The 68,060-nt window shown below is 32.4% G+C and overlaps 6 protein-coding genes, 1 long non-coding RNA gene and 1 pseudogene across 31 annotated transcripts; 1 reads left to right on the plus strand and 7 right to left on the minus strand.

The window, feature by feature from the left end:
• Nucleotides 1–1,554: 1,554 nt before the first annotated feature.
• LOC146951974 (protein OSB1, mitochondrial-like) lies at nucleotides 1,555–8,768 on the minus strand. The gene is made up of 4 exons (XM_085757146.1): nucleotides 8,251–8,768; nucleotides 8,048–8,171; nucleotides 7,384–7,459; nucleotides 1,555–2,154 (listed from the first exon to the last, which is right to left on the minus strand). The coding sequence occupies exons 1-4, from the start codon at nucleotides 8,592–8,594 to the stop codon at nucleotides 1,883–1,885; spliced, it is 816 nt and encodes a 271-aa protein (XP_085613272.1). The 5' UTR covers nucleotides 8,595–8,768; the 3' UTR covers nucleotides 1,555–1,882.
• A 2,187-nt stretch (nucleotides 8,769–10,955) lies between these two features.
• Nucleotides 10,956–12,526, minus strand: LOC146951975 (uncharacterized). The gene has a single exon (XM_085757158.1). It carries the CDS (start codon nucleotides 12,109–12,111, stop codon nucleotides 11,197–11,199), a length of 915 nt encoding a protein of 304 aa, XP_085613284.1. The 5' UTR covers nucleotides 12,112–12,526; the 3' UTR covers nucleotides 10,956–11,196.
• A 7,375-nt stretch (nucleotides 12,527–19,901) lies between these two features.
• Nucleotides 19,902–23,106, minus strand: LOC146951976 (uncharacterized). 5 transcript variants are annotated; one of them, XR_015032929.1, is made up of 6 exons: nucleotides 22,663–23,106; nucleotides 22,082–22,121; nucleotides 21,874–21,989; nucleotides 20,768–20,858; nucleotides 20,539–20,671; nucleotides 19,902–20,420 (listed from the first exon to the last, which is right to left on the minus strand). It is a non-coding gene; the product is annotated as an uncharacterized LOC146951976 (long non-coding RNA). The 5 variants fall into 5 exon arrangements; XR_015032927.1 differs by having other exon boundaries at nucleotides 20,764–20,858; nucleotides 22,663–22,794; XR_015032928.1 differs by having other exon boundaries at nucleotides 20,764–20,858; nucleotides 22,676–22,690.
• Nucleotides 23,107–26,010: 2,904 nt separating this feature from the next.
• Nucleotides 26,011–26,723, plus strand: LOC146951977 (uncharacterized). Its single transcript, XM_085757168.1, has 2 exons — nucleotides 26,011–26,345; nucleotides 26,452–26,723. The coding sequence occupies exons 1-2, from the start codon at nucleotides 26,196–26,198 to the stop codon at nucleotides 26,614–26,616; spliced, it is 315 nt and encodes a 104-aa protein (XP_085613294.1). The 5' UTR covers nucleotides 26,011–26,195; the 3' UTR covers nucleotides 26,617–26,723.
• A 7,823-nt stretch (nucleotides 26,724–34,546) lies between these two features.
• On the minus strand, nucleotides 34,547–36,406 carry LOC146951978 (uncharacterized; annotated as a pseudogene).
• A 4,719-nt stretch (nucleotides 36,407–41,125) lies between these two features.
• On the minus strand, nucleotides 41,126–44,127 carry LOC146951979 (uncharacterized). Its single transcript, XM_085757179.1, has 10 exons — nucleotides 43,884–44,127; nucleotides 43,683–43,799; nucleotides 43,268–43,541; nucleotides 42,913–43,064; nucleotides 42,462–42,823; nucleotides 42,272–42,371; nucleotides 42,025–42,084; nucleotides 41,853–41,936; nucleotides 41,662–41,778; nucleotides 41,126–41,537 (listed from the first exon to the last, which is right to left on the minus strand). The coding sequence occupies exons 1-10, from the start codon at nucleotides 43,959–43,961 to the stop codon at nucleotides 41,238–41,240; spliced, it is 1,644 nt and encodes a 547-aa protein (XP_085613305.1). The 5' UTR covers nucleotides 43,962–44,127; the 3' UTR covers nucleotides 41,126–41,237.
• A 13,263-nt stretch (nucleotides 44,128–57,390) lies between these two features.
• Nucleotides 57,391–62,080, minus strand: LOC146951980 (boron transporter 4-like). 2 transcript variants are annotated; one of them, XM_085757295.1, is made up of 12 exons: nucleotides 61,940–62,080; nucleotides 61,358–61,437; nucleotides 61,207–61,266; nucleotides 60,937–61,047; nucleotides 60,735–60,844; nucleotides 60,541–60,619; nucleotides 60,182–60,315; nucleotides 59,737–59,794; nucleotides 59,332–59,548; nucleotides 59,129–59,224; nucleotides 58,646–58,762; nucleotides 57,391–58,004 (listed from the first exon to the last, which is right to left on the minus strand). In XM_085757295.1, exons 9-12 carry the CDS (start codon nucleotides 59,332–59,334, stop codon nucleotides 57,855–57,857), a joined length of 366 nt encoding a protein of 121 aa, XP_085613421.1. In that variant the 5' UTR covers nucleotides 59,335–59,548; nucleotides 59,737–59,794; nucleotides 60,182–60,315; nucleotides 60,541–60,619; nucleotides 60,735–60,844; nucleotides 60,937–61,047; nucleotides 61,207–61,266; nucleotides 61,358–61,437; nucleotides 61,940–62,080; the 3' UTR covers nucleotides 57,391–57,854. The 2 variants fall into 2 exon arrangements, with proteins under 2 accessions (XP_085613421.1, XP_085613415.1); XM_085757289.1 differs by lacking the exon at nucleotides 60,541–60,619.
• LOC146951981 (transcriptional activator TAF-1-like) lies at nucleotides 62,024–66,909 on the minus strand. 20 transcript variants are annotated; one of them, XR_015032973.1, is made up of 14 exons: nucleotides 66,683–66,909; nucleotides 66,034–66,095; nucleotides 65,682–65,761; nucleotides 65,505–65,566; nucleotides 65,330–65,407; nucleotides 65,138–65,212; nucleotides 64,901–65,045; nucleotides 64,325–64,563; nucleotides 64,008–64,100; nucleotides 63,624–63,707; nucleotides 63,139–63,200; nucleotides 62,968–63,045; nucleotides 62,703–62,796; nucleotides 62,024–62,184 (listed from the first exon to the last, which is right to left on the minus strand). XR_015032973.1 is itself a non-coding variant. In XM_085757230.1 (13 exons), exons 5-12 carry the CDS (start codon nucleotides 65,381–65,383, stop codon nucleotides 62,743–62,745), a joined length of 777 nt encoding a protein of 258 aa, XP_085613356.1. In that variant the 5' UTR covers nucleotides 65,384–65,407; nucleotides 65,505–65,566; nucleotides 65,682–65,761; nucleotides 66,034–66,095; nucleotides 66,683–66,909; the 3' UTR covers nucleotides 62,024–62,135; nucleotides 62,736–62,742. The 20 variants fall into 20 exon arrangements, 7 of the variants coding, with proteins under 7 accessions (XP_085613356.1, XP_085613340.1, XP_085613349.1 ...); XR_015032970.1 differs by lacking the exon at nucleotides 63,624–63,707 and having other exon boundaries at nucleotides 64,325–64,560; XR_015032957.1 differs by lacking the exon at nucleotides 63,624–63,707 and having other exon boundaries at nucleotides 62,024–62,135; nucleotides 62,684–62,796; nucleotides 63,162–63,200.
• Between the last annotated feature and the right edge of the window lie 1,151 nt (nucleotides 66,910–68,060).

Raw genomic sequence — 68,060 nt, forward strand, 5'->3', positions numbered from 1 at the left:
TATTATATTGTTGGTCTTTAAAGAAAATTATCTGGAAAGTTATATTAGATGGCATTTTATTCGTCACATTAATTTCTCATTATCATTCATCAGTTAAACTAATCATTCTCATTATCATTCATCAGTTAAATTGATCATAAAATTGGTTTTTGATGCAATAATCAAAATATGTGACATAGTTTTATTTTAAAATGTGAATTTTTGATGCAATAATCATAAAAATTAATCATAAATGTGTATTATAATTTATACCTATCTGATTCCCTAGTTTTTATTTTATCACGTTTGCAATAATCATAAATTAATCATAAAATTGGTTTTTGATGCAATATTCATCAGTTAGCTATAATACACATTTAGAATATTCCAAACGCACAAAACAAACAAAATGAATATTCCAAACGCACTTAATTGCGGTTATTCATAGTATGACTAACTTTTACATTCTTTGCTACCTATGATAAAAAGGTTTGTGTGATGTCTCTAAGGCAAAATTAATCTTAAATTCACTAGAAGATAATTAAATAAAAATAAATGTGAAGTTAAATAGATGTTGAATACTATATCCAACAAAACTCAAAGTAGGAGAATATTTAGATTTCTAAAAGGAACCGATGAATCTATGAACCCAATCGTCATTTTGCATTGTTGGTGTTAGTCTCCTTAGGACCACAACAACATCAACAATGTTTCTTATTGGGGTATATAACAACATTTTCTTTGTTTCATATATTGGGGTTTCTACAAAGAACATAAATCAATGAACACTTTGCATTTCTGGCTTTAGTCTCCATAGGACCACAACAGCATCAACCATCAATGTTTCATATGGGGTATTGAAATTGAACAATAGTCTTGATTTCATATTTTGAGGTTTCTAGAAGGAAAGGATGAACCAATGAACCAAATCCTCATTTTGCATTCGTGACATTAGTCTCCATAGGACCACAACAGCATAAACGATCAATGTTTCCTACAACGGGTGAGGGGAAATATAACAAAATTCTTTTGGTTTCGTATTTTGTCCCACAGAAGGACCATCTACCATGATGTTCCCAAGATCAAGTCCAACAATTTACAACGTGAAAAATGGTTATACTTTCAACATCTATTAAAAATTTCCAACCATAACTAAAGCAACAACGACTTGGACACTGATTTTGACATCATTATGACATTTACATTTCACATGGAGAAAACATTAGCCATCAATCCAATTTCTAGAGGATGACCACCACGACACCACTACCACTTCATCGGCATAAATTGACAAATCTATAAAGAATATATACTGAACAAAAAGTGAGATAAAAACTTTTACTTGGTAGTAGATGTGTGGTCCCAGCTTCCCAAGGCACTTGACAATGGCAAGTGAATGTGTAAATTGGCTATCAAAATTATAATTTATAAACATCAGTCTATGTGGTTCTTCATTTTAAAGACCATTTTAATTGAACCTTCACAATTTCATGGATATGTTTTGACTATTCGCAAAAATAAGATACTATTTTGACCAAAATTTCAGTGTAAGTTTGATATCTTGCATGCTAAATGTTGGATGAAAGGATGCCATATCCATAATCAGTCCAATACTATTCTACATAATGTTCCTTTACTAACATGCAAATCCATATGAATATAATACAGGGGGTTACGACTCTTCCAAAAAAAAAAAATACAGGGAGTTGCAGTAAAAATAGCTATATATTCTAACTATCACAAGGTTTTCTTTCTTTCATTTTGGATATAAATAAACTAATTGTGAAGTAAGAAGAATCATAGTGATTTCCATCTCACTGTTTTGAATTTCATTCCAAATGGTAGTTACAAACAAAGTTATTAAGGGTGAATTACCGCAGTCGTCGTCTTTAATTAATTTCAGCTATTCATCGTAAACCCAGGAGGTGACACGAGATCGACGACCTGCAAATCCACCTTCTGCAAATTTTGAGTCAAGTAGTTTGAGTTGTTTTGTAACCCATGGTGGATTATCTTTTCTCAGCCAGAGTGCTTCCCCTGTATCCTTGTGTTTAAAATCAGGCTGCTTTGGATTTAACTTGCTCTTTCTTTGATCCCACCATTCATTTGGATTGGCAAAAAACACTTGCCAAAGGTGAAGCGGATTCCCATAATTTTGGTTACCAGCTTTGGCACCTGAATTAAGACGAGAGCAGTAAAGAACATACACAGGATGAAAGCATGAAAAAAATTCAAAATAAGTTAAAGATCAAATTTTAGTGTTTATTTTTTTATCAAAATGACAAATTTTAGTTGTGTTATAGGGACAGTTGAATACATGATTTCCTTATCTCTCCAACCCCTCTGTTCCTTGATCAAGGGTTTATTCATAAGATATTATACGATTTCAGTACAATAAGTTGAAAGCAACTACTTCATATATCAAAAGTTGTTTCTTACAAGTGTGACTAAACTTTGTATATATTTATGCCATTAGATAAACATAAGTAAGCTTTAAATTTAAGTAAGCACTTTCAAATTCAAATGCTCCCTAAATTTATGTTGTCAATTACTCTGAATTAACGGGCCATCGGAAAATAGCGGAACAACATCATCCAAATTTATGTTGTCAATTACTCTGAATTAACGGGCCATCGGAAAACAGTGGAACAACAGCATCCAAAGCAAAGAACTAAACAAAGGTCACCTCAAAAAAAAAAAAAAAAACCATCATCAACTAAAACACCAACCTCCAAGAGTAAACCTTCCTAAACTGGTTCAGTAGCTTTGGTATACTGGTGACAACCTATTCTTTGAAGGATGATGTATGTAATAAGAAATCTGTTGTGATTTTTGTGGCAGGACTTCAACAGGAGGAATAATAAGAGCAAAGAGAAATAAGTTGGGATAAAAGGAGACATAAGTGATTGGGAAAAAACAGCTGAAATAAAGCTCAAAATCAAGGATTATGATAAAGATAAAGTTGCTAATGATTCCATTATGAGGAGGAGAATGGTACTGTGCAAGAAATATCCAAATATTCGGGAAGTTAAAAAACCTGCAACTGTTGCTGTCAAGAGTAATGTTTAAGGCCCACTGAATGTGTTGATATTTAAAAATGTAGAAGTATCTATAAGACAAAACTAACAATGGCTTGACAACAAAAATCTATAAAGATTCTTGTGTTAAAGATGCAAGGGATTTAACTAATCCTGTTTCTTTTCTTCTATATAGGAATGGCATTCTTTTTAATGTTTTGAAGTCTAAAAGCTTGGGGATCAATTTCTACCCACCTGTCCACCAAGTAAAGTCAAGTCTAGTGAAGTTAGCATCTTCAAAAAAGATCAGACAAGATCGAGAAGATTGCAAAATGAAATTTCCACCTGAAAGAAGAGATACTATTGGATACTTTTAGGTGGACGACAACATCATAATTGGTATTGATGAAGAGCATATTGATGACAAACAGAAATTTTTATCCAGCAGCACCAAGCGATGTAAATGTTGCTTGGTAACTAAATGGTTGAAGGAGAAATTGAGTGGAAAAAATATTGTTCATGAAGATACTTATGGAATTCAAAAAGTAGACGGTGAAAAACTAGCCATCAAGGATCAATCACGAAGTATGCGAATCTTCTACATGTTTCTTCATAGGAATCCAACGGTTGTTTAGTCGAAGAAGTTCACAGTTTGGATGATAATATTTGTGTTACATCAGAAGCTGCTACAATGTGTCTTGATACATAAGTAGGTGCCAAAATACTAATGAGAAGACCAATGTGATTGTTGAAAATATTGTAGATGAGGTTCATTCATCTAGTTTTGAAGATTCACATGGAGCACTAGTTCAGTTTATGCAACCTGATTCATTAGGTGATGTGAAGACTGATACTAAAAATGAAGATACACCAACATTTTTTTTTTTGAATGGCAAATTATATATATATATATATATATATATATATATATATATATATAAACAAAAGAAAGGTAACAATAGAACAAATACACCGGAAGGCCACCAAAAGGCCCCACAAACAAAACCCCTGGGAGATAATCCAAACCTCACAACCGAGGTAAGAAAAACACCCCCGAGGAACCCCCAAACAAAAACCACCAAAAGAAAGAGGACCACCCTAACAAACCCCACAAACAGGCAAGCAAGCCACACCCCATAGGAACACTTGCAAAGAAAGGAAAAACCCGAAGAAACCAACAAGAGGGAAGAGGCAGGACACCCCCACCCCACCCCCCAGGAACCCCAGGAAAAACCACCACCAAGAACCCTACCGCTGCCAACACGGGATGGGCTGCACCTCCCACTCATGATAAGTGCAGGAACTAGCAGGACACTTAGCCAGGAATCACTTCCAAGCTAAGAGTTTCGCTCTATCCACCAAAGGCTCCTCTCGAAGGGCGCCACCAGAAAAAATAAGGTCATTCCTGGATGTCCAGATGGTCCAAATAATAGCATGCCAAACAAGAAGTAAACCTAGCCTAACTCTCTTCCCCCCACCTAATCCCGTAAAGGACAGGAAATGCTGGGCAAGACCTAGGGGAGACACAAACTCCCAGCCCAACCACCTAGACACCTGATACCAAACCGGAAGAATGGCAGAATACAAAAGGAAAAGGTGCACAGAAGACTCGGACGGGGCCTCACAAAAGACACTCCCCAAGCCACCTTTAGGGAGGGTGACACCACGACCAACAAGATTGAGCCTGGTAGGGATCCTAAGATACACCAACATATGATGATATTGGACTGTTACTATGACCATAAATGATTATCTTTATTGCCACAACATCATTAAGTCTATAATCATTTGTTGGTGTATCTTCATTTTTGGTAGCAGTTCTTATGAAAAAATTATTCTGTGAACTTCAAGATCACTAGTCTTACATCACTTAATGGCAGAGTTGGCAGAAACTGAACTGGTATCCCACCTGAATTTCAAAACTAGATGAATGAATGTCACCTACAGTATCTTCAACAATTACATTGGTCTTCTCCTTAGTAAATTCGACACCTACAGATGTATCAGGGCACATTATAGCAGCTTCTGATGTAACACAAATAATGTAATCCAATTTGTGAAATTCTTCAACTAAACAACCATTGGAGAAACATGTACAACTTCATGATTGACCCTTGATGGCTATTTATCTTATCTAGTTTTTCAGCTTCCTCTTCTACTTTTTTAATTCCACAAATATATTCGTGAGCAACATTTTTTTCACTCAATATCTCAACTTCTCCCTCAACCATAGTTGCCAAATTCGTACGAAGCAACATTAACATCATTACTTGGTGCAATTCCCGATTGTCATCAACATGTACTTTATCGACACCAATTTGCATTTTTTTTTGCGAAGATGCTAACTTCACTTCATAGGCATTTCAAACATAATCAGTCATGTGATGATTATTAACATCTCTATACTTGACTTCACGATTCTAGATTTGCTCCATTTATCTACCCTCCATTTATTGTCCATTTATGAGAGATAAAGACACAAGTGATAGATTAGTGGAACCATGTTAATAAGTTCCCACTAATGGGCCCTACTAATCTTAAACCACTTGTGTCTATCTCTCATAAATGGACATAAAATGGAGAGTAGATAAAGGGAGCAAATCTAGGTTTTGACTTCACTTGGAGGACAAGTGGGTAGAAATTGATCTGATTCTCCAATTGAATATTTTAAACCAGATGAATGTACCTATTCAGCAGTCACATTGTCTTCAGTCTTCACAGTAGTATCCTTCCAATCAACAGTGTTTGAACATTCCATTTGAACATAAATACCACAATTGGACCCCAGTTCTATAATTTTGACATTTAATTTGTCTTCTACAACTGGCATGACACAGGGATTTCCTTTTCGATCTCCTTAAAAATGAAAGAGAGTTGTGTTTCCATTTCTTGGTTTTTTCAATTTTTGATTGTGGTATTTATGTTCAAAAGGAAGATTTATTTGTGTTGTTGGGAAGGATACTAACGGGAAGACCAGTGTGATTGTTGAACATGTGCATCCATCTTGTTTAAAATATTCAGTTGGTGTACCAAATAAATTTCGAGTCCATGAAGTGAAGTCAAATCTAGTGATGTTAATATTCATCACATGGTTGATTCAGACACTGCTGCTAGAAATGCATACGCTTGTTTAATAATGTTAGAATCTTTGTAAAACATGCAAATTGATGGCAGTCAGGAATTGCATCCAACACCAAGTTATGATGTAAATTTTGATTCAAAAGAATTTGGTAACTATATCTACTATGGTGAAGGGAGAAGTTGAGAAATGGAGTGAAAAAACAGACTTTCATAAAGATACTTATGAAATTAAAGAAATTGAGCGCAGCGCTGAAAATGTAGATAACATTAATATTGTATCAAAGCCTATTTCTTTTTGCAGAAGTAGTATCAAAGCCTATTGATTCGGGCCATCCAACATTTATATCCACGCGCCAAGAGTGGCACATCTTTTGCATCTTTGACATAGGAATCTTTCATAGATTTTTATCGTCTAGCAATTGACAATGTAGTATTCTGAGATAGTTTTGGATTTTTAAACATAAGCACATCTAGTGGACTTATAACGTTACTCTTGGCAACAAGTTGAAGGTCTTTCTTCTACCCAGATATTAGATATTTCTTGCACATCATTCTCCACCTCCTCAATAATATCCATCTGACTCATAAAGGATCATTAGTAGCTGTTTATCAAAAGCCTCTCTGATTTTAAGCTTTATTTCAGCTGTTATTTTTCTACAAGCCTTTATGTCACCCTTTATCCCCAGAAAACCATAAGTGAAGCATGGATGAGCTTTTGCCTTGAGTTCATAGTAACATTGCCGAAGAAAGCTTTGGGGTTAACAAGCAGAAGGAAAGGAACCGAGTTTTTTGGGTTCGCAGAAGAAAGAGAGGAATAGAGATCAATGTTTTTGCAGAAAAATGAGGAAAACAGAACAAGAATGTGAGATTGGTTGCGCTCGAAGAAAAAGTAGGATCCCTTAAAATAAATTGAAATGACCAATATAAACAAAGAGGTAATTAAGGTATTTCATCTGTAAACCATAATTGCAATCGCAAACACGCAAATCGGGTGGACACGCAAATTGGGTATGATTTGCGGCCGCTACCACTACACCTGTTGAATGCACACCGTTGGCAGATCGTGTCGCAGTGGATGCCGCCACACCACTGTTTTGAGATTATCCCTTATAGCGGCATGATTGACCCATTTTTCTTATCTTAACTCTAATTTAAACTAGGTCAGAGAACAATTTGTCTCAATATTACCAAACAAATAATTAAAACTTTTGAGCCCTTTTAATTTAAAAAAGAAGGATCGATAACGAAAGAAAAACAATCAACCTCAGGTCTCAAATTTTCATTGAACATTAGCAACCAAACTAACCTTCAAATTTATGTTCTTTCTCGTCATCTTCATAGCCCAGACTTCGAGCAACAAAATTTAGCTCCTTCACAACAAGCTGTACACAAATTAAACATCCAATTTATACACACATTAACAAAACGTACAAAAGACAAAATAAAGAAGCCAAAGCCTTACACGCACATGATGTATTGTATACCAAAATTACTAAACTTGGAAGTTACACTAAGCAATGATCAACTAATAGTGTATACAAATTATATTCCATTTTGATAATGTAATTAGTTAGTGAATAAGAATTTCTGTCATGGAGATTGCAGACATCAAACAACTTACCTACTTTAAGAAATGACAAATTAATCATCAAATTGAAGACTATTAATCAATATAGTCCCTCAGTCAATCAACTCTACGAATATAGACCGCAAAATAGAGATCAAAGATTAACGAAAACCCTAAACAAAATTTTGCAAACATGCTTCAACCGATCATACATTGAACAACATAGTAACTCCACATTGAGAGATTAAAATCGATTAACAAACTTCGATTTTAACTATTAATTTGGTCTTGCATAAGAAAAAATTATCAAATTGTCACCACTACAATTTTAAAAATCAAAACAATAATGTTTTCAAATCCAAAAATATTCCAAAAGTTAAAAAGGAGAGAAAAAGTAATGGACCTTATAACCCAATTCACTGTTTCCATCGAAAGAATCCAAATAACCTGAAACACAAATCAAATCATTTGGTTTCAAGTGTTCATAAGCAATTTCAGCCACATTGTTCCACATCATAAGAAGCACCCTGTTAACAAAACGTTGTTCCCAATCAAAACAACAAAAATTTATTTAAAAAAAAAAAAGGAAAAAAGAAAAGAACGAACCAAAAAGGCGAGCTATCAGGTTTGTTAGATTTTCGAACGCGAAGCGTAGTGTAAACTCCAAAATTACCGAGTTTTGTGTTCACCCGTTTTACTTCACGCGCCACCGAACCGATGAAGCTCGCGGTGTTTTCAAGCAGTGGTTTCCAGCGAATCGTTGCGGGACGCTGGAATTTGAGGGCGTGGTTGTAAACGGCGCTGGTTCCGGGAACAACGTCGTCGAAGTAGTGCGATGATGATTTTGTCGGGTGATTTGTTGTGGAGAAGGTGAAGCATTTGAGCAATATCGATGGTGTTTTAATCGGTTTTGTGAAGAAGGAGCGAAGAATGAAGGAATTTAGTTTCATGGAAGATTCCGGTGATCGGCGTTCATCGCCGGTGATATAATGATTTTGGCGGCAAGTTTGTTTTGCTTTGATTCTGAAAGTTTATAGGGTTTCGTGGTTTATACATTCTGGTTAGGGTTTAATTAAAGAAAATTGTTGTTCTCCAAAAAAAAAAAAAAAAAACTCACTCTCATACCCTACAAGCATATCAAAATACCCCTTACGTGAGTTAAACGTCCGATAGGTTGAACTGTACTTCATCCGGTCACTATTATAAGCAAAAATCAACTTTTTAAGTTCATTTAATTAATGATGTATTTGGTCTATATTATTGATTAAATACATCATAAATGAACCATAAAAGTTGATTTATGCTTATAATAATGACCGGAGGGAGTAACTTACATGAGTTAACTCACGCTAGAGTTATAACCGGCATGAGTTAACTCACGTGGGATGTGCTAATGTAGCGAATGTGACTTAAGTCACGTTGAGTTTAACACATACGTGACTTAAGTTGAGATATTTTCGGAAGTTCGGTTGGAAGTGAGCAATTTCTGTTGTAAGAAGATCAATTTTCTTAAGAATTCTGCTCTTCTCCCAACACATTTTGCTCGCGCCCAACTGACCTTCCCAAAATACCCCTGCGTGAGTTAACTCACGCAAGTGTTAATTTCAGCGTGAGTTAACCCAGCCACGTGTTAATTCCAATGTGAGTTAAGTTGCGCGGCGCATGTTAAGACGCGCAGATTTTAACACTTGCACTACTTAACTAACACAGAGGTATTTTCGGTATTTTAGTTGGGCGCGAGCAAAATGTGTTGGGAGAAGAGTAGAATTCTTTTCTTGATTAAACCTTTTTGGGGTTTTGTGATTGGGCTAAAAGAGTTTAACTGTTCAAGCCCAATTAATATTTATTTCTAATCTCGCCCTTGAAAATACTATTACTACCCTTAATAAAATAAAATAGGAGAATGCAAACATGTGCCTTAAAATAGAAATAATTATCTTAAAAGTTGTGCATTCAACTTTTAAAAGTCAAAATTGTGGTGTTTTTTTATGAAAAGTTTCTAATTTTTAATTCTTTAACTTGTGCCTTTGGGATACAAGATAACAAGACCCAATAAAATACTATTTGTACTCTTTCACAAAAAAGAAAAATACTATTGCTAATTGGAGAGTAATGTACTACTTTTTAGCCAACTAGAGAGGAATGTTAGGTGCACCAACTAGCAATCATTCATCTATTATCGTTAGATTAGTCATGACTTTGCATGGGTTCTCGATTAAATCATGAGATTATGAATATATTTAAAAAAAAAATTCGGACTCTATTAAATTGGCTAGATAATATTTATATTTAATCACTTACTATTAATTAGATGTTTATATTTGTATTTATGAGCAATTGGTAGAGACAATGCATAATTAATATATGCAAGGTTCGGGGTTCGCAAAGTTCGGGGTTCAAATCTCGGCCACCACAAAAAAAAAACTAGATGTTTATATTTTAATAATGTGCTATCAATTTCGTCTTTAAATTTAATCATTTATGATCAATTTAACCCACAACATACTCTCAAAAGAATTAATATGAGTAATTTTTTTTTTTTGAAGGAATATGAGTAAAATTTAACAAGGTCATAAATCTTTTTAAAATACTCATAATTTTATGGACCTATATTTGAGAGTACTCTACAATTTAAGGATAAATTTGGTGGTTTACTATATTTAAAAAATATATATAATCGGTTGAAATTTTATGCATTTTCAAAGTTGAAACATCATTGTTTCTTGGATTAAGATTAAATGGTTCATATTTTAAGATCATTTTTTTAGGTGAAGAAAAAACAAAATATACATATTTTCTAGGCCATTAAATCTTGATCCAACGGCCATGATGTGAATACTATAGCGTCAATTTATGGCATTTCAATTACATGCAATCTAATTCCATAGCCAACAAATTAGGATACTGATCAGCTACATCCAAATTTTATCTACATCTTCTACCTCTCTATTATTATTCCTAACATAAAATTCATCCTCTCTCCTACATCCACACATTACACATCTTTATTACCACTCTTTTTTGGTGACAATCCTTCTTTTGATGGTTATACATATTTGGCGAAGAATAATCAACAATTATGAATTGTAAAACTCAAAAACATATTTGTCAATAGTTGGTTGGATCAAGGTACTACCAGATTGGTTCTCTTAATTAGCAATGAAGTCTCAATCTCCATTAAACATACATGGATATACCCAAAAAAAACTTGGAAGAAATGAAACAAAATTTGTGTATATGCTTCTATATTAGATATACATCAGAGAGCCTCAAAATATAGCACATAAACTAATTAGACTTGCTCTAAAGAATTTTGATAAGCACATATATAATGTGTGCTGGGACATGATCAATTACTCATAATCTCATATGTATAATTACAATATACATTATATTATATATGTATAATAGTAACATATTACAAATTCTGTTTACACAACTTGATTAAACCTTGTTGATAGGTTCATATTACAAAATTTAACAAATGAATACAACTTTTTAACAACAACAAAAATTGGAGAAAATTAAAGAACAACACTTGAGAAATTGCATCTAGAGTCCAAATCCAGACAACCTTCCCAAAATCCCTTGTCTATAAGGCAAGAAAGTTCTCTTCTTCATATCTTGTGACTCAGCTTTCTTCATAGCATAATGCATTTCATGAGCTGAAACTTGAGCCTTTTTTCTCGACCCATGATGTGAAAACGAATCAGAAGATCTAAAGCTGCTTGAACCTTTAACTTCTTCACTTGTATTCTTCTTATACCCAACAAAATATTTCTTCAATGGATCCTTGCTTGAACCTCTTCCTTCTGAAGCACTTCTAAACAACAATAGATCACTCAATTTCCATCTCCTCGAACCCTTCGAAATCGAACCAGGACCTGTACTACTGTTTGATATCTTTGATTCCTCTTTGTTGCTACTAGGTTGTTTCTGTTTTTGAGAGTTTTGTTCTTCTAATTCTGATATGTAGTTTGATTTTCTATAAGGAGAATGTGATCTTGAACTTCTTCTACCAGAATTATTTGATGATGATTCTATTCTCTCTCTGTCTCTTCCTCTTCTTTCATCTTGAACTTTTTGTTGCTTCTTAGGTACAACAACCTTAGCTTCTTCATTAGTAAATGGTTTGATTTTGCCACCATGAAAGAGTTCTTCAGCTGAACGTGTCGACGATTTATTTGATTCATGGTTAACAAAGAAAGCAAAACCACCTTGCTTATCATCATCATCATCATCTTCATGAACAACGTTGTTGTTTTTGGTTGATGATGTTTGATCAATTATGGACAAGTAATCCATTTCACTATATAATTCAGAAAGCCTAGATGGACTTGAAGGGGCACTTAAGTAAAATTCACCAAAACGTTTTGGAGAAGATGGAGGACTTAGATACGGTGAACTCATTGTTCCACTACTAAAATTGAATGTATCCATACTAGAACTTTGTATCATCACTTCCATAATTCTTGATTTCAATCTAGGTTTTTTTTTAATAAAAGGTTTTTTTGGTATGTGTGAATTGGCTAAGAGAATGGTTGTTGTATACTTGTATTTTTGGGTTGTTTAGCAAAATGATTATGTGAAAAGTTGTGAGTAATATGTTTATATATGCAAAGTATAGGGAAGGTGAGAAGAAGGATCAAATTGGACATTTAGATGTGAAAGGTTAAGGGGTTGATTTGTTGACCATTAAATTGGTCGTTATTATGGGGTAAGTTATTATTTGATTAAGCCGCCTTATAATACCGTTCACCATATTTTAATATGACAATGAAAATTCTAACTTGATGAAGCATGTGTGTGGATATAAAACAATTTGTTGTTGGGCCACATGGGTGAATTTTGTACTATGGTTTGGTAAGCAAGTGTCTAATTTTCTTTAATGAATAAGCAAGTATGTAATATGTATCTTGTAGTTGTGGCTAAACTCGATTTAATCTATCAACCAAAAAAAAAAAACTTGATTTAATCTGCTAAGGGTATACAGCTTGCAGGGTTGAAGTTGACTCGTGCATTATATTTATGTGCACGTTTTATTGTAGGTTAAGTTTGTAAATAATTATATTATATACACCAAGACATTCATGTTCTCTTTTTAATATTATATATATGTTTTCCATATATTATTGGATGAAATTTTAAGTTGACTATTTCTTCATGTTTAGGAAATTAATGATTGAGAAGGTGGAAAACTGAGCAATTGAGAGAACCATTTCTCTTTTCATTTCATGATATTTATAAGCTGAATGAATTGAATTTACATAATAATGCACAATTTATCGTATATATAGATACTCTCATAGATCACTTACAAAAAGATTAAAGAAAACCCAATTCATAACTATAACAACATATTTGTAACCTACTTGCTAATAAGTCTAACCGATTCAGATAACTAATCAAACTAATCAGTAACAAACTCTCTAGTGAAGAGCGTGTTACTTTAGGCTTTGTTAGAGAATTTGAAGGAGATGAGAAGAAAATGTTTTAAGAGGATGAAAAATATAGGAGAAAACAGAAATATTTAATATATTTTTAAAGAGTATTTTTGTAAAGAATGATAAATTATTGTTTATGATTATTATATTCTTAACTTTAAGAATATTATAACAATATAGGTTAAATTTAAAAAATGCTCCAAAACCTCCCACTCAATACAATTTTTTAGTTCCCCAAGAAGTGATGTCGCCCACAACATTATAAGTATTTAAGGGTAGAAAGATTAAGTGCAAGTAGACATTGTCCAAGTTATAGTATACAAAAGATAGTGATTCCACATGGACTGGGAGCTATAGCTTCCTATAGCTTTCCAGTAGAAAACTTGTTTCCAAGAAAATAAAATAAATCATTTGTCACAATAATAAAAATAAAGATAAAGGTTTAGGAAACAAAGTTAAAAAGACTTAGAAGTTTTCAAAGGTAAAAGCGTGGTTTAAACAAAGAATCAGATATGATGGAGTTTTAGTATGTTCTACATAGCTATGACTTTGTATGGCTTCCTGGCAACCCAGAGCCCTTTGGAGTCTTTCGACTCAACCATCATGTTAAGCATGCGAAGACGTCCTCTCAGGGTACAATCACAATACTTAACACGCAACGTTGCTAGGTTATATATGTCATCAGGAGCTCCACAATAGTAGTGGCTACTAAAACTTTGCATATGACAATAGTCCTACTTAGATCTTAGCACTTTCAGACTCTTTCAAGATCTAGTTTTTGTTCAATACAGTCTCTCTCTTATTCCTGTCACCTCTCGATACTTAGGGATGTAACTCATATCAAAAAACATTTTCCATTCTCATATCCTCTCGGTCTCAAAGAACTATAGCATCAAAAGTAAAAGAGGTCAAGTTTCACTTTTGAAGATTTTGAGTTAAAACAATTTGTTTGAAAAAAACGCAAATATATAACTTTATAAATCTTAAGCAAATACTATCATAATGTCATCATATCTAAACCACAAGAAGGGGTTTAGTTCATGATGAGTTTAACCACGCAGATGAAGATTAAAAGAAACATAAATGAAAACATAAAAAACTAAGTTGATAGATAAAATGTAGTTAATAACATATTACAATCCAACAAGGAAAGATGTGTGCTTCAAGCATCACCTAAGTATATCACTAAGAACTAGCACCCATGCTCATCTATGTAGAAGATGAGATGGAGTGAGAACTCTAGTGCTGCTAACTATAGTTAGAACTTGGTCGCTCAATTCACAATGTAAAATTCAGGACTCCTAGCACTACCATGTGGTTGTCCCTTTATAGTACAAGGTCAACCACTACAAGTTGTACCCTTTAGTCATTTTCCCTATAAGTTGTCTTTGTCTTATCCTATCAGCGTGAGACATATATTCCTTGTACTACTAATAATTGGTGTCAGCCCATAGAACTTACTCATTAATCAATGATAAGAAGGGGCCCATGTGTTCGTACAATAGTACGACCCGACTAACGATCTGGTATGTTACATCTTCATATGTCTTCGGTGATGCATATGTAATTCCACGCTATATCTCATGAGATCTTCAGTGCCATTCTTCACCCTTTTCCATCAAATAACACTAAAAACTATTTAAAATCATAATTGCCTAAATAGTTACTGATTAGATGCTTTAGGTCATGCATTTACTCAATTTCTCATTCATAGATCAGTTTGCAATGTGTTAGTAATGTTGCCTCAAGAATGACAATCTGAGATCATTTGGCCTTAGGGGCTTTCAAATTTAGATATCATATGATCCACATTAAAACAATTATTTTCCATCTTTATCCTTTTTCAAACTCAACATACTAGCATTAAAACCTAAGTGATCGGGTTAAGTTTCAAAGGTTAGAGTTAAAATAACTTATTTAAAAAAAGCAAACATATTACAACATACTAACATGCAAACATCAACTTATAATTTCATTAACCCTTAAACACGAAATGGGTTAGCTCATAGTAAGCTTAAGAAATTGTTTCCAAAAATAAAGTAAGCTTAAGAAATAAAATGGAATGATATTCATCGTCAAAAGAGTCATTATAAAGATAAAACGACACAACGAATCTCTTTGCATCCTCACTAAGTATCAACTCTCCTAGGCTTCGATCTTCAAGGATAGACTCCAAAAGCTCCAAGATACGATGAATGACATTAGAAAGTAATGGGAAATAGAAGGTTGTAGTGACGGTCGTGGTTTGTTTGTGACACTAAGCAACTAAATTTGGAATAATAGAAGCACGATATATCATTTTGAATTATTGTCTTATGTAGAGTTCTAAAAAAAATAGTAAATAATCATTTTGATCTTTAAAAATATAATTTGTTGTCCTCTCTAAAAAAAAGAACAATGTGTTTTTTTTTTTTAAGGAAAAAAGCACAATGTGTTGTTACTATGATATCTGAATTTATCAAAATTAAATAAACATTCTCAAATACGTGTGATTAAGAGATAAAAAACCTTTGTCAAAAAAAAAAAGAGATAAAAAACCTAAAATATTTTTTAGAAATTTTATTTAAAGTAGCAACTGATTTATGTATATTTATAATTGTAATTAGCTCTCAATAAAAGTAAATTAATATATATTAATTAGTCACTCGAATACATTATCCTTTTTCTCTTCTCTCCCTTCTTTTTAAAATTCCAAACAAAAGTGTGTGTATGTTTGTAATTCGCTGATAGACTTGTGCTTAAAATGATTTTGATTATTCGATATGTAGATATTTTACTTTATTGTATATGTAATGTACGTATTGGTAGGTATTAGTCATCACTCTATTGCTTTCAAAATTTGTCTCATTTACATATATTACTTTTGGTCAATTTAGAGCTGCTAATTAACAAATATAGAAATTATGGATTATTATTTTGTGGAGACAGGTTGAGATTATTATTTTGACAATGACAATGTGGGTTAGAATCTAGAAGGGCTTGCAAATTCAACAAAATAATCAATCTAGAAGGAATTTGGATGATCATTGACGAGGATGATTGTGAAACTCTAAAAAATTATGTATAGACATGCACGTTTTTTCTTGTTTTTATTTTGTCTTGTAATACATATGGATGGGTATTTCTAATGAATATTATTTTTTTGGATAGATTTATGATGAATAAGTTTTTGAAATGTCTGCTACTATAAACAAAGTACGCTAAAAAATAAAAATATTAAATGTCACACTAACCTTGATATACAAGGTACTACTATTATTGAATTATTATTGTGATTGCAATATACTAGATATCAACAAAAACAAAAAGTTACACGTGTTTCTGTTAAGAAGGTGCATTTATTAATGACAAGTACAATTATTTTTATTTATCAAGTTTTTTTAGGGGTTTTATTTATCCAGTTATTGTTGTATTGTGTTGACTATATATATATATATATATATATATATATATATATATATATATATATATATATATATATATATATATATATATATTTTTTTTTTTTTTTTTTGCTACCAAGATTTCAAACCAACGTGTTATATATGTAGAAGACTTACTCCAAAAAAATGGAAAATGCTACTTTTCAAGAAAAAAAGCTTCAAGAATTTTTCAAGAAATAGTTGGCAAATTTTAATTGGATGATTTATTTGTCCACTTCCTATTTTTCAGCCACACCTCATTGAATTGTGGCAAATAGTGCATTGTGATTGGCTATTCTTTATTCTTGAAGAATTCTTGATGTTATTTTTCTAGAAATATAGCATTGCTCCAAAAAAATATATGTAGAAGACTTGTTCATAAGAAGGCTTCTAGAATTGGTTCGTTATTTGTAGTGAGCGCAAAGTAAAGACTTGCTTAAGAAACCAAAGAAAAAGGACAATCTATGAATGAAAATAAATAAATTACTACGTACCATGCAGATAGTTTATTAACTTAAGTAAGCAACTAAAAATTACTTCATTCATTCCCTCAGATCGGAATCCTCTCAACAATGAAATCCAACCATCCGATTCATCCAAGGGCCTAAAACTTAGAAGTTCACACTACTACAAAAAGTCTAGTAATATTGGTCGTCGAAAATATTTACAGATTTTTTAGATTCCCAAAATATTTACAGATTATTTACAATGAAAAAATAGATTATATTATGGAAATTGCTGGATCCAGCTCGAAAATATTTACAGATTTTTTAGATTCCCAAAATATTTACAGATTATTTACAATGAAAAAATAGATTATATTATGGAAATTGCTGGATCCAGCGAAAGATAATGCCACAACAATTTCACGAAGCTTAATTTTAGTGAAAATCTGCCATAAATTACAACCATGCCCCCCCTTTTTTTCGGGCCAGCCCACAACTGTATTGGCTGAATGGTTTTCGGGATATGCTCGGGACAAAATTCTTCTCGACAAATAGCATTGCTCTTATATTATTATTAATTTTTTTTTAGAAGCCAAATGCAAAATATAATCAAACCAATTAAGCGCAAGATGTGCCTAACAGGAAACAATACAAGAAATAATCATAGTATTTGTCAAAAAAAGAAAAGAAATAATCATAGTAACAAACACAACAAATACATAAACCACAATTACGGTGTAATATATACAAAGAGACGACATAGACCACCAATAATGAAAATCAAAAGAGAAACCTGGTTTATGCGTCTTTTGGCCACAACCAAGAACGAAGTTTAATACTATCAAGAAGTTGATCATGAGAAGACACGTTGTTGATGGAAATTCTCGAATTCCGCTCTTTCCATATAACCCAAAAACATGCCAGCCACACCACCTATAAACAACGAATGTCCTTCCTGAAAGAATGGGCTCAAAAAAGTTGTTGCGCGGGACATCCAATGCATATTGGAACAACGTCAGTTATACCCAACCAGCGATGAACGAGATGTCAAATGCTACACTTCAAAAATAGATGATTGATCGTTTCCTCTTTTCCGCACCCGCTCGAGCATAAATCCGAATCACATGAAAAATATTACTTTTGTTTCTTTTAGTTTTATTTAACTTTTTGCCTAAATTTTCGGAAAATATTATATTATTTATAGATTATTAAGATAATTATTTATTTTGTTGTAGCTAGATCAGGACACTTGTTTTATGGAAATGTTAGGAAAGATGGGAAATGTAACACTAACAGATTTGATAATTGATATTCAAATTGACTCAACTTAATGGATTATGATTAATAACAGTTGCACAAGGCTTGAAACAAGAAGTGCTAGGAACCAACATTTTGGGTTTGCTTCACTTCCATCAAGGGCACTCTTCCGGTAAGGATTTCTTTATGTTGAGTTTTCTACTTTTTGTTTTTTTTTTTTTTTTTAAGACGCCAAAATGGAATTTATTAAAATCACAATGAGTCCTAACCAGCACAAGGAGTGCTAGGTTAGGAATCGTAAAGTAGCAACATACAAAGGGTAAATGGGTAAACCCATGCACTCGTGCATCAAAGACAAAATGTAAAAAACCACATGAAACATCACCTAACAAAGGGCTATCTTCGGAATTCAACGAAAACAACCGGAGGAAACAAATCCAATGCACTATCTCCTTGCTGCATCACTACCGCCACGCACCACAAAACCGCCACCACACAACCCGAAACCCGTTTTCTACTTTTTGTTAATACATTACGTAAAGAGTTTTTTTATTGAATTTGAAAAAAAAAATTACAGAAGAATAGAAGACAAATGGACAACTACTCTTTTTTCTTTTTTCCTTTCTTATAACCTAGTCTTGATAGATATGATATCATGTAAGTTCTAACATTGGTGTCGAGACACCATAACGTAGCTCAGTGTAACAAGTGAAAGGGACAAGTACTAGCAGTCCTCAGAATTTAAGTCCGCGGATGATTTGGGGACATTTTAACCACCTATGTTATTTTTGTTGATAAATCTAAAGTTTTGTATCAAATCTAACTGGTTAATAAATATAAATGGTGGATTGTCCGAATTAATTGATTTTAATATCATCTTAAATTTTTATATTTAGTCTAATTAATCCGTATAAAATCGATTTGTAAAATGAAGGGTGTCAGTTTTATATACTCTTTTCAATCTCTATTTTTATTTACGTAGGACTAGCAAGCCAAAGTATAAAGACATTAATTTAGATTATTTAACATCTCAACTATGTTGTTAATCCAGCTAATATAGTTTTAGTTTTAGTTTGGACTAGTTTTAATTGTAAGAATTTCTCAACTAATTGTTAGTATTCTACTACCTTTCAAAAGTCCTATCGAGAAGTTAAATGAGAAAAAATTGAAGTGCAAAAATTGATTTGAAATTATGAAAGAAATTATTATTTAAAATACTATTTTTATGAAGGTATCATTTCAACTTTTCTTTTACATAGTTTTTTTTTTTTTTGAATAAGTCAAAATGAATTATATTTACATAGTTTTGTTGTAAAGTTTTTTCCCACCAATTCTAAATCCACCTGGCTTTCTGTAATTTACCTACATTATTATTCAATTTGACTATGTCATTTAAGAAAAAATAGAGATAGCTATTTTATGCTATTATTTTATATAGGATATGCATCGGTATGCTATTATTTTATATGATTATAATTAACAATTTTTTAAAAAGTAAATAATAATTATTAAGTTTGTATTTTTTTTCCCTCCTTTAATTTTTGCTCAAATCAATTGTACTTACATAGTTTGCAACTCTCGGGTTAGGCTCATCGGTCATGGATACACATTTGTATGCATGAACGTGAATTTAAACCTACTAGATCTTCTACCCGTGCTACCGCCCGGGACATTAAAAATGGAGGAGCTAAAAAAATTCCGATATTATTCATTACATAAATAATAAAATAAATAAACATAAATAGTATTTAAGGGCATACAATGTTGGGTCACACATTTTGGAATATCTCCTTATACACTACATTTGAAGTGGTGCTGAGACAATCCACATTGTCATCCGTTAATAATATCTTCAGACCATCCCTTGATGTAACACGTGATATTGCAACATACAGCTGCCCATGCGAGAAGACCACAGAGGGAAACTACCGTAGATTGAAGAGATATAAACTACCGTAGATGTTATTTGAGAAAAAGTCACAAATAAGTTATTTTTGAGTTCGACAAAAGTACACTCACTCGGCCACGGTATTGGATACCCAATTGTTAATTAAGGTACCTTCATAAAATACATTAACTAAAAAATGGCACATATCAATGCTAAACATCTGCCTTTCATAATGAATCATAACATAATGTATTAATATTGTAGTTATATAGCCTCTGAATAAAGACATCAGCATATGGTCACTTAGCTTTTCAATTACCTGTTTCCAAATAAATATTTAAAAAAACAGTTTGTGAGGCAAGAACATTTATATTATCAGCCATAATTAAGTAGGAAAAGGCTTCAACTTAAAATATGTCAATCGAACTTGAACTTACCAATTAACATTATGCCTTTCAAGTCATCGAACAGATTAGCAGCAAAAGAACACCATCAGTGCGTCTAGTGTCACTTGGTTACATCTGCACAAAGCGTACATGGCTTATAACATCACTTATAGACTGAATTTACCTGCAAAAAGACGGGAACAACCAATAGGAATCAGTCAGGACACAATATGATCGTGTCATACACAATTTGAGTAAGCATATTTTGTCACTCACTTACTCGACCTGCTAAAAAGCTTCAAGTAGAGCTTGGTTAACATTCTTATTATGTGTTTGGTTCAAAAACTGCCTCCTCCGTCATCCATGACTTTCTGCATCAATTGTAGACAAACAAAGTGGATCAATTGGTACTCACTTACTCGACCAGCTAAAAAGCTTAATTTTTTTCCATAACATAAATTAAATGAACTCATAGCGTAGTATGAAGCAATGATCCAATTTACAACAATAATTATTACTATTTACACAAAGTAGTATGAAGCAACATGTCATAAGCATTCTCCCTAATGCAGTCATCATGATGGATTAAATTTTTCTCTACCACCAAAAAACATTTGAAGTTATTAAAAAAATAAAGAGTGAACCATCTTATAAAAAATGAGAAGCATAAAAAGTAAAACATTTCTTGTCATTTTTCAACAATAAAGTTATATTCAGTAACTATCTCAAGGTTTATTTTTTTGAAAGGACTATGCCAAGGTTTATGCACTGTAGTAACTTGTAGATAATGACATTCCAAATAATACATTAACAATTTGAACATTCATCGCCTAAAGCCAAATCAGCCCTCGCACGCACCAACACTCAAAAATAAAAATGTCACTGTGGTCCAAATAGATTTCGTGCGACCAAGACACTAAATCAATGAAGCAGAACACCAGACTCATCCAATAATAAAATTTGTTGCAGCAAATGACATACACACCATACAACAGATGCAAAACTGCAGGAAAACCTGCTACAGCTGAGGTGAACCAAACCAGATTACTCCAACGCAAAACTGAAACACATCAAAGGCTAGAAGAACAACCGAGTAGCAGCCGCCGCACCCCACAAAATAAGTAGTGAAGGCGCATTGATAAAAAAGCAAATCAATTGCTTAAAAAAGACAACCTTTAGTAAACATTGATTTGATGATAGTTTATGAATTAAAAATGAGCAAATGATTTAATCTACATGCAAAAAACTATCACAAATCAAATTAAGTAAAAGTAAGAAACAATCAAAAAAGTGAAATTTGAGAACTAAACCAACACAGAGACAAACAACGACAAAAAAAAACTAAACCAAAACCTAAAAAAATGCAGAATTATACCCATTAATTACCATAAAGATACTCTCAGCATCAAAGAACTTTAACTGAGAAATTAACGCCAAAATAGTTTTGTAATTGTACGTTCACTCGTTTTGCACGTCACTTCTTCGGCCTCAAATTTCAACAACTGAACAACCGATTCATTCTACAAATTTCAAAACAATTGGCAGCTGGGACTTTTCAAACCAAACCATAGAATAACATTACATCCACCTCTACCTTTCTCTAGCTGCCTTCACCTGTTTTAAAAACTCAGTGCCTTGGTTTTCCATATACACCAGAAAAATAGGAGCACCAAAAAAACATGATTTGTCAATCATCATACATGCTTCAATAGAATAATTGAGATCAATATGAACATATTTGAGCAATAATATAAATCCCTTTCAACATATAAAAAAAATCGCAGCCAAAACTTCATAATATTAAAACAAAATTGAAGCTTGTTAGCAAGTAGAAAGGAAGGCAAAACAAAATGAGACTATGAAGCTTATATGAATAGCAGTAAAGATAGATGCGCTTAGAAAAAATTGAAATGAAGTGTTAGTTCGAAAAATATAGCAAAACTAATCCTTACTCACAAAATTAATCCTTACAGCTCTATAATTGTTTCTTAAAAAATTCAATAAAATTAAATACAAAACTAAAACTGAGAAGGGGTGTTGGTTTTTGATATACTATTAAGGTTATAACCATTTTTTTCCTCAGCTTCTCCCTACACCTCCAAAATTAAAATTCAATGACCCAATACAAAAAAAACCCTAAAAATTAGAAATGGATAAAGGAAGAACAAAACAAACCTATCACAATTACCAATAGGCATTCGATTTCGCAACAGAGAAGAGATAGTGGGAAGGATGCGGTTGATGTTTGATTCACAACGGGAGATGCAAACTCGACAGAGAAAGAAATGAAGAGATGTCGAACCCTAAAAATCAATAAGGGAGAGACAACATCGAGGTTGACAGCGGTGGAAGAAAGGTTGATAGTGGCGGGAGGTTAGGGCGGCGGAGAAGAAGGTGAAAGGAATACGTGAACAATTTTGGGAAAAGAGAAATTGAAACATCTCAAGAGTTAGAAAGGGAGAGAAACTGAAAATCAATGAAGAATAAATCGATTCCAAAAGAAGAAGATTGAATCAGTGAAAAGGGTTATAGGGTTTGAGAGTGAAATTGAGAACTGAGGCTGTGGGATGGATGCTTTGGAAAATACACGCTAGAAAGGAAGAGAAGTCTGTATTGAACAATGTGCATATTAATTGTCATTGTTTTCTATGCATTGTCAGGGTTATAGGATTTGATCAACGGTCAAGAATGTTTGGAGCCAAAACCATTTAGGTTTAGGGTTTGGAAAGTTATTAGCAATGTTAACAAAGATCCTTTATTATAAAAGCTAGACTTGCTTGGCTAGCATGTTTGCCCTAATCCTCCCTATTTTGCCCTAATTCCCTAGCTTTTTTCCCTCCTAAACATGTAGTAATTGCTCGAGTAATCTCATCCGTTCAAGCATTTGATCACATCCGTTTATTCGACCTTGAAAAAAGTTCTCTCACTTCGTTAATGCAATTGAATACCTATTAAAGCCTAATCAAGTCGAAACATGTACTAATCACTCTACCAATTACTGCCAATTGAATACCTATTAATGTTCACTTATAATGGCAATTAAGAACGTAGTTAATGGCTTGAAAACGTCGTTAATGACCATTAAAAATGTTTCACGCATACACATAAACATCCCTAAGTTTATGGCAATTGAAGATGTTTCGCGCATACATTTTTTAGGCCTTGCTGTTTCACGCATACACGCATTGCTGTTTCACGCATACACTAATTCCTGTCGCATTAGGCTACTGACATTTCAATGTTTCACATATGGATTATTTACACCATATTGTGCTATCTGATACAGAGTGGTAGGAGGATATGCGTTTCAAGGTGAAATTTCGCTCGAATTTTACCACTAAAATATGCACTAATCACTCTACCAATTACTACCTATTAAAATTAATTATGACGTACTTATTTCAAAAAATAACACATATCATGGTTGATCTGATTTTGAATAGTAATTATTGCGTACTGTTAATGACAATTAAGAACGTAATTAATGGCTTGAAAAATAACACATATCATGGTTAACCACTCTACCAATTACTACCTATTAAATACAATTATGACATACTTATTTCAAAAAATTATTGCTGTTTAAAGGTTGATTCAAATTTCTTTTTTTTTTGAGGGAATGTTGATTCGATTTTGAATATGACGTAGTGCTAATGGCAATTAGAAACGTAGTTAATGACTTTAAAACATCGTTAATGGCAATTAAAAACTTTTGAATAGTAATTATTACCTTTAGAACACTACGATTATTCACATTTGAAACTGACAAAGAGAATTGCCAATTACCTATTTAAATACCACTTAGTTGTGCTATTACAACCATTCTCTACTTTAAGCAAATATATATCAAATATAACTCTTTCTTGCACTTGCTAATATGGCAAACACTTTCACCCCCATCTCAGCTGTGACAGGTGGAAGGAGGGATTTGAAGTTGATTGTCCGTGTGGCCCATATATGGCTGATATGTGATAAGGAAAATCCAGACGATGTTATCTTCATGAACATGATATTGGTTGATGAGAAGGTATATTATATGTTTTGATCCTTTATTATAAAAGCTAGATTTGCTTGGCTATCATGTTTGCCCTAATCCTCCCTACTTTGCCCTAATTCCCTAGCTTTTTTCCCTCCTAAACATGTACTACTTGCTCGAGTAATCTCATCCGTTCAAGCACTTGATCACATCCGTTTATTCAAACTTGAAAAAAGTTCTCTCACTTCGTTAATGCAATTGAATACGTATTAAAGCCTAATCAAGTCGGTCAACATTCCTATACACTAATTGCTAATCAGAAATAACTAATTCCCCTACACTTATTGCTAATCAGAAATAATATAAACATCCCTTAGAAAGCGGCAATTGAAAATGTTTCACACATACATTTTTTACTGTTTCACGCATACACTAATTCCTATCACATTATTCTACTGACATTTCAATGTTTCACGCATGCATTTTTTTACACTATAATGTGCTATCCGATATAGAGTGATAGGAAGATATGCGTTTCAAGGTGAAAATTCCCTCGAATTTTACCACTAAAGTATGCACCAATCACTCTACCAATTACTACCTATTAAAAGCAATTATGACCTACTTATTTCAAATATTAACACGTATCAAGGTTGATTCGATTTTGAATATGAATTATTACGTATTGTTAATGGCAATTAAGAACGTAGTTAATGGCTTAAAAATGTCGTTAATGACAATTAAAAACTTTTAAGTCGCATATTTTTGTATAGGAATTACTTTTAATTGCTTTTATGCATTATGCACCAATCACTCTACCAATTACTACCTATTAAAAGCAATTAACTACGTACTTATTTCAAAAATTAACACGTATCAAGGTTGATTTGATTTTGAATAGTAATTATTACGTATTGTTAATGGCAATTAAGAACGTAGTTAATGGCTTGAAAACGTCTTTAATGACAATTAAAAACTTGAAAGTTGAATATTTTCGTATAGGAATTACTTTTAATTGCTTTTATGCATTATGCACCAATCACTCTACCAATTACTACCTATTAAAAGCAATTAACTACGTACTTATTTCAAAAATTAACACGTATCAAGGTTGATTCGATTTTGAATAGTAATTATTACGTACTGTTAAAGGCAATTAAGAATGTAGTTATTGGCTTGAAAACGTCGTTAATGACAATTAAAAACATGAAAGTCGAATATTTTCGTATAGGAATTACTTTTAATTGCTTTTATGCATTTCACCCTCCGGTCACTATTATAAGCAAAAATCAACATTTTGGATTCATACATTTAATGATGTATGTGGTCTATAATAAAGACCACATACATCATTAAATGAATGAATCTACAATATTGTTTTTTGCTTATAATAGTGACCGGAGGGTGTATGCACTAACCACTCTACCAATTATTACCTATTAAAAGCAATTATGACGTACTTATTTCAAAAAATAACACGTATCAAGGTTGATTCGATTTTGAATAGTAATTATGACGTAGTGTTAATGGCAATCAAGAACGTAGTTAATGGCAATCAAAAACTTTTGAATAGTAATTATTACCCATAGAAAACTATGATTAATAATCACATTTGAAACTAACGAAGAGAATTGCCAATTACCTATTTAAATACCACTTAGTTGTGCTAATACAGCCATTCTCGACTTTAAGCAAAATCAAGCAAATATAACTCTTTCTTGCACTTGCTAATATGGCAAACATTTTCACCCCCATTTCAGCTGTGACAGGTGGAAAGAAGGATTTGAAGTTGATTGTCTGTGTTGCTCATATATGGCTGATCCGTGATAAGGAAAATCCAGACGATATCATCTTCATGAACATGATATTGGTTGATGAGAAGGTATATTATATAAATCGATTGTATAAATAAATGATCCTTTTTTCAAGTTGCCACTACGATAACATATACTATGGTTTATGTTAATGACATGTTATTTTTTGTTTAGCGAGGACGGATCCATGCCATTGTTCATAAGTTCCTGGTGTCAACGATTCAAGGAATGGTTGAAGAAGGAGGAACATATAAGCTAGAGAATGTCATGATAGGAGTTAATGAGGGGAATTACAAACTCTTGCCACACAAGCACAAACTTAATATGGAATTGGTGTAAGGCTTGGATCAAGCAAAGGAGTCAATTTTTGTTTGTTTTATTTGTAATGACTATTAACAAGAGTTACTTTAAGAGATGGGTTGAATACGTTAAAAAAAAAGGTTGATGATAACCAATGATGAATGTGAAAATACTAATGTCACTTCAAATGTCGTTTTTATAGTATTTCATAATGTATGATATCTAATGTAAAATGTACGATTTTCAAACTATATATTAATGTCAAGATGATATGATTAATGTAATACATTCTTATTGAAGTAGCAATAAACGTCACAAGAAAGGGGGGGTTTGAATTGTGACCCTTTTAAAAATTATTCCTGAAAGTTAAGTTTGGATTTATATACTCAAGAATGTTCTTGGTGTACGTTAGTTCAACAAGTTTAGAGTATATAACAATTTAATCAAAACAGAATGTTCTAAAGAATGATTATAAGCAGAATGAGAAAAATGATGTTAAGTTAAAATATAAGTTTATTTTAACAAAGACTAGAATGTTCTGGAGAATGATGACAGAATGATAAAACAATATTATATGCTGATTTTAAACCTTAGTTAAATATTTAAGTAAATGTTTTATCTTGGACCAGAATGTTCTGGAGATTAATGTAAGTGTGATAAAGTGTGTGTGTTGTGTAACTTTAAATAAAGAGAGAGAGAAAGAAGAATAACACAGGAGAGTTATCCTGGTTCACCAAACCCGGCTACTTCCAGTCCCCACACCTCGTGTGAGATTATCCACTATAGTTTTCTTGCTAACAGAAACTTCTGACTAGCACTATAAGATCTTGATCACACCAGATCAGTCCGTTACACCTGTATTATCAACCTCAGCAGGCTTCTACAATTCTTTGCGCACTAGCAAAAGAAAGGTTGGAATTTTCTACCTCAAACTATTAAGCCCAATAGACTTGAGAAGAATACAACACACTTTGTATAATGAGATTTGTGTGGATCAAATAAAATACTCAACTCGTAGTTTGAGTTTTACAATAGCAAATTCGAAAGAGAAGATCCAAGAGATATAGTGAGAGAGCTTGGAATTTGCTTTGTTTGCGAAGAGCTTTGTTTGTAGTGATGATTTTCACTTAGAGAGATATTAGCTTGCAAAACTCTTGCTTATAACCTTCAAAGGCCCTTGTATTTATAGGTGAGGAGTGTCTTGGTGATCAAGGGAGAAAATAGAGCTGTTGGACACGTTTTTGATAGCTGTCCAAAGACTCAATTGATTTCTCTTTTCTTCTTTAAAATAGCCAGAACGTTCTCAGAATGTTCTGTATGAACAGCCTGGCTTTTACAGCACTGTTGCTTGCTTGCGCATGAGATAACCAGCTGTTATGAGCTGTATAACTTGTTGCCCAATGCAGATGATGTCATTGTCCTTTGTTTTAGTGATGTCATGCTTTAAGCCATGTGCATTTATTCTTTAATGGGCTTCTTGGATCCAAATGGGTCGAACCCTTTTCCTAAGGCCCAAGAGACATTTATTAAATGCTATTTTGCCATGCTTTCTTGCTGTGCAGACTTGTTCACTTTTGATGTACTGTTTCATTTTCATCGTATTTGCCAGAACGTTCTCAGATTGTTCTCATGAAACAAATTCTCACAAAATGAATTAGTAGATAACAAGATTAAATAAATATAATATGTTTGTAATCTTTAAAACATCAAATAAGGATTTTGTCTCAACAATCTCCCCCTTTTTGATGATGACAAACATTTATAATTTATTTTGATTTTGATTTGAGTTTTTGAAAAATTTGTTAAAAACTCCCCCTCAACTTTAGCAACTAAAATTTTGTGCCATTTTGAGAGTATTTCCAGAATTTGTTTATGGCAATTGAGTTTGATAATTTTATCAAAGAACTCCCCCTCAATTCATGCATTCAAGATTTATATGCAAACATGAGAATATATAACATAACCAACATATTCATTTAGATAAAAAGATCATAAAGATCAATACAAGGATTCATATCAAAACATCAGAGATTCACCAAAATGCAATGTTCACCTGCGCATATACTAGCAGCAGTTTTGATCCTTGTTCAGACATATTTAAAAGCATAAATAGAGAAATAAAAACAGAGTTTTTAAAACATCAAAATAACATAATAAAACAGCATAAGCAGCAATCTATTCTTCCCTAGATCCTAGCTGTTTTCCTGGTCCTCCTAATTGGTATTCCCCTAACTCCCCTAAATCATCTCCCCCTTTGTCATCATGAAAAGGGGCAGCAGCAACAGGAGCAGTAGCAGCAGGTGGAATGGTTGGTGAGGAAGCATCAGATGATGAAGAGATGGTAGGCATAAACATGGGATACATGGGAACAGGAAAGGGATTCTGTTCAGGTTTAGGTACCTCATTCTTGTCACTCATGGTGTTCTTCCATTTCCTTGACAGAGTAGCTTCATAAGTCAGCCAAGACAGATAATGCAAAATAGCATTATTCCCTTCAATAACCCTAGTCAGATCATTACGTGTCTTGCTGCAATCTTTCTCAACTTTAGACCTTTTAGTTGGCCTTTCATTGTTCTCAACAATCCTTTGTGCCATAGAAGGAGACTCAGTAAACCTTGAAGGAAAAGTGAGATTGGTTTGAAGAGATTTGAAAGAATCCATCTGGACAGATGTATCAAAACCTTGTGGAGCAAAGAGTTTGTCCACCGAGTCAGGTTGGAATAAAGCAGAATATTCATGCTTTTGTGGAGAGATAAACAAGTTTGATGATTTTGTGACCGGGGGTTTTTCTGTGAGGCTTTGAAGGATCTCAGAAGCTTTGACTTTCGAGAAAGATGCATTGTTGCCAAAATTAGCAAGCAATTCCTGATCCTCCTCCATCACAGGAGAACGTTCTGGAGAACATTCTGGAGGGATGCAGTGTTCATCAGAGGCATTTTCTGGAACAGGATTTTGCAGAGCAGACTCATCTTTCCTCTTTCTTTTGAGGTCAGTTTGAGGCTCAACATCAGGTTCCTGCTTCATGTGACTCAGATTTTTTGGGGTGAATTGAGAATACTCAAATAGAGATTGTTCACCCTCAAAAGGAACATGATTTTTGATGAAGATTTTAGTGAGAGCCATTCCATATGGCAGACATGACTTTTTGTTTCGAGATTGAATGACATTGATCATGTTATGAATTATGATATGAGGTAGACTCAATTTTTCTTTCATGTAGAGATGATACATGACTAAAAGATCATTTGGACTTACATTTTGAAAATTGCCATTTCTAGGTAAGACACAGTGTTGACTTATACCATGGAACATTTTTGGTTTAGGCAGAAGGTTCGAAGAAACAAACTCAGTGACATTTGGTTTGAAAAGGAGTTTGAGAACATTCTCAGAATCTACTTCGAGTTTTTCAAACCAATCATCACCAAAAACAGTACGACCAGTATTAGAGATACCAAGAATGTCAGAGATTACCTGTGGAGTGAGACGAATCTCAACATCCTTGATCCTAGACACTATCAGGCTTTCCTCAGGGTATGCTTCTGCCATGAAGTAGAAAGCTTGAATAAGCTTTGGGTAGTGTCTCTCACGAAGTTGAAGAAATTTGGTCCAGCCTTGCTCATCCACATATTCCTTAAGATCAACTTTGTCTTTTTCAAGTTTGACAAAGTCATAATACCTTCCAATTCCAATAGACCTGTTTTCCCATTTCTTCTTGAAATCCTTTTTCAATGTTGGATCAAACAGGGGTACCTTCTTTCCTTGAGAGATTTTAATGTTCTTTGGTTTTGAGGTAGTTTTACGCTTTGGAGAACATTCTGGAGAATAATCTGAAGACAGTTTGTCATCTTCATCTGAAGAGCTTTCTGAAGAGCCTTCTGGAGAACGATCTGGTTCAACAGTTTGCTTCTGTTTTCCTTTGTCCTTCACAGTTGGTTTAGGCTTTGGTTTTGGTATAGAAGCCTTAACAGAAGGTTTTGAGACCTTTTTGCTACTCTTAGGCTTAGGCTTAAGAGGAGAAGGAGTTTTCTCAACCAAAGGGGTAGGTGGTTCAGTTTCTTCATCTGAATCAGAGATTTCATGGACAGTTGTGTCCACACTGTTGGTTTTCCTTGTTCCAACTGTAGAGCGAAGCCTTAGAGATTTTCTAGGTCTTGGATTAGGAGCAGATTTAGCCTTCTTTGGAGGCATCTTCCTTTTAGTGGCGTTCCTGAGATGAGGAGCCATTTTGTTCAGGTTTGGAGGTTCCTGAGGAGCGGTTTGTTGTTCTTCAACCGCTTCTGTTGGTGGGTTGAGATTGAGGTTGACAAATGTTGGTTGTGGTTCAACATACACAACCATCGCAAGTGGATGGAAAGATTCTGGGTCAGGGATGAAGGGAAGTTCTTCATCATTCTTCGATGGAGTTTTTTCTGGTGTGGTTTCGGTGGTGAGATAACCATCTTGCATGGTTTGTTCAACAGTGTTTTTGAGCGGAGATTGTGGTGGAGTTTCGAATGGAGTAGTTTCTTTGGTTGGTGGTGGAGTTAAATCAATACGTGGTGATGTGGGGGATGACGGTGGTTTCGTCGGAGGAGACGGTGGAGAAGGAGAACGAGTTGGAGATGGTGAAAGCGGAGATGAGTTGTCAGGGTTAGTGCTTCCGGCACCTTTGGTTCGAGCCATGTGAGGTGAAGGAAGTGGTGTACGGTGGTGGTTTGAGAGAAGAAGATGAGACGGTTCAGAGAAAGAAGAGAGTGGGAAGTTTTAGAGAGAGAAAGTAGAAACCGGTTTTGGGAGAGGGAAAAAGGTGAGAAGTGACTTTTAGTGGTTTAATGATGAGAGAGGGAACAAGAGCATTAATGAGTTGTAATTTTTCTTGATATTGGTAATTTCTTTTCTACCTAGAGACTAGGTTTAAATAGAAGAAACTATTTTGAAAGGACATGGTTGAGACGTGTCCCACAAGTCTGTCTTGGAGGGTGTTTCTTTCAAGAATGTTTTTAGAACATTCTGATGAAGAGAAGACTCTTCCTATTTGGACCTTTTGCAAGGATTTTGAATAATGTGTAATTTTTCTTTAATAAAATTAAAGTGATCCTCAACTAAAGGTTTAGTAAAGATATCAGCTAATTGATTTTTTGTATCAACAAAAATTAATTCAAGTTCCTTTTTATTAACATGATGTCTAATGAAATGATGTTTAATTTCAATATGTTTTGATCTTGAATGTTGAATGGGATTCTTTGATAAATTTATTGCACTTGTATTGTCACAAAATACTGGAATATTTGTGTACCTTATAGAGAAATCCTCAAGTTGATTTTTAATCCAAAGAACTTGAGAACAACAGTTGGCTGCTGACACATATTCTGCTTCTGTAGTTGACAGAGCAATAGTGTTTTGCTTTCTGCATGACCAACTTATAAGTGCATTCCCAAGAAACTGACATGCTCCACTTGTGCTTTTTCTTTCTATTTTGTCTCCAGCATAGTCAGCATCACAGTATGCTATAAGATCAAAACAAGAACCTTTGCTATACCAAAGGCCAAGATCAGTAGTACCTACTAGGTATCTAAAAATTCTTTTTACAGCAGTTAAATGGGATTCTCTTGGAGAAGTTTGAAAACGTGCACATAAACCAACAGCAAAAACAATATCTGGTCTACTGGCAGTTAAGTACAACAGAGATCCAATCATTCCTCTGTATTCTTTTTCAGAAATAGTTTTTCCATTTTCATCTTTATCTAGGTTAGATGTTGGATGCATGGGAGTTGCCATTATTTTGGCTTCATTCATTTTATATTTTTTGAGAAGATCTTTTATATATTTTTCTTGACAAATAAAAATGCCATTTGATTCTTGCTTAATTTGTAAGCCAAGAAAGAATCTTAATTCTCCCATCATACTCATTTCAAATTCACTTTGCATGAGATTGGAAAAATCATCGCACATTTTTTCATTTGTTGAACCAAATATAATGTCATCAACATAAATTTGAACAATTAAAAAATTTGTGTTGTCATCTTTTCTAAAAAGAGTTGTATCTATTTTTCCTCTAGAAAAATTATTTTTGATTAAGAATGTACTTAACCTTTCATACCAAGCTCGAGGAGCTTGTTTGAGACCATATAGTGCTTTTGTGAGTTTAAACACATGATTAGGTTTATTTGCGTTCTCAAAACCAGGAGGTTGATGAACATAAACTTCCTCATTTAAAAATCCATTTAAAAAGGCACTTTTGACATCCATTTGAAATAACTTAATATTTTTATGAGATGCATATGCAAGAAGAATTCTAATTGCTTCTAACCTGGCTACCGGAGCAAAAGTTTCATCGTAATCAATACCTTCTTGTTGATTATACCCTTGTGCTACCAATCTAGCTTTATTTCTGATAACTTTTCCTTCTTCATTTAGTTTATTTCTAAATACCCATCTTGTTCCAATGATGGATTGATTTTGAGGTTTAGGAACAAGGTTCCATACTTCATTTTTCTCAAATTGAGAGAGTTCTTCTTCCATGGCTTTTACCCATGATTCTTCACATATTGCTTCTTGTATGTTCTTTGGTTCAATGTGAGAGATCATTGCCATGTTGACATCATTATTTATGAATGATCGTCTTGTTCTTATTCCATCAGATGTATCTCCAATGATTTGTTCAGGAGGGTGATCACCAATGGTTCTCCAGCTTCTTGGAAGAACTTGTGGAGAATGTTCTTGAATGTTATCATCTTCCTTTTGAGAGATTTCTTCTTCATCTTCTTTGTTGATTATTAAATCATCGAACTCATCAAAAATAACATGCATGCTAATTTCCATGGTTTGATTTTTCAAATTATAAATTCTATATCCTTTGGAATTTGTTGCATATCCCAAAAATATTCCTTTATCTGATTTTGAATCAAACTTTCCTAGATTTTCTTTATCATTTAAAATATAACAATAACATCCAAAAATGTGGAAATATGAAATGTTAGGTTTTATATTTTTCCAGAGTTCATATGGGGTTTTGTTTAGAATTTTTCTAATTGAAACCCTGTTTATGATATAGCAAGAAGTATTTATAGCTTCAGCCCAAAAGTATTTTTCTACGTTGGACTCATTTAGCATTGTTCTTGCCATTTCCTGAAGAGTTCTATTTTTTCTTTCAACAACTCCATTTTGTTGTGGAGTTCTTGCACATGAGAAGTTATGAAAAATTCCTTTTTCATCAAAGAAGTCTTTAAAGAATGCATTTTCAAATTCTCCTCCATGATCACTTCTTACTGAAATGATTTTGGATTCCTTTTCATTTTGAACTAATGTACAAAAAGTTTTGAATGCTTCAAATGCTTCATCTTTATGTTTTAAAAATAGAACCCAAGTATATCTGGAAAAATCATCAACAATAACAAAACCATATTGTTTTCCACTTAAACTGGCGGTTCTAACAGGACCAAATAGATCTATGTGAAGTAGTTCAAGAGGTCTTTTGGTTGAAATAAAATCATTTGTTTTAAAACTGCTTTTAACTTGTTTACCTCTTGTACAAGCTTCGCATATCCTATCTTTTTCAAAATCAATTTTTGGAAGTCCTCTTACAAGATCCAGTTTAGATATTTTTGAAATAGTTTTCATACTTATATGTCCAGCTCTTTTGTGCCAAATCCATTTATCTTTTTCAAGAGTCATAAAACAGGTTTCAGCTGGAATATCATCTAAGTATAAAGCATATAGGTTTTTCTTTCTAGATGCAGTAAAGAAAATCTTACCTGAGGATGTATGTTTTACTATACATATGTTAGGTTTAAAAACAACTTCAAATCCACTATCACATAATTGACTTATGCTTAATAGATTGTGTTTTAAACCTTCAACATATTGAACATCCTCAATTTTTGCAGAGTCTTTCTTACCAATAATACCTTTACCTTTAATTTGTCCTTTGTCATTATTTCCAAAGGTTACTAGACCTCCTTCCTTTTTTACGAAGGAGATGAAGCATTGTTTATCCCCAGTCATGTGTCTAGAACAGCCACTGTCCAAGTACCATGGCTTTGTTCTTGCATCTTGTGAGGATCCCTGCATTTTGAGTTAGTGGTTCCTTAGGTACCCATGAAGATGTGGGTCCTTTTTGGTTAGCTTCACAAATCTCAAGGTGTTTAATCTTGAGAAAACAGTTTACTTCTAGATGACCTAATCTTTTGCAATATGAGCATTCTTTTCTTTTTACTGAAGAAGAATGTTCTTGAGAATGTTCTGAGATAGTCTGATCTATTTTTATTTCTTGTTTTCTCTTTTTATGAAAACAAATAGATTCATGATGTCCTTGTTTCTTACAGAATGAACATTTTAATTTTTGTGGTATAAGACACTTTTCATAAATTTGATTAAAACCTAAACCAGTTTTGTCAAATTCTGCCATTTGTGAACCTACAATTTTTTGAAATGTTTCTGTTGATTTTATAAACTGTGAAAGATCATTTCTAAGTTCTTTGACTTCTCTTTTAAGAACAATATTTTCATTCCTAGAGTTTTCAGGAAGTTTGGTTTTTCCAAAGGCTTTTATTTTTTCAGTTGCTTGAAAATAAGAATCTTGTAAACTTTGAATAGTTTTCTTTTGATCATTATTCAAAGTTTGAAGCTTTTCTTTTTCTTCCTTTAAATCAGAAATTTCTTTTTGTAAAGAGTGACATTTGTTTGTTAAAAAATTTGAATCAAATAGAAGACTATCAAATTTATTTTCTAACTCTTTGTATACTTGAGGTTGGTCAAAAAGAATTACCTCTTCGTTTTCTGAATTCGCCATTAGAACCATGTTGGCTTCAGTGTCTTCATCTTTTGGTTCTTCAAGATCATCCCATGTAAACATCGATTTTGAGTAGGGAGATTTCTTCTGAGTCTTCTTGTTTAATGGACATTCATTTTTGTAATGCCCTAGTTTGTTGCATCCGAAGCAGGTTACTTGACTTTTGTCAATTTCTCCTTTTGAGTTGTCTTTCTTGTTAGGAAAGTATTTCTTTATCTGATCTCTTCTTCTCATCATTCTTTGAATCTTCTTTGTGATGAGAGCTAGTTCGTCTTCTGCTTCTCCTTGGATGTTTCCTTCTTCATTGGATTCTTTGATTCCTTCGCTTTGTGTAATGGCATCTTCTTGTTCGCTTTGAGATGCTTTGAGAGCAACCATCTTTCCTTTCCTTGATGGTTTATCATCTTGAAGTAACGTCTCATGAGCCTTTAATGATCCAATGAGATCTTCAAGGGCTAAAGAGTTTAAGTCTTTAGCTTGTGTGATTGCAGTTACCATGGGTCTCCATGTGCTTGGAAGACATCTTAATATTTTTCTTATCCGATCATGAGTGGTATAAGTTTTTCCAAGTGATCTTAATTCATTCACAATGGATGTGAATCTGGAGTACATTTCATCAATGTTCTCATCTTCGTTCATTTCAAAGATTTCAAATTTTCTTACACCAATGTCTATTCTTGTTTCTTTTACGTGACTAGTTCCTTCATGATGGATTTTTAGAGTGTCCCAAACCTGTTTTGCAGTATCACATTCATCAACTCTTTCACTTTCTTCCATGCTTAGTGCGCATGATAGAAAGAGTCGAGCTTTAGAGTTTAGGAGTATTTTTTCTTTATCTTCTTTTGACCATGATGCTTCTGGTGTAATTGTTTCCACCTTTGTTGTTGCATCAGTTGTCACGGGTACATGATTCCCATTTGTGATTATTTTCCACATATCCACATCTTGGGATCTGAGGAATAGTTCCATTTTTCCTTTCCAGAAATAATAGTTCTTTCCATTGAAGAATGGTGGTCTTGTGCATGATAGACCTTCTGGTATATACTTTTCTTTTGACATTGCCTTCTTCCTGAATCTTTTCCTCCAACACTTGTTAGGTGTTTTTGTAGAAACCAGGCTCTGATGCCAATTGAAGTAGCAATAAACGTCACAAGAAAGGGGGGGTTTGAATTGTGACCCTTTTAAAAATTATTCCTGAAAGTTAAGTTTGGATTTATATACTCAAGAATGTTCTTGGTGTACGTTAGTTCAACAAGTTTAGAGTATATAACAATTTAATCAAAACAGAATGTTCTAAAGAATGATTATAAGCAGAATGAGAAAAATGATGTTAAGTTAAAATATAAGTTTATTTTAACAAAGACTAGAATGTTCTGGAGAATGATGACAGAATGATAAAACAATATTATATGCTGATTTTAAACCTTAGTTAAATATTTAAGTAAATGTTTTATCTTGGACCAGAATGTTCTGGAGATTAATGTAAGTGTGATAAAGTGTGTGTGTTGTGTAACTTTAAATAAAGAGAGAGAGAAAGAAGAATAACACAGGAGAGTTATCCTGGTTCACCAAACCCGGCTACTTCCAGTCCCCACACCTCGTGTGAGATTATCCACTATAGTTTTCTTGCTAACAGAAACTTCTGACTAGCACTATAAGATCTTGATCACACCAGATCAGTCCGTTACACCTGTATTATCAACCTCAGCAGGCTTCTACAATTCTTTGCGCACTAGCAAAAGAAAGGTTGGAATTTTCTACCTCAAACTATTAAGCCCAATAGACTTGAGAAGAATACAACACACTTTGTATAATGAGATTTGTGTGGATCAAATAAAATACTCAACTCGTAGTTTGAGTTTTACAATAGCAAATTCGAAAGAGAAGATCCAAGAGATATAGTGAGAGAGCTTGGAATTTGCTTTGTTTGCGAAGAGCTTTGTTTGTAGTGATGATTTTCACTTAGAGAGATATTAGCTTGCAAAACTCTTGCTTATAACCTTCAAAGGCCCTTGTATTTATAGGTGAGGAGTGTCTTGGTGATCAAGGGAGAAAATAGAGCTGTTGGACACGTTTTTGATAGCTGTCCAAAGACTCAATTGATTTCTCTTTTCTTCTTTAAAATAGCCAGAACGTTCTCAGAATGTTCTGTATGAACAGCCTGGCTTTTACAGCACTGTTGCTTGCTTGCGCATGAGATAACCAGCTGTTATGAGCTGTATAACTTGTTGCCCAATGCAGATGATGTCATTGTCCTTTGTTTTAGTGATGTCATGCTTTAAGCCATGTGCATTTATTCTTTAATGGGCTTCTTGGATCCAAATGGGTCGAACCCTTTTCCTAAGGCCCAAGAGACATTTATTAAATGCTATTTTGCCATGCTTTCTTGCTGTGCAGACTTGTTCACTTTTGATGTACTGTTTCATTTTCATCGTATTTGCCAGAACGTTCTCAGATTGTTCTCATGAAACAAATTCTCACAAAATGAATTAGTAGATAACAAGATTAAATAAATATAATATGTTTGTAATCTTTAAAACATCAAATAAGGATTTTGTCTCAACACTTATCATGTGAATATTTCATATATTTTTTATTATTATGATATAACTTATTCGTACATATTTTAGTCGGTGGGACCCGTGCGGAGCACGGGTCGATGGTCTAGTTAGATAAAAGTATGATATGATAATTTCTTGTACCAAAAAAAATAAAATAAATAAACCTAGAATTTCTCGCTTTCAACACTTAGTATGTGTGTGATTTCCCTTAGATTATTTAGAATAAAAAAATGTAAAAGAAGAAAAATTCAAACTATATGCAGAAAGATGGTCTCCATAACCTGGTGTAGTATAAGACAAAGACGGTGGGTATCAAACATTACAATCCAACAAGATGAAGTTACATATTAACGACGATTGAACAGAATATCACTGTCTACTAGTTCTTGTGGAATACTTCGGCTAAAAGACAATTAGCGCCATAGCTGTTTAAAGTGTAATTTATTAATCTTGAGTAGAGCCACGTATTAATTAGGATTGTTTGATATGAATTATAACAAAAAAATTGAATAATTTAGCGATTTATAAAAACAACAGAAATTATTTTTTATTTGTTTATTGTGACAAAAATTGTTTTTTTAGATTATAAAAAATGATCTTATAAAAAATTACTAAATTTTATTTTCATTAAAATATATTTTAAATTATTTCTTCATATTTCAATTTTTTTTTAAAAAAGTGAAAAACGGACAAAAGAAGAGGGAAGAGGGGTGATGTTGTTATTGAGGGAGAGGGGCGGTGATCGACAGATGTTGGCGACGATGAGAAGAGAAGGGAGAAGAAGAGTCTTATGATGAGGGAAAGACGTGAAGGGAAAGAGGGAAACATACTTTGTTTTTTTTTTTAATCTTTTTTATTAAACAAATAAATCTCAACCCTTGTATAATGTTTTGTCACGTGTCTTTCATCCATAACCTAAATGTACTAAATGAAGCCTGAGAAAAATGGAGCATACTCGAACTCACGTTGGAGATAACATAATAGCTTGACTATCTCAAATGATTTTAATGTGTGGCATGTGTTCGAGTCTGGTGTTTGTGTGATGACCATTGCAACATATGTGAAATTTTACGAATGTTGTCCTTATATAACGGTTTACATCAACCAATATTGCTAAAACAAAATATGAAATTTATATGTTTATGAGTCAAAATTTTATAAACTATCATTGATCAATGCATTTGATCTGAGTTTGTAATTCATGACAAGATTTCCAAAGTATCTTGAAAGTGATTCGCACTAATCATCTTATTTTCATCACGTTTCTATAAACGGATGAAGGTGAATCCAGTCTGAAGTTTAGTGTGTCCACATTCATTTTATAAGTATGTGTGCAACATCATCATATTCCTCTTCATCTTCTTCTTTGTCAAATTATTTGCAACATACCCCAAATAGAAGATCTAACATTAATCACTCGAGTTAATCACTTGTTTAAACCGATTTTATTTTTCTTACAATAAAAAATGATATCGAATTAAAACCAATGGTAGTAACTAATAACTATCTTGAGGCAAAAGTGCTATTACTAATTGCCAACAAGAAATCAGAAAGGTAGCACCTTATGCAAATCACTCCTTTGCTTAAGGGAGTCACTATCTTCACACACACGTAACCCCAGTAGGTTGTTGTTTAACTAAACATGTTTTACCAAATTAGTAATACTGGTCATTAACATTTCTTTAGGGGAGTTATTAACAATAATTGTATTTTAAATCAATAAACTTCTTTGTAACAAAAATTACATTATTGAATTCCAAAAGTCCACACCTAAAATTGGCAAAAGAGAATGATTCATTAATTCAATATTTTAAACAGGGTATATTTTTTTGGTTGACATATTTTAATCAGGGTATGCTAGTGGTAGATAGGGCTCCCCATTATCATCATCATTATTATAAAAGACAAAATCAGTACCCCTCTAAATATAAACTCAATCCAGTACAGACTAATAAAATGCTACTAATATTTTTCTCCATTTCTTTTGCATAAGACAAAGTTATAGATTCCAAATCTGTCTACCATATACTATAGTATGATTCATGATTTGGCTATCGATGGCAAAATCATCATTAATAATAAAAAACCAAAAAGGACCTCATTAAACTTTGAACCCCAGGCTAGTAGGCTAGGGCCTCATCCAATATGCCCCCCTATGGTTGAGGACTCTATTTTTAACACATCCACAAATTACTGCATCAGGAATTTATCTCCCATAACCTTATTTACATGAATTTTAGCAAAAATTAATTAATTTAGCAAAATGAAACCACAATAAAAATAGGGCTTGAGTATGGACCAAGGAAATCATTGTAACAAATCAAAACATGGTTTTCTAGCTAGTAGGTATTTTCTTGGTTGGTGTAACCACAATAATATACAAGGACTAAACTACGTAAAAAATAAATAACCTTTTTTGCTTCATGTAACTGCAAGCCACCAAAGTGCAATGAATACCATAATGGAGCTGTAAATGAGAAAGCACTTAACTGTTTGCAACTATATTTATTGAAGAGGCCTCTTCTTGTGCTGCCATACCAAAAACTACCTTCTATGAATTGGACCACAACACTTGTGCCAACTATAACACACTGTATTTCACTATCATCACTCTTGCTTTGGATGTTGAACAATGATCTTCAGTACATGATGTGAATGCAGCACTATACAATAATTGGCATGGTAACACAAGCCATTTAATATATACAGCTCATACTATTATATACCCTCCATTATTTTGTACTCTTTGTTTGTCAATGCAGTTACTAGTCAATTTGTGCCACAAAGAAAAAGAATCATATTTGACTCTTTTCAGACACTATTTTGAAACCAGTTTAGCTAAGTGCTTATGTATTAGCCATTTTTATAACTAACATAAATAAAGTCAAACTGTTTTCATATATTCTATAAGCTGTTTTTGTAAGCTAACTTGAAGAGCTTATAGAAATAAGCTGAAAACAGTTTATGGACATGTCATTAGTTGTTTCCATGAGCTATCCAGAACAATCTCACAAATGTTTATGCTAGTAGATAAGCTCAAGTAAGCCAATTCAAACAGGTCCTCAATCATATGGGAATTTAAAATTGAACCCTTTAAGCCCTTTGTAAAGATGCTACACACAATTATATTGTTCACATATCATAGAACATGCAAATTGGAATGCTTACTTTATTCACTATACTTAAGAAGGAATCTAAAGAAATCTACAGAATAGGATAAAAGAACAGATGATAAATTTACATTATTTTTCTTATGAATGATCTACAGGTGTATACAAAATTGCATCCCCAACATCAATAAACCAATATAGAGAAAAACTAAATCAAAATTATGTGCAAAGCAAGTATCTAAAGCTGAAATCATATGGCATGATTTGTACAAATTGTGAGAGGGGCTCATTTTTTCTTTCCTCCAGCAATTTAATGGCTTCTTTTCCCAGTTCACTTGGTAACTGAAGGCAGATCCAATCCATCAATGATTCTAAGTCTTTTGCGAAGTTCTGTAAATACCAATCTAAAAGCTTTGGTATAGCAAACTTTGATGTTGAAATTCCAACTGTTGCTTGTAAGTACTCTCTTTTGGCCACTTCCAGTTCATTCTCCACTTGAGATGCTGTGTAAACTCTCACCTGAACATACATATTACTTAAAAGGGCGATCGAATTTACAACTCAAGTTTACTAATGCCATGAGACAAAATGGCGCGGAGCTTTGGAAGAAAACAAATTTGTGCGAAATTACTCATCAACTTACAGCAGGAGAGGACCAAGTTCCACAAGAGAGAGCAAATGTAACTAGAGGTTCCGAGAGTTCCAATCCATATATGCTTCTTGCTATCATATCATGATTTTTTGCTCCCTTGGAAATTGTCTGTTTTGGAATTCAGTGGTTAACTACTTATTATGTCCATTTAAATGCTAGACTTTGAAATGGACAGGACTTACAAATTTGTAGTGATGAGGAAGTCTTAAAATGAAATGCTCTATGGTTGTTGCACTTAATATGTGTCCACCAACATTTATTTTTGCCTGTGTCACAAGAAAACCATATAAACTGTTGAACAAATCAATACTATCCTAGCCAGATGAAACAAAATTATCTTTCTATAGTCCATACCTTCCGCATCATTGCGACAGCCATTTCAGGACTATCCGGTATGCCATTCTCTATGAATTCCTGAATCAAAGTAGAACTTTAAATACCATTACTATTATAGTTTGAGAAAAAATTAACTACATCACTTGAGATAAGCTATCACTGATTAAAGAGAAAAACAATAATAAATGCTTTAAAAAAAAACCAGAAAATTTGAGATACAAGTTATACTATACTATACATTATATATGTTATTTAAGTGACATACATTCATCATACACGAGTTATACGTGTTGATCCAAAATGCAAGCTTCTCTTGATGATTGAGGTTTTCCAAGTTAACAGAAGTTAGCTTCCTAAAAAGAAGTCTGCAAGTTTTCCATAATCAAAATACTGTTACAGCTAAATTTCTAATTCAAGGAAAAAGTAACAACTAAGTTGAATAAAATATGACATACTTCAACCGGTGCAGTAAAAACAAAGTATTTCCGGTTCGTTTTGCATTGAAAGATTTAGCATCAATTGCACATAAATGCTTGTAGGGACCAATATCCCTCCTTCCAAATTCCAGACAGATGCCATATGGGTCCCAAAACTCTGTTCCTTCAACACGGTTTTGAGGCTTTAGAGTCCATAAGGGCGATGATATGTCGCCTGGAGAACCTGGATACTTCACTGAACTCATTCTCAAGAGAATGCTTGATAAGCACTTCAGAATATTTTCCGAAATCACATTTGGACAGTCAGCTTCTGTTGACATTTGGTGTGGACTAGGTTGTCTTAATTCTGCCATTTTCTGTTCTTTTACCCTTGGTTGTTGCTGCACAGTGGGAATTATCATAATTCACAATCATTAACTACATGGAATTTCTTTTCACCTACTAGTACTAAAACACAGATGACAATTACCTTCCTTTTCGGAGGATGCGACTTTTTATGCAATGATGACTTATTATCAACATGAAGATTTTTTATTGGACTTCTACTCATTTGCTTGGAGGGCTGTAGTCTGCTCTTGAAAGAACTAGTGCCGGATCGATTCTCTTTTCCTTGTCCATTATCTGGCAACCAAACAACAAACAAAATTCATGAGAGAAGGACTACACCCTTTTCGACACAATTTCAGGCTAAAGTCTAAAACCTTAAAGTGACACTTCTAATCATTTTACAACTGTCCTAGAGGGATTTGAACTTTATCGCTCGAGGTTACAAAGTCATACTCTTACCACAGAGTCATACATAATGGTGAATTAATCTTGCTCACCTTGGAGTGGTATGGTAGGCCTAGTTGTAGATGTTGCTGCTGGATTATCATCAACTGTTTGTGACAGAGACTTCAATTCATCCAATTTAGGACTGTTCATTGTTGTTGTTGCGTTTGAATTGTTTGGAAGAGGTGATAAATGCTCCAATTTGGTCTTAGAAGATGACAAATAGACAGCTTCATGATACAAATCCTGCCTGAAATGCACAACTTTCTCTTCAAGCCAAACAATTTCCTCTTCCAAAACTGCCACTTCAGCCAGAAGTGCTAGTATCTACATTCAAGTTTTTTTCAACATTAAAAACTCAACAGTGAAATTTCTTTCTAACTTAGCAATAGACAGAAGTATTTTTTTCAGAAAAGTACTTAAAAACAGAAGAAAACATAGAAAAAGAGATTCATTTCATTTACTAACATAGGGAGGTAGGTAAGGAGGAAGTCGAGGTAAAGCTCCTAAAGGTCTATTGAAAGCTCTCTCCAATGCCTTGTGAATATTCTCCTCATGCTTAAGCTTCTTCTTCAATTTATCCACCTGAAATTGATACAATTCAACTCAGTTTCAAATCAATAACAATACAAGAAACAGTGTCAATTATAGTTTACTACTGCTACATACATCTTGTTGCAATGCCAACTTTCTTTCAATGGTTGAGGATTTTCCACCTTTACTTGCATTTCTCAAGCTTCTTTGCATCTTCGACCTTTGAAGCACTTCTTTAAGGCAATTAAAGATCAAATCTTCTTTATCTTGACATTAAAAGAATCAGCTCAGTGATCCAAGAAGGATAGAACTTGACAATAAATGAAGCATAAAAAATCAAGATCATTCCAAGAAGATGTGAAACTAAGAAGCAAAAGAAGGAGTATATAATCAATATATATATATATATATATATATATATATATATATATAGTTAAAAAATGGTATATATGTATTGAATAAGAAGAGTATGGATAGTAGTGTGGTAGTGATGGTGAAAGGGAGTGTTTGTTGAGATTAGATACACAGTTGTTGCCAGTTCCACCGCTATAGATATGAAAAAACTCCTATATATTATAATAATATATTTTGAAATATAGTGAAGTGTGTGTGTAGGGGACAGAAAGAAAGAAAGAAAGAAAATATAATATTTAGTACTATATAGTATAATATAATGCTAGCTTACACTTGTGAAGTGGTGAAAGAGAGAAAAAAAGATGGAAAAGATAGTAATGTAATGGGAAAATGACTAGAGAGAGGAGAGATAGATGTGTATCCAACCTTAGCTAGATATATGGTCCTCAATGCTGCAGAATCAAATGAAAAATTAAAATACACAAAGTCACGCCTGGTTAACTCATATTGAATTGGTGGTGACTTCAGTCCAAAGTTTATGTAATTATAAACCGACATGCACCTTTCTATTTTTAGATTTTTTAAGTTCCAAGTGTTTAAGGGGTGCATCATGCTAAAAATAGTCATAAAGTCAAAAATATTCATTAGCATTTTTTTATATTAATTTCTTTAACTAATACTTTAAAAACACTCATTAACATTTTTTTTATTTTTAAAATGGTGTTATTTGACTATTACACAATTGATAACGTGTATTGACACTCTATTAAAATGCCATTGTATAAAATTATTGATGTGATTTGAAGAGGAAAAAAACAATAGTTTACAAAAAAAATTAAAATCATATCAACATCATACATACATATATTGTTGGACAAGAACAATGTTGTCAAAGAACGTTTCTCTTTTTCTTATTAAATTTCTTTCACGCACACAAAAAAGTTCGAAGTTAGTATGTTTTAACTTTGAGTGATTTCAACTAACAAAAAAACTCTAACTTTGAGTTATTGAAAATAAAACTTAAGTTTAAGTGAATTAGTATTTTTACTCCTTAATATTGTGATTCGAAAAAAATTAATCATTCAAATTTTTAAATGATAATTTTGTTTACTAAATTAAAATTTAGTTTTTCTTTTCTTTTCAAATTTAGCACTACAATACTAAAAAATATTGATTATGCATCATATTTGTTGATAAGTGCCCAACTGCTCGAGCATACATAGCAGAGTGAGAGTGTCTTCCATGTGGAATTGGTCTATCTAATATAATCCAGGCTAAAGTGCAACTTTGGCCCCCTATCTTTCAAAAAGTTGCGATTTTGGCCCCCTAAGTTTGAAAACTACAATTTTGGTCCCCTATGTTTTAGCCCCTTTGCATATTTGGTCCTTTTGGTCAATTTTGACCAAGTCAACGCATACGTGGCATGCCACGTGTGTAATTAATTAATTAAAAAAATAAAAAATCGAAAAAATCAATTTTTAAATTAAATAAATGAAAAAATAATAAAAAAATATTAAAAAATTCTGGAAAAATGAAAAATAATAAAAAATGAAAAATAATGAAAAAATAAAAAAAATTAAAAAACGAAAAAATATTACAAAAAAATGAAATAAAATCTTGAAAAATAAAAATATTAATAAAAATGATTAAAAAAACGAAAAAAAATTCACTGAAAAATAAAAATATTAATAAAAATGATTAAAAAAACGAAAAAAATTCACAAAAATTCATGGACAATTCCAAGAATCACTTATTCGAAAAAGTAATGTCATGGAAACATTCATTTCCCTAAAGAAGAAATATGTACCAAATTTGTGGCCAAGTTGTATTCTCGTCGGTGTTTTTGTGTATACTTTTTTCGTTTCCTTGCGCCTTTAGAATGTCAAATTTTCAACATTAGAAAATTCTGTAAAAGATCCTGGAAAAAATTTGAAAAAAAATTTCGAAAAAAATAATGTCAAATTTTCCAGATTTTTGAAAAAATTTTCCGTATTTTTTTCGAATTTTTTAAAAAATATGGAAAATTTGACATTATTTTTTCGAATTTTTTCATTATTTTTAAATTTTTTATTATTATTTTTTTCTTTTATTTAATTTAAAAATTGATTTTCTGGATTTTTTCATTTATTTAATTTAAAATCTGGAAAATTTTTAATTTTTTTAATTTTTTCATTATTTTTCATTTTTCCAGAATTTTTTAATATTTTTTATTATTTTTTTCATTTATTTAATTTAAAAATTGATTTTTTCGATTTTTTATTTTTGGGTTAATTATGTTTCTAGTCCCTATAAAATAGCGACCTTGTAAGTTTAGTCCTTACTTAATTTTAATAGCATTTTTAGTCCCTAATTTTGTTTTTTTGCCCTGAGTATTAGTCCCTACTCAATTCAAATTTGTTTAATTTATGCTTAAACTCTTAAATTTTTGAACAATTTTTTGCAGACATGTTTAGAACATTACTAAAAGTTCCTCCGCAAAAAATTATCGCAAAATTTGATTTCTACATCCAGATTTTATTACTTTTTATCTTTAATTTTTGTCGTTTTAAAAAATTCATATTTAATTCATTTCATGTCTGAAAATTCTAAATTTTAGTAAACGAACCTTTCATAGTGTTCTAATCTTGTCTCAAAAAAATCGTTCAAAAATTTAAGAGTTTAAGGATAAATAATCAAACTTTGTTTTAGCAGGGACTAAAATTATAAGTAAATTTTTTTTATAGGGACTAAAAATGCTATTAAAATTAAGTAAGGACTAAACTTACAAGGTCGCTATTTTATAGGGACTAGAAACATAATTAACCCTTTATTTTTTTAATTAATTAATTACACACGTGGCATGCCACATATGCGTTGACTTGGTCAAAATTGACCAAAATGACCAAATATGCAAAGGGGCTAAAACATAGGGGACCAAAATTGTAGTTTTCAAACTTAGGGGGCCAAAATCACAACTTTTTAAAAGATAGGGGGCCAAAGTTGCACTTTAGCCTATAATCTATTTATTGGCTCTACGTTTAGGAGGGCATGGAGGTGCAAGAAGCAAAACTCTTGCATATGATTTTGGGTAATTTTGTTGTTAATCGGTGCGTAATATTTAAACACTACTCCCTCCGGTCACTATTATAAGCAAATTTTTACTTTTTAGATTCATTCAATAAATGATGTATGTAGTCTACAATATAGACCACATACGTCATTTATTGAATGAACCTAAAAAGTCAAAATTTGCTTATAATAGTGATCGGAGGGAGTACATTGTACTCCCTTCGTCCTTTATTAGATGACTTAGTTGAATCTGACACACATACCAATGCATATTTTTTTCTTTAATATCTTTAATTATCTGTTTAAAAAAAATTATGAAAATTTAATATTTTAAAAATATTCATCGAGACGAATCTAACATTATTTATTTTTGTATATTAGTATAAAAATACGGTCAAAGTATGTCAGGTCAAAAGTGTACATTGTCAAACAGGTCATCTAATAATGGACGGAGGGAGTAGCTTAATCAGAAAAGTACAACCAACATTCACCTATCATTTTCGTCAAAAAATAAAAATAAAAAATTCACCTATCAAAGATGTAGGCACAATATGCCTAAATTTAAAATCAATACTTCTCTTGTGTTTTTGTTGTTGAACTTAAAAGTTAGATGAGGTATCGGCTAATGGCTCTCAACAATGATTTCTTTCCTTCAAGCGATTATCTTGAAAAAGAATCTTTGTACCTCGACTGTATGTTCTTTAACTATTTATTCAAAGAGTGTTAAGTAAAGTATTTTTGGGGTATTTGAGCGACAGAATTAAGAAATTAACAAATAAAAAATATATGGTGAAATGCAAAGAGATAAAAATTCGTAAAATAGCTTGTTTTGTTAATCATATGTGTATAAAAACTTTACAAGTTAAGTATTTCTAGAAAAATACTAGTCCTATTGACCAAAATGACGTGGCCTACAAAAATTAGCTTTGCTCGACTATCCCATGAGTAATGTGTTAACCTTTCGTTGCTGGGATACGCGACACCCCATGTGTGATTTGGTTTCTTTAGTTTCATGGCATTTTTCGTTGCTCTTATCCATATATGCTTAACTTTTTCATAACACTACTTCTTTCTCATAGTTTTCTTTGGTTAGTGGCGCTTTAAACATAAAGCATGAGTAAATTGTCCAATTGTCAAGTTATGTTAGGTTTTTACTAATTCTAACACTTCAACGATCTTTGTAGACCTCTATATATTTGAGAAAGATTTGATTATCTCGTATTCGGTTGTATTTGCACTTGCTTAACCTAAAATTGGATGAGGAAAATTTGTCTGGCCTTAAATCATCTGGTTGCCAATCTCGGCTAACAAGTTATACATGTGTTTGTGTAAACAGTTATCTGTTTGTTTCTTTAGGACGAATTCATTGTTGCAACAAAGAGATTTTTGTCTAATAATTAACAAGTCAACTTTTAACCCATAGTGAACAAATCGCTTTTTTGTTTTTATTCGGATGTGAAAAGAATGAGAAAGAGATACGGGGAAAAGCCAAATAAAAAAAGGTAAAGGAGAAGTGAAAGAAAAAGGGAAAGAATGAGAGGCATGATTAAAGAAAAGGTAAAAATGATGTTAATAATTATACAAATGAAAATTGATATGGTAAAGCAGATCAATAGTATTGATAAAAATTATCATTGGGTAAAACATCAAGAATGAATCTTCTCACGTGTAATTTATATGAGAGTAAAACATAATCTCTCATCATTCAACAAGAGAGAGAAACACATATTTTTTTTAAATAAAGTGAATTTGAATGGTGAAAGTGTGAAAGATCACATTTTACTCTCTCATATTTAATTATACATGAATGAAACTGTTCTCGTAAAACATCAATTGATTATCAATTGTCATTGACATAAACGGTTACATTTTCCCCTCGTACCAGTCACGACTTGAGTTCTAACTAACTAACTAACTAACTATATATATATATATATATATATATATATATATATATATATATATAATATTGATTATATGGTCACATATCATAGTGTAAAGCATCAATTGATTATCAATTGCAATCGACATTAATAGTAACACTTTTCCCTTACATCCATTGCAACTTGAGCTTATAATAAAATTCCTAAATCATAAAAAATGGACAATCATACTCGTGTGATCCTTAGCTTAATTTCTAATAATGATTTAGTCATTTATCTTTTTTAACGTTATTTTGATCTATTTATATATGAATTTTTAAATTTCAAATCTATAATTTTATTTCTAGCTCTCGGTCTTTCAATCTATGGTCCTTCACCTATGTTTGCATATGAATATTAAGATTTAAAACTTGAAAATTCATATGCAAATAGACCAGAATTCATATGAATACAAAACAAGGCTTAAATACACCTTTATTTCTTTTATCAAAATTTTGATTGGTTTGTATTTTTATTATTATTTTAAATCATTTGATCTTTTTTTTAAATGTGATATTCTAGCTCTTTTCCCAAACCAAAACGATGAAAATAAGGACTAAAACATCAAATTTTAAAATAGATACAAGATTAAACAATTTTAAGAAAAGGTGAAGGACAAAAACGGATTTTCGCTAAAAGATAATGGATTTTTTTTAAAGGACTAAAAGATAAAGGACGAAAAATATATTTAAGCTAAAAAACAAAATATATACTTAAATAAAAGATTTTTTTTGGGTAGATAGACAAAATGACAAAGCCATTATGAACTCACACACACACAAGTAGAGGAGTCGGGGTTCGAATCCCGAACCTGACGTCCGAGCTAACAATTTCATCATTTTTTTTGGTGTCCGAGGTTCGAACCCCAGACCTTGTATATACTATGCATTGTCCTTACCAATTGAGCTAAGCTCACAAAAATAACAATTTCAACATATTATCGGTTGATCTGAGACGTATGGACACTTAAATAAAAGATCTATTTAAGATATTATCATTTTACTCTATTATAATATAAATGTAACCGTAACCTTATACGGTAAACAACATTTTTTAATAACAAATATTAGTATGTTAATTATATTCCTTGTCAAGATTTAAACTTGAACATTTTCACTCCTCACCTCCTAAATATCTTAGTTCAAACCAATTAAGTTACCCAACACCCTAACCATACCGAAAGCAAACAATATATTGTGCACCTACCCTCGATCATAATATTTAGTTGCAGTAATTATGCATTGATACTAGGACTGGAAAGAGCCGAACTGAGTCAAACTTAACCCAGTTCTGCTTGACTCGATAAAAATTAGATCTGTTCAAAACTTGACTCGAGTTCTTGATGAACTTTTTTTCAAGCTCAAACTCGACTCGATTCAGACTCGTGAACAACTCGGTTCGACTCGATAGTTTGAATAAAATAAAATAAAATAAATGACAAAAAACGCCAATGTGCACAAAAGCAACTCAAACAATTTCAACCAATCTCAAAAGTAAATGAGAAATAAATGCAGCACTATGAATAGTCATAATACTATTGATCTATTACCATATGTCAAATACCGTTTCTGTTATAGGCAGTCTTGCTCTGTACTGTTCACAAACTTGCCGGTGTGGGACTAAGTATGTTCAGACAAAATATTTTCTTTGATAACTCATGCAGACATATGAATGGAGAAATATCTTTTAAAACAAAATGAATGGAGAAATAGGATAGTATATCATAAGGAATTAAAATAGACAATTAAATTTAGAACTGAGAGACATTACAACAACAAAAAAAAAAATTATATATACAAACTCATAAACATAATATATTATAAGCAATTAGTTGAGTTCATAAACGTGCTATATATGTGTTCTTTTGTTTTTTCTAGGGTTAAATATGTTTTTAATCTTTATAAATATGTCAATTTTTTCGTTTTAGTCTCTTTAATTTTTTTTTCTTCAATTTTTAGTCCCTAAAAAATTTTCAAACTTCACTTTTGGTCCCCCTTTAAAGTAAACTCTTATGTAGAATTCATATTTTTGAATAAAATTTTGCAGAAAAATTCATAATATTATAAGAATCTCTCTAAAATAAAATTAGAATTTTTTTAACAAAACACGAATTTAATATGAATTTTTAAATTTTTTACGGTAAAAAATTTATATTTAATTTGTGTTTGGTTAAAAAATTCTAATTTTTTCTAAGTTTTTTTTTACAATATTTTACACATAACTGCACAATTTCATTAAAAAATACAAAAATTAACTTAAAAATAGGGATCAAAAGTAGTGATTGAAAATTTTATAGGTACTAAAAGTTGAAGAAATTTTTTAGAGGGACTAAAACGAAAAATTGGTATATTTATAGGGAGCAAAAACATATTTAACCCTTTTTTCTAATGACATTTGTAACTCAAAATATGGCAATATATAATATGATATAAATCAAGCTGGTTCATGAACCAAACAAGTCAAATTATACATAGCTCAACTTCAACTCATTTTTTTAACGAGCTAAATTTTCAATTCAAGATCGACTCATTTGGTTCATGAATCAAGTTCAACGAATTAATTACCAAATCGAATCACAAACTATTTTCGAGTTGATTCGGTTCATTGTCAGTCCTAATTGATACCCACTTTTTATACACATGAATACTATAGTTTAGCACGTGATTATGAGTGTATGCAAATGTTGGCGTCCATGAAACGTTTTTGATTTAGTTGTTCTTCAAACTAAAAACTTTTACAATGGTGAGATATGAGGTAACAAGATATTGAAATACAAGGATAAAAAAGATATTGAAATACAATTTTCTATTTACCAGAGTTGAAATATAACTAAATATATGAATAATGTTTATGTGTGTAATATTATTTTTAAAAATCTCTTCACACTGTAAGATGATGAGATTTTAAAATATAATTCAAAGTACATATGTATAAAAAAAATTATTTAAGGAAATGTATAAATTTATTTATTCATATATAATTATTGAACTAATGAAAAAATAAATAAAAGAATCCTCTTGGTTTTCTTGTTTTTTATCTTTTCGTTTCTTCTCTTTGTTGGGTTTGGCGTTTTGCCATCAGCTTTTTGCTTATCTTTTTAGCTTGAGAAGGTTTTGGTCTATGTCCCCCTTCTTCTTTTGTTCTTGATTCCTTTCTTTTATATAATTCTATTAGCTTAAAAAAAAATCCTCTAAAAAAACGATGCTTAAGAGAGAAAAAAAATACAAGAATGGTTTTTCACACTTGGCACTTCAGAGTTTCTTTTAGTTTTATTATATATAAAAATGGAGAAAGAAGTACAATGAAACTCACTTCACAATTATTTTTTTAAACAATAATTTAATGGCTAGAAATTTACCGGGTTTAATGAATGCACTAAAATTGATTTTGAGTGAATTGATTATGTAAAATTGATTATGGATAAAGGTGAATTGAATATAAAGTGACTTAAGTTTAGATGTATTCATGTAATAGTGAATTTTCTCTAAAAAAAAAAATATAATAATTGATAGACTTGATAGGAGAGTCGATGGAAAAGTGATGAAAATGTGTATTGTCCTTTGTTGTGACGCGAAACCGCCTTTATATAGGGGAGTTGATCATATGTAACTGACTTCGTGAAACTTGATGCTGAAGACGGAAGTTCCTTAGAGATGGTATCAACGATCCTGATTGATGGAGTCGTGCTCCTGTGCAATAAAGAGCACATGAAGTCTTTGATTTCTGCTCTTCCCCCAGCACATTTCGCTCCCGCCCAGCTGAACTGACGAAAATACTCCCGCGTGAGTTAACTTACGCAAATGTTAAACCCTGCGTGACTTAACCCACGCAGGTGTTATACATTGCGTGACTTAAGTCACGTTGAAAAATTCCAATATTTTCATCAATTAATCGTTTCTTCTGCATGTCATCCATGAATTAAAACACCAAACCTAATGTAATCTCAACTCCTTTCATATGCTTATATGCACATATGGGCCGCATCTTTTCTTTCAATTTCCAACCATCGTATGTTCACGTCATGATTTCTCATCCTCATCGATTCTGAGCAATTCATCAACAATTGAATTAATATATATTTCGTCCACCACTTGGCTCTATCTTCCTCTTTCTCAATTATATAAGGACTGCAAAACTTGTTGTTCTCTTGCTTGTTTAATTCATGATTGCTATGGAGAAGAAATGATTGATGAAAATATGAATTCTGCTATTCTCCCAGCGTGAGTTAACTAACGCGGCGTTAGTTAAGTAACGCAGAGTTTAACACTTGCGTTAGTTAACTAGCGCAAGGGCAATTTTGGAATGGCTGCAGGGCGCGAGAAAAGTGCAGGGGGAAGAGCAGAATTCGAAGTCTTTTGTTGTGTCTTAAGTGACAAGGATTGTGTTATTAGGCCGCCATGTATTGCGCCAACAACATGGGCTAAGACCCAATTCATAACAATATTAATTAATTACACTCCATGCGACTAAAATTAATCACTGCTAAGCGGTGATGAAAACTTCATACAAATATAATGATAACTCAAAAAATAGTTTCACTTGGATATCATTGTCTTTGTTCTTATCTCTCTCTTAACCATTCAGTCTCTCATCTAAATATTTATGGGTCCAAATACCAATGACACTCGAGTACTCCCTCAGTTTCAAAATACATGTCGCAGTCAACCACTGCACACATGCCAATACGCAACTTTGACCATTAATATCTTTAATTATATACAATAAAAAATTATAAAAATTTGATATTTTGAAAATATTCATCAAGACAAATCAAACATCTTACATGCTAATATTTGTATTTATATATTAGTTAAAAAAATATTGTCAAAGTAAACTATGTAAACAGTGCACATTGTGAAATTATGACATGTATTTTGAAATGGAGGAAATATTTTTTTCAAAAAATATGGGTCCAAAATGTAATGCACTTGTAGTAGTCTCACGTGTGAATATTTGTCAAAAAAAACTCAGTGAAGATAAATAAGTAATTTTGTTTTAACGGCAAGATAAATAAGTAAATAAAAGGAGTGCAATCAAATAGGAGCTATATAAGATAAACAAATTGAGATAACATAAACGGTTTGTCGTTTTCAGTTTCCCTAATTGTATATGATGCGTACTGTGACAGAAGATAGTTCTTGTCTTTCTTCCTCATTTTCTAATTTTGCTTGTGGATTGATTATGTTTCGTTTCTTATTGGTATGAATTAATTTTTTTTTTTTTGGTAGGAGACAATATGATTTTCAATATTTGTCGATCAGATTTTATACTATACAGAGTGACTAATAAATGATATGAGACAATAGAATATTTGTCAATTAAAATATTAAAAAAACCATCCAAAAGCAATGATGATTCATTTCAAATCAGGTTTGAATCTGCATTGAAACATAAATTCTAACGTTCTAATGAAGATACAGTTTAAATCCTTTTTTTTTTCTCTTCCAGCAGCGGGTACCATGAAAACGTATGCTCATATATTGTTTAACTTTTTTCACTGACGTATCTCTAAAGCTTTGCAATAAGCATAATCTACAGGAAAAGGGGAAATAATAATACATTATTTGATATTTTTTAAGATCATTTCATTATTGAGTGAAATTTTATATAATTGTTCATTAAATAATTAATTTTGATTCATTCTCTAATATTTATGGGATGTTTATTTTACTTTTTTGACAATTCATGAGATGTTTCTGAAATTTCACTCAACATATAATTAAAAACAAAAGTTATTGAGGACTTAACTCAGTTGATATGAACATTGTATAATATATGTAGTGATAGAGGTCGAACCCTAGACACCACACTTGTTCATCTTAAGAGATGAATTTATAGTTAATAGACTATTTGACGAAAAAAAAAAATCACGAAAGTAAACAAGAAGACCTCAAACAACATTTGTGGTTGAAACAAAATAGTCAACAACATTTCTCAAGCATTTAGTCCAAAAATGTACTACAACATGGTACGCTGTGGTAATCATACATTGGAGAGTTGCACTCAGTTCAAGCGACAATATTATACAGGTAGCTGCATTGTCAATTTTTTTTGAAAAAAGCTTTTCAACTAACAACAATGATTGATAGTTCTGATTTTCTGAGTAAGAACGGACAAAGATCTCATGAAATAAATTTGTTGTATTCAGAAGCAAAACCCCTGACTCTGCAACATGACATTGAATTGAACATGTCATTTTGTGCACTTGTTGTTCCGTGTATGAAAAACTATCTTTAAGTTAAATCAAAGAAAGATATCTTGAATCTTTAACAGAAGTGATCTTATATAATACTTGGCTTTAAACAATAGAAACTTTACAAGAGAAGTGAGAGAAAATGAGGTGATTTAAGAACTATTATAATTACTTCAATAATTTACGTGGTGGTAATGCGGCAACGAGGAATAATATCAAAAAACCAGATTTTACTTTAGATTTGGCAACCAGTTAGATAAAAAAGCTCAAGGGTTTGGAGATTGGGGTCCAAGTGTTTGTACTATATGTTTAGAAGCTGACAGTATATATGCATGTACATGTCCTATGGCCATGGCTTTCTGGAGCCATAGGACTTTAGATTCATGGTTGTTTGGCTGTAACATGAGGAATAGGAAACATAATGACTTTTCTTTCAGGACTGATAAAAGGTTAAAAGCACCACCTTAGCAAGAAACTGGTCCCTTTTGTTGGGTATTATTGTTACTTTTACTTTAGGGTGGGGGCGTGGTGTGCAATAAGTTTTTTTTTTTTTTTTGGGTTTGTTTATCATCTGATTTTTAAGAAAAATAAATTCTAGTAATTCAACGTTCAGCCGTGAGGTAAATAAAGTCCAATAAAAAATTCTTTTATGCAAGAAACGAATTCGAGTTCTTCTGAATAATCCATCTTTAAGTGAAACTTATTAACCACTCTAACATTAGAATGTTATGTTACCTTGTCACAACCAGAATCATATTAAAATGCATGGAAAGCTAATCATGTCTTCATTACATATCTGACTAATTTACCATTATTTCATTAGGATTAGGATTAGAATATTGTATAGGCTGGCTCAACTTAACTTTTAATTAAGAGATACACTTTTGTCCAAAAAGATCTCGACCAATTGGAATTGTTATGCACTCATAAATTTTGATTTTGCTCATATTTTACTCAATATATGTGAGACTTCTTGTCTTTTCCAACAATTTTTTTAATCGGCAAATATTATTAAACGCCATCTCTGCAAGACGCAAGGTATGGACGAAACAAGATACAAATGGTGCCGCATATAGACGGTACACCATAACCACCTAAAAACCCCTAGAGATAAACCCACCAAAACACATCACCACCTAAAACAGACTCAAAAAAAAAAAAACTAGCTCTGTAAACACGGTATCCACCGCCGTCCATCGTCACTACTCATCCACAAAGAACACACTCAATAAAACTCCTAGACCCCAACACCCAAGCTGAGTCACATTTCGAAGAGCACCTAACCGAAGGATCATGTAGCTATCAGAAACCTCGCGACCTCCGATCCACCGAAAGAGCACAACACAAAGCCCAAAAACCAACTAAGTCAAAGAACTGACTCCCGATCTCAAATCAAAAGTATTGGCCCACCAGACTATAGTACCAAATTAGCAGGGCACCCCTCGCCCGGGGTACGCCAGACTATTGTTGTTTTTTCCAACAATTGTAATATTTAAACTAGTTACAAACCCGTGCTTCGCACGGGGGTTAGCTACTTTTTTGACAAAATATTATATCGGACGGATAGATTGCGAAATGACAGATAATTATAAACCATAACACAATATTTAGAGTACTCCTACAAGTGAGTACTTTTTTTTTTAAGGGATTCACTAATCAAAAGTTTTAAGAATAAACCTATCATCCACAAAATATATACTACATAATGCAAAATAATAAAATAGAATTAACTTGAATCAATTAGTATCAAACCCTTATTTTCCGCATATGTTACAGAGCAGAGGGTTGCATATAAATAGGAATCATATCACTCAATATCAAATCCCATAATTGCAATGTATTTACAATCATAAGTTTCATGGCCATGACAAATTATTATGCTACAATTGCCAAGGGATTGATTTTATTTGCTAGAATAATACGTCACTATTAGTGAAGCATCAAGGAACATTGAATGGACAAAACATATTTGAGGTTTACTACATCAGGATCTTACCTGTCTAAGAATTTAGATTGTGCTGATAATCTGTAAGTCTTCTACTGTATTTGCACAGTTGGAAGTACATATAAATGAGCCTTCATATACATTATGCGCAATAGAAATAAATGAAAAGTATAACAGGTCTTTCAAAACACAAAACCATAATTCAATTGATTGAGAAATTTCTGTGCACAACTTATAATTCGAAAACAATCATTAACGGAAACAAAATACTATAAACTGATAATGTCATACATAAAAACACCATAAGTCTGGCAGCAGCAAAACATAACTGAAAACTTCAATGCAGCAATTAAAAGAAAAAACAAAACAAAATGAAAGGACAACGGACTTGGACATCAGCAACACAACCAAAACTCGATAATCTTTCAAGAGACTTCACTCATCGGCTTCAACCTTAACACGCACCAGCTTAGGCTCTTTTGTCACAATCAATCAAAACAATATCATCTGCTGATTTGACGCTATCAGCAGATCGCTTTCCCAAAGATTTGCTAGTTGGAGTCACAGCTGAATCAACTGCGGCAACATCATCTTTGTTGGTTGAATCAACCAGCTTTGGCTCTTTTGTAGCAGATCCATCAGAACTATAGCAAATAACAATTGAAGTTTGTCAAGGCATACATACCAGTGGCATATAAAGGAGTTTTAGTGTCTTTAAATCCTCGAAAAACTCCCTGCATTGCTAATGAAAGAAGAGCCGCAGGAGCACCAAGAGATCTCAATTTCAAGTACTGCTGTGCAGGATGTAGCATAGGAGAATCCCGTACAAATGATTCATATTAGCCTATAAGTCTCGTAATGTTTAAACAAAAGTAATTACAGAAGTCACACTTATTAAAGTTAAATACTCAAAGATACAGGATGCCATGAGAAAGGTTTATAGAAAAAGTACCAATTACATTTACACTTGTACATAAAAAGAATTTAATCCATAGATACCATCACACCTACTGATACCAATTCTTAACAACGATGTTATACTTTCCCACAGATTATACTTTGAGCAATTCTTGTCATTTCAGTCCAATAGAAAACATATAGAAACATAGAAAATCAAATAATAACAATAAAAAATCAACGCATTCATTTGGGGGAATTTCTAATCATGCAAAACAACCTAATTTTTTATGTCATCTCACTCAATTTCACAAAATCAAATCCAAGGGCAGGTTCAGAACCATGCTCAGGAACAATTAGTAATTTAGTTATTATTCGTGTCGTGTTTGACGTCCGTGTCAGCAGGTTCAGAACCAGAATTTTATAGGACGGGGCAAAGATCAAAATATAATATGAATTAATAATAAAAAACATATATAACAATTGCCGAATATATTTATTAGCAAAAGGATGAGAGGATCAGAATGTGTAGGCTTACATTAGGATCATTATCCATTTCTATAAACACTGCTTGCATCGTTTCATATATTCTAGAGTTGCTAGCTTTCTTCCCTATGCTTTCCTTGGCACATTTAACCATCTTTCTCCGGATCAACTACCGTTCAAAGGAAAATGAATCACCATATTCAGGCTTTGTGTATATAAACAACTTAATCAAGAGTTTATAGCATAATCACTTATCATATAAATTTTATCTATAAAAAAAAAAGATAAAAGTCAAATTATTTTCAAATACCATGTAACATGTGTGATCACAGGCTATCCTTGAGAGCTTATGAAAGTAAGCAGAAAACAGCTTATTTGTATGTCATAATTTGTTTTCATAATCTCTCTCAAACTGTCTCGCAAATGCTTATACCAATATATAAGCTCAAATAAGTCAATCCAAACAAACCCCTAATATCAAATTCAATCTTGCTACTCAATACAAAATTACAATTATCAATACTCATTTACACACCTGTTTCTTGAGAACAGCCAGACTCTTAGTGTGCATAGGGGATTGAGGCAGAACTCCATTTGAAGGAGGCAAACCAATTAGTCCACAAAGCAAAGTCTAAATGTTTGATTCAAAGAAAAGTATTAGTTCTGCTGGTATCATTAATGTGAGTGACAATTAAACATCTCCATACAAGATATTATATATAAAATATAAATATATACCATGAATCCTAGTAACAATATGTCATAGTGATACACCGAAGGTTTCTTGAGATTGAATTCCTTTTGTTGTGCCAGTAGTCACATAATAAGCACACCCATATGAAAATGTACAAAACAGTAACTCAACACTTTGCTCAAGGTTGCTGAGTTTGGCATGTGCTTCAGCATAATCTTTAATGAATGCTTCCTGATCTACAACATATTTCTCAGCATACACCTGCATATTTCACAAATAAATTTATGGTTATATCACAATTTAATTTTATGTTGAATACAAATGAACATGGGAAAATGCATTTTTAAATAATAGCAATCAGTCGAAAGGTAACCGTAAATCATAAAAATGTTTCAAAGATCTGAGAAAACATGAGTTTCATTATCAGGCCAAGAAAAGTATAAACTAACCATTTCAAAAGTAGTCTTGCTCCATAGCTTTTGGGACAAAAAATTGAGCATAAATCACCTACAAACAATCCATGAATAATTTCAATATTAAAAAAACCAAGGAAAAATGAATACATAATTTGAAGAGTGATACCATAACAGTTAAGAGTAAAAGAACTATCAACCCTTATTTCCTTTAACAAATGCCAAATAGAAATACAAATCACTCACATAGTTACATATGCAATATAAATCACTCAAATAGAAATATAAGATAACAAAAATATATCCATTAGACAAAATTGCAAGCATCGACAGATAATATTATGATAATAAAAGAACCAAATATATGCAATATTATACGTCAATTCTCAAACATTAAACCATGCAGGTTTCCCAGCTTTTAATCCTTCCCTGATTATTTGTAGTTAAAAATTGTCGTAGAGAAAATGAATAGAGTACCAACCGTTTCTCTTATATTGCTTCTATTCCCACCAGCTCGATGAAGACAGAGAGCAAGTTGGTACTGAGCCCGGATATTACCACCTTCGGAAGCTTTATACGACCATTTTAAAGCTTGCTCAGTGTTTGGAGGCTCAACTGCATAGCATAGGCAAACCTTTGTTAGACATAAACTATCATCATAATTTTCTTTTCCATTCCATTTTAAGGATAAACTAATACTCATTAAAATTCACAAAAGATATACACACGCTACTATAAAAAGTAACAGCTTGCAATATATACAATTATAAACAATGGAGAAGAAAACATTGAAATGAGAGATGTGCAACTCAAAATCCCAACAAAGAGCAGACGCATTACAATGTCATCTATTTGCAAACTACCAATCAATAATTGCAAATATGCCAAGAACTCCCATCAGCCATGCAATCATTTTCACCTAATGAAAAATTTGAATGTTTCCAAATTATTCAAGACCTGAATATTGTTGTTTGTCATACTTAAGAGCTTAATGTCAAAAAATGGGACCTTTTTGAATAATTAGAGATAGTTACCTGTTCCAAGCTATTATAATCATCACCTATTTTTGTAAACTTTCTTGTATGACTTCTTGCTTTGTTGAGAAGCATGACCAACACCACCAACAGCTTTGCAGACAGTTCCTCTTGAAAACATGTTTTGTTAGAAAATTTATATACCATTTTAGAAGTGGTACTTGAATTCCTTTGGATTCAAAAATGATATATGAATGTGTACCTTCTTCACACTACTCTTGTTTATTGGAATATTAAGAACAGCGCAGAAGACAATCAATTTTTCTTTCACAAATTTGTCGATCCTCTCCTTTACCCTTGTTCTCTGTTTTTTCTGCCAATAGTTGTGAAGATGTAGATTTAATTGCAGGTTAATATCAGCCATACGGATCAGATCATCATGTTTTTAATGAAAGATAACATAAACACAACCACTCACAAAGATTCATATCTATTGTTATGAATATAATACAACATTATAACAGAAAAGTACCTCATTTTTAGCCCACGCATAACCATAAAACTGGCCTATATTCCTCAATTGATTGTTAACCTGACAACCATTCAGGAATAGCAGAGGTGTTAGCAAAAACCTGGCCAGAAATGGAAGTCAGCAAAAACAAACAATATGTCAGCAACATCACCTTTGTTTTCTTCCCAAACAGTATACTATGGAGCATATGCAGGTTGCCATCAGGTTTTCTCTTTGACAACTTGAAAGCCACTGAAACAGTTTACACATAAATAACTATATTAGACAACACTGAGGTAAAAAATAAATCTATTGCCAAATAAGACAAAATGAATAAAACATAAATACTACAAAAATAACACAAATTCAAAACCAATTCCAAAAAAGTACACCAAACAACAAACCCAGAAGCTTCAATGTTACAGACATGCAACAAATAAATTAAAAGGCACAAATTGACACAAAATATAAAATTGGGGTTTAGGGTTCGGTTGGGGAGGAAAAGGAAGAAAAGAAGTGAACACAAAATCAACAAACAATAAAGCCAACAACTTCAACAAAACAAAACCAAAAAATCAAACCCTTAAAATCAATAAAACAACTTTCTTGAGAAATCCAACTCTAATCACCATTGAAACCAAAAAAAATTCTGGAAAAACAAAACTTTAAACATGCATGATATCAGATTGATCAAAAGAAAACAAAGAAATTAAACCCTAACCAAAAAAAAATTCTGTAAAAATAAAGAAATCACCTTGAATTAAAAATCCCAATCCTTTTTCTTTCTCTTCTTCTCAAACAAACCAATCCTCTTCTCTCTTCATTGTTCTTCCCTCTCTTCTCCCCGGTCCTTCTTTCTTCTTTCTTCGTCTTCTCTCTTTGAATGGTGATAGACCACACTTTAATCTCTCAGAGGCATGATTCCCCGCTCAAATGACTTTTTAACTTAACTGTAAATGAACTATTGTGTCAAACATGTACATCCACATAATTATGAACCTGTAATATTGTTAGAGGAAGGTTAGGCTTTGTTGGAAACAACATAATTTGTCAAATTAGAATTGCAAAATATGCAGCCAAAAATGCAGAAACAGGATGATTACCAAGATATCAAGTATCAAAATGAGAAAATAAGCAGGATCAACAAATTCTAAAACAAAGTGCTAATTGTATTGTCAAAAGTAGAAGACAATTTTCTAAGACTAATCTTTCAAGCTTAGAGGCGACAAAATATCGACATATATTGCTTGCTGCCATAAATAAAATGAACTCAATGTCATAATCATAATCTAACTATTGACTATATGTAATCCTCATACATCAATCTGCATATTTGTAAGCATATTCAGTAACCATAGTTCTGAATTGCGATTACAGCCTAGTGATATTGCGGACAATTTATTGCAGCAAAATATATCCAATACGGCTAAAATCGCAATTACCGTGCAGTTTTAGAGACCTATAAAACTTCTATATTATACAGCAATATGAACCTAACTGTTGAATAATCTTTTTACTCTATGAATAAGTTTCCGGCATACAGGACAAACTTTGCTCTTAGGGGTAGCGCTTTGATTCGCCAAATTGGAGTTGCTCTCCTCTTCCATAATCCTGCACAAAGGTACTCTAATTAGAATATCATATAATTCCAATTTAAATGCATGTTTGAATTGACATTGAGTTTAGTAAAATCAATGTGAGACTATCATTTCACTAAAGCTCCAAATTGTGTCAAAATCACAGTGTCGTGTTTAGCAAAATAATAACTCATCTTCCCCGCACCTGCTGTCTAACACATTCGAGCTCTTGCTCCAACTGCACTAACTTCAAACGACTCGATTCTAGCTGCTGCACATAAGCCTGTAAGGCAATGTCAGAAATGACTTGATCAGTACATCGACACTAATAATTACTCATCTGACATATTCATCAATTTGTAAACAACATAAAAACCTTTTTTCACAGATGGCTCTTACGTGCAGCTTCTCGATTTTGTGCGGGACGCCTTTTTGTATCTGCATATTTAATCATATCAGACTGACTTAAATGTACAACATCCAAAATTTGAAAGCATATCAGTAAATGACTTAATGTGCACTGAATAATGTTATAGGAAGATATCAATTAGGCATCCTACTAATAATGTTATGAAATAATGTTGCAGAACAATAGGCTTCAGATACCAAGGTAAGGCTTCACCAACAAAACATTCCCATAAAACTCTTCAATTTAATTGACATTCTTCCGAAGTAAATAAAAGCTCCAAATATTAAACAACCTCGAAATATTAAACAAACTCCCAATATTAAACAACCTCCTTGATTGTAGTATACTCCCTATTTCTACATGATTATTAATTTCCATTAATCAAATTATGGCCCACACTAAGTTTATATCCTTTAAACCATTTACAATATCGACAAAAATTCATTACTCACAAACTCAAAGGACTAATCATATGCAAACATCATCCCTTCAATCATAGCGTTTTATTGCAACCTCTCTACCGTCTTTAAGTTTTCCTAAACATAAATACAATGAAATGCGGTCAGAAAATGTAAAAGTTAGTCACACTCATTAGTTATTCTCATTGACTATATAAGCCTTATTGTACCCCTTCATATAATTACCATTTCCATTATCAATACTATTTGTATATAACTTTTATATACTTTTCTTTTATCTATAGTTTCTATCAGCTGTTTAGAGATCGTAACGAATGGAAATTACTATGTAAAAAAAACCAAGTTATTGAACTACAATTTAAGTGTACAGTCATCATTTTGTCATTAAAATTTGCAGATACCTTTGCAGCTTCTTACCATAGTAGACTCTGCCGAACCCTCCGGACCCCAGAAAAGTGTCAAACTGGTTAGTAGCTTCTTCAAGTTCGGCATGGTGGAAGATTTTGAAAGCTGAGACATATGAATTACATAGAAAGAGTCTAAAACATTAATAATCTCTAGTATATTAACAATGCAAACAAAAAAATGTAACATTTTATCAGAGTTAGGCCAATTATGCGAGCGGCTGCACAGCCTTTCTTTTAACACTTAAAGTTTAGGGTTTATAGATTATAACTTGAATTTAAATACTATAGAGTATTTAAACTGTTATGATGAATTATATGTTACCGTACCTGTAGCCAAGCTTCTAGAGGCAATACAACAGAAGGTTGAGCGGCACTTGTGGGATTTGTTTTAGTATGAACACTGGAAGAATTTCTCAGCTCCAGCGCGGTGGTCATCGCTGAAGAAACTGCAGGTCCAACTAATTGACCTGCGACACCAGCAGGGGTAACTGCCATCATCTTATCAGAAACTGCGATTTCTTTGGAAACTTGACTACCTTGTGTATGAGTTTTCCCTTCTCCATCTGCTTAAATAGTAGAGAAAACATATCTATCATATTTTGGGAATATGACATTTAATTATAATTTCTAGCATAAGACTCCAAAATCGATACGGTATGAAGTCGGAAATATGGGTAAGAGACCACTCTTTAGAATCTACAACGTGTCTGAATCTGATTGCAAAGTTAAAAACCTGAGCAATATACCCCTTACTGAGCAACAATGATATAATATCATTCAACTTATCAAGACCCTACTCAATAAAGTGGTTGACATCATGATGATAACACAAGTACAATTGTGATCCCATGACAACTCTATTGTTCATCAAGATGTGACACTTGGTGAAGAACAGAGTCATACCAGTGGTTGGTGTTCCCTCACGGCTTCTTTTCCTTCTTGTTTGATTAGCCTGATCATAAGCAGCACCAGTCTTCTTTGTATTACCATGATCAGACACAGACTCAGTAGTCTGTGCAGCAGCAGTACCAAATCTAGACATCAAATCCTATTTCAAAACAATGAAAACACTTGGAGTCAATTTAATGGACTTAAGCAACAATAAGACACAATAAAATAACATTTAGGCTAATTACTAACCTGTGAAATCCCAAAACTCTCTGCAACAGTTAAGCCTTTTGCCTTATCAACAGGTTCTGATAAGCAGATAACATCCTGAATAATGATATTCAAGACAATCAGATACACTATATTTAAGAAAATCTGTTAACAACCTATTAACAAACTACAGTTTAAATATTTTTAAAAACATCACAACATTGGAATTGTTACCTCTGAAAAAACATTAGCAGATCCTGTTACTAAGGGTTGTTTTCCCTTGTCCATTAAGGCCCTCAAAGAAGCATTTTCCTTTTAATAAGATCCAGAGGCATTTATATTAATAATGAATTTACTTAAGATAATAAAACAATGATCCAAATTGACATAAAACAATGAGGAAACTCACATTTGCATTTCTGCGGAAAGTAGCCTCCTCCGCATCTCACTTTTTCATAAATTCATTGATGACTGTCGAATCAGTGCAAATCGTGAAAAAAAAACTAAAATTAGGACTAATAATTAAGAAAAATGCATAAATGGAAACTGGGCTGAATATTTAAAAAGAATAATTAGGACTCATAACCTTGAAAAGATTTCACAGTAGCTACAAAAAATTTAGGGCTCCTTACGCTCTTTCTTCGTTTTTCTTCTTCCCGTTCATGCCTAAGCATAAAATAACTAAATCAAATCCAGAGAACTGAAAAAATAATCCCTTTTAGGTTAAAAAGATACCACAAAAACCATGCAATGATCATACACTATACATTCTATCTATCAGAACCAATCATTCACAAAATTCATCCTTTGAGAATTGAGAAGGATAATTACATGAAAATCCAGACACAATCGAAAAAATAACATAAGCAAAACCCAGAAAATCAAAACAGTACATTCAAAGAATAATAAAACCCAGAATAATCAACTGTTAAATTAACCTTTGTTGACTGCTTGCCATCATATCAGAAGTTGCTTGTCCATCCTCAAATTCATTGTCCATCTAAAAAAACAAAATAATCAAACCCAGAATCAGAATCAAAAAATCACAAAATAATCAAACCCAAAATAATCCAACAACATTAATTAGCATAATCCAGAATCAGAAAATCAATAAAAAACAAAATAATCGAACCCATAAAATCACAAAAAAAACCAATGAACACAAAATCATAGAAACAACCTGCAACATGCAACCCTAATCAAAAACTTTAATAACATTGTTTTGGCTACTTTATTTTAATTCCAGAAATTCCTTCACCATCTTTTCCTCTACTATTAATCCCCATCAAAAACACAAACCAAAGTGAAACACAAAATTAGGGCACAAAATTAATTTCAAATCAAATTAAATTCAAATCAAACATAACCCTAATGAAATTCAACAACAATTTCATTGAATTCAAATTCAACAATTCAACAGTGAAATACAAAATTAGGGCACAAAACTAATCCCAACAGACAACAAACCTGAATCACTAAAACAAACCCTAAAATCAAGAAATCAAACCCTATAATCAATAAAACAATTTTATGAACACATGCAAGCAAAATTACAACCGAAACAGATAAAATTTCTGGAAAACAAACCTTTGATAATGAAGGAAAACTGAAGAAGAGGCAGATTCCTTGATTGAATGTAGAATTTCCTTTGATGATTATTGATTGTGAGATGATTGCATGTTGATTTTGTTGATGTTTGAGTGAAGATTGGTGGCGCCGCCGTTTTTCGCCGGAGAAGGGAGGATCGTTTTTTGTTCTCTCTCGTCCCCCCCTTCTTTCTCCCGTGTTCCCGTTTCTGTCACCCTTTTCTTTTTTTTTCTTTTTTTTCTTTTCACATATATATAGCCAAGGGGAGCTTCAATTACCAATTTACCAAAATGCCCTTAATAAGGGCAAAATCGTAAAAAACACAGACTATTATTTTCCTATCTAGTTTAGTAGATGCAGTTAATTGGCATAAAGTACTAGCTAGCATAATGCATGGGTATATAATATATATTGCTAATTGCTAGCTAGTGAACAACCTACAGAAAGTTTAATTTGTATTGTCATTACCAAATTTAATAGACTTAAAAATTGTATCAATGTTGTTAATTGAAACAGAGAGATATCATAAGGGTTAATAACAGTTAAAAATGGTTGTGGTACATAATGCATATCATGTGTTGAATGAGACAATTCACAGAAAATACAACTTTTGCCATTGACTTGTCAGCATGTATATGGCTTTATTATCCTGGAACTTTGCCAGCCCATTTTCTAGGGCAAGAAAAATAAAGTGGGGTCCTCATTTTCTTCAGTCAAATATTTCAAAGAGCTCGCAAAGCACTTATCAATGTTATCATGACCAAAAGAAGTACTTCTGCAATATTATCAATTTTTTTTAAACATTCTGCAATATCCAGCGGCAACTCAATTTTAATGGTAGGGCACTCAATTTTAATTATTAATTTTTGTTATGCAATTTTAATTATTTTTTGTGCCAACATCCAGTTGTTTGTTCCTCAAGGTGTTCTTGCTTTGAATTTTTATTCACATGTTTATCCATAAAAAAATATTAATGAAAACTAACCACGATGTGTCAAAGATACAAAATTATAATTACAATTCGATCACAATGCAAAAACCCAAGACAAAAACCAAATACCTCAGACACATAAAACATGTGTTATCATTGATAAAATCCAACATTGAATCCTCCTACATTTAATTTGAGCCACCACAATAACAACAATTTAATAGATTCTAACACATTATCAAAGACAAGTTCTTTGTGTTAAAAAACATTGAAATCTTGATTTTTTCATATAGCTCAGACACCAGTAAACCAAACCACATGGATCCTTATATACACTATGCAGTACGTTGAGATTACAGCATAATAATTGAGCATGTTCTCACACACTATCTCACATGACACTATTAATATCAAGTCAAACCAAGACTAAAATTCCAAAACATTGTC

The sequence above is a fragment of the Medicago sativa genome, chromosome 1 (genome assembly GCF_051527215.1).
Source record: "Medicago sativa cultivar Bolivia chromosome 1, Bolivia_mono, whole genome shotgun sequence".
Classification (NCBI taxonomy): Eukaryota; Viridiplantae; Streptophyta; class Magnoliopsida; order Fabales; family Fabaceae; genus Medicago; species Medicago sativa.

Excerpts from the sequence above, each read along its gene's own strand:
- LOC146951980 (XM_085757289.1), bottom strand. Across the intron at positions 58,763-59,128 it reads TGGCTGTTCTCAAGAAACAG|TTGATCCGGAGAAAGATGGT; the intron begins GTGTGTAAATGA and ends TTTGAACGGTAG. Across the intron at positions 58,005-58,645 it reads AAATGGATAATGATCCTAAT|CAGTACTTGAAATTGAGATC; the intron begins GTAAGCCTACAC and ends CATCCTGCACAG.
- LOC146951977 (XM_085757168.1), top strand. The coding sequence starts at position 26,196 with ATGGCAAACATTTTCACCCCCATTTCAGCTGTGACAGGTGGAAAGAAG. Across the intron at positions 26,346-26,451 it reads TGATATTGGTTGATGAGAAG|CGAGGACGGATCCATGCCAT; the intron begins GTATATTATATA and ends TTTTTTGTTTAG.
- LOC146951974 (XM_085757146.1), bottom strand. The coding sequence starts at position 8,594 with ATGAAACTAAATTCCTTCATTCTTCGCTCCTTCTTCACAAAACCGATT. Across the intron at positions 8,172-8,250 it reads CCTGATAGCTCGCCTTTTTG|GGTGCTTCTTATGATGTGGA; the intron begins GTTCGTTCTTTT and ends TTTTGTTAACAG. Across the intron at positions 7,460-8,047 it reads ACAGTGAATTGGGTTATAAG|CTTGTTGTGAAGGAGCTAAA; the intron begins GTCCATTACTTT and ends ATTTGTGTACAG.
- LOC146951979 (XM_085757179.1), bottom strand. The coding sequence starts at position 43,961 with ATGCAAAGAAGCTTGAGAAATGCAAGTAAAGGTGGAAAATCCTCAACC. Across the intron at positions 43,800-43,883 it reads AGTTGGCATTGCAACAAGAT|GTGGATAAATTGAAGAAGAA; the intron begins GTATGTAGCAGT and ends TATCAATTTCAG. Across the intron at positions 43,065-43,267 it reads GCCTACCATACCACTCCAAG|ATAATGGACAAGGAAAAGAG; the intron begins GTGAGCAAGATT and ends TTTGGTTGCCAG.
- LOC146951981 (XM_085757230.1), bottom strand. The coding sequence starts at position 65,383 with ATGGACAAGGGAAAACAACCCTTAGTAACAGGATCTGCTAATGTTTTT. Across the intron at positions 65,213-65,329 it reads CTGCTAATGTTTTTTCAGAG|GATGTTATCTGCTTATCAGA; the intron begins GTAACAATTCCA and ends ATCATTATTCAG. Across the intron at positions 64,564-64,900 it reads TGAGGGAACACCAACCACTG|CAGATGGAGAAGGGAAAACT; the intron begins GTATGACTCTGT and ends CTACTATTTAAG.
- LOC146951975 (XM_085757158.1), bottom strand. The coding sequence starts at position 12,111 with ATGGAAGTGATGATACAAAGTTCTAGTATGGATACATTCAATTTTAGT.